Raw genomic sequence first — 58270 nt, forward strand, 5'->3', positions numbered from 1 at the left:
AGCAAGGGGAACCACTACTTCAAGGTTTCAGAGCAAGTGACGTCACCGACTGAAAGGCTGCTAGCGCGCACCACCGCTACCTAGCTAGCCATTTCACATCGGTTACACATAGTCATAGATAGTGTGCATGTTCAAGAGCATCCAAAGGTCACAGGAGATTGCTTCACAATTGCTATAATAATCTGTGCAGAATCTTTCAGTGAGGGCAATAAGGAGGAGTAGTGGCTTCAAAGGCCTTTATCTTCTTTATTTATGTACTGCAGCAAAAGCCTCAAGGTCTCAGTAATGTGAAAACACTCACACTTAGAAGCACATGTATTGATGCAAGGGATGATATTACGTCGAAGGCCTCATTGAGTGAAAACATGAATGATGTTGTGAGTATCATCATTGAAAATCTTGATCCTGAAGTGTTGCAGCAAATTGCTTCTCTAGACTGATCTAACACGGATGGAAGAACTTATCTCAAGGGAGAAGATTCATTCATTGTGCCATAACCTTGTGGATCAACTTGAGAGCCTCATTCGGGAGCAGAGTAGCATCCCACTAATCACATTGGTAGTAGACGGTAAGTGCGTCTCTGACACAATTCTGCTTAAAGGGGAAGTTCACCCAAAAACACTTCTGGGCCCTTTATAACACTTGCCTGGCCGTTTGTCAGTACCCCAGACAGTTTTTAGGTTCATTACTTGAGTATTTAGATGTAGGTAATAAAATTATCATACCCCCGCCTTCCCCATAGAAACCCCATGCAACGTCAAAGTCCATCATAAATACCTCCCAAACACACCGATCTGGCCTCCCATGACCGCAATAGTGCTTGTAATGACTTTCTCGGCACAATTTTCAGATCTCATTTCAGTAGGCAAATTTTAACCAATGTATTTTGTTATTTTTGTATTGAAATCCAGGAAGTAGATTAATGCGCGCCACGAGTTGAGACCTAGGTCGGAACTTCCGAGGTGGGCGTGGTTGAAGGTGAAGATGTAAACAATAATTTTCTGTTCCCACTCTGCCCTCACAGTAAAATACAGAAATCTAAATACTCAAACAATTTCTGGTCTACTGATAAACGGCCAGGCAATTTTTATAAAGGGCCCAGAAATGTTTTTGGGTGAACTTCCCTTTTAACTGTGCAAGGAGAGATAACCAAGCTAGGAAGCCCTTCTTCTCCGAACTCATCTACTTGTTCACTGAGGAGTCAGTGAAGCGATTGCTGCTTCCCCATTGGGCACAGACATCAACAGACGTGATACCATGAACCTGTTCACAAGGGCAACATGTCACCAAGTGATAGACTATGTGTCTGTGGCTTCTAGTCCAACAGTGAATGACAACATCCATGATAGAGGCATCTGTCATAGCCACTGGATCTGAGGAGCAAATCCGGAGTCTCTTCAGTGCTCTTCAGGTTGTCAAACAAGCCAAAGGGAGGTTCAGATTCTTGCCAAAGATCGCCAAGTTCAAAATCAACCTCAAGGTACACCAGAAATGGTCCTAGTTTAAATGTTATTGTTGACTATTGTTTTTTGTATTTGGTGTTTATATGGGTATCTTACAACAAAACATGAAAACCTGTTATTGGTATTACTTGTCTTGTCTTTAATTAGTAACCCTGTTAATTGCTGTTGTGTAAATTATGGCGATTTAAGAATTACAATCATTAAGACAGACTTTATTTGGAAACAGTGCTTCAACAAAAAGGAGGTCCGGTCCACAAATGAAGCACAGGACCAGAGGTAGGTTTCCAGATCAGGATGAGCATTGCATTAAGTCCAACTGCTATTCATTATTTTATCACAAACTGTATTTCCCAGTCCCACAACATTAGCAACATGAGTACAAATTTATGTAGGCTTATACACTGAAATTCATGCCAACTTTCTCGGTTGTCTCTAGCACCCCACATAGTGCCGAAGCTGTTACGGCTACCCCTGAGGAAAGTCTTCCCTCCACCTCTCACCCCGAGAAGAAGGAACAAAAACCCTCCATCTTTGTCAGGATGTTCTCGGCCATCAACAAAGGCCTTTGCAACACCTTCGTACGTTCATCTAAAAGGAAGCTATTGTTACAATAAGTGACTTAAATCATTAAATAAATACTATTGCATTAAATTTCCATTGTCATCTTAGATGTCTTATTTCACAAAAAGACTCTGTCAAATTCAGTGTAACTCACTTGGTTAAATGTATTTCAATAGAGAGTACTGAAATACATTTGAGGCTCCCGAGTGGCTCAGCAGTCTAAGGCACTGCATCTCAGTGATAGAGGTGTCACTACAGACCCTGGTTCGATCCCAGGCTGTATCACAACTGCCCATGATTGGGAGTCTCATAGCGCAGCACACAATTTTCCCAGCATCGTCCGTGTTAGGGGAGGGTTTGGCCGGGGTAGGCTGTCATTGTAAATAAGAATTTGTTCTTAACTGACTTGCCTAGTTAAATAAAGGTTCAATAAAAAATGTATACTGCTTGAGTGTGGGGGTGGGATATTTCACCAACCACAAGAGCATCAGACTGTTCTGAATGTTAAAGCAGTAGTTCACTAATCAGAAGTTTAAGCTGTTTCTTTATCAGTTTGCATTTGGTTTAGCATTGTCAATATTGAATGAACACTGTAAATGGGGGCCCTGAAAACTTATTATTTCAGTTTATTGGAAAAACAATTGTATGGAACCTGTAACATCATGTATTTGAGAGATCTAGGATAAATACAAATGGAATATAGAGGAAACCTTTACTTTTCATGGCAACATATTATGTACTGTAGCATACATAAAAAATTGCCAACAACTCTGAAATAGAATGCGCAATAACACACAAAAAGGACAAGTTGAGATAACATTCTGAAAACATTGTATGGCCTACAGTACTACACACTGTCTTCAGAGATGAAGTCTCACTGGAGACACTTATTAGATTAGATAAGACACCTTATTTTCAACATCATATGATTTGGGGAAATAACTTAGAATTCTAGAGAGAGCTCAATCTGTGTTTAGCAGTAGTCTTAAAGCAATTGTGCCAAAACCCAAGATAGAGGGGCTGAGTGAATGAGATATGGACTCTGACGAGGAGGGTAATTTTGTACCAGACGCTATAGTAGAAGGACATAGCATAGTGCCTGCCTGGTGATCCAAATACAATCCTACTCTGATGGACTTGTTCTAGTTTGTGCTTGTATTAGAGAGGCAGGAGTTTTGAAACTACAGAAAATGGTGTGTGTGTGTGTGTGTGTGTTTGTCTGTTTATGGCAGCTCCAACATGTCGCATTGTTCCAGTATGGCCTGTGTGCGTGTGTGTACCTCTCTCATAGAGTGTATTACAATGTTTAGCACCGTCCTGCCTCCTCTTCCTCCTTGCTCACACAAACACACTAAATCCAGGAACACTCTTCTGTCAGGCTGTACTGCATACACCAGCTCAGCCACTTTGCGGATCAACCAGGGGTGATGGGGGGCCAGGGCCATGGTGTACACATCCCTAGGCAACAGGGGCAGGGTTTGTGTGTGTGTGACTGTGCTTGTCTGCATACATGTGTGTTGTTGCAATTAAATAATTCCTACTGACCAAGTGCCCACCAGCTTACTATGTTCTGTTCTGGTAGAACAGCTACAACAGTATTTAGCTCGTTGAGGATTTATATTTACAAAGCCGTGTTGCTTATCATGGGGCTCAGCATCACTTTCACTAGAGGGCCTCCGAGCTGATGCTTGAGCACCCGCGAGATCCTCACAGCGTTTACATATGATTGACGGTAGCTCCACCCAATCAGAGTTCCTTGTATCGTATTTTAGATCAATAGATTTACATTACATTGTGTAGGGGGCGGTAGTTATGCATTCCCGGTTAATGAACCGCTACATTCAACAGTGGCGGCGGCTTCCAAACTGTCAGGTATCAAAGAGGGGTGTACTCTTTAATGCCAAAGACATTATCTGACTTCATTAGGTATTTGTATTTTATTTTGAGAAAAACAATGCTATCCAAGGTGTAGCAATTTGGAATCTGTGTTCGAGCACATCACTACGGGTATGTAGCTAACCAAGCATATATTAGCTAGCTAGCAAGCTGGCTAACTTTAGGTAGCTAGCTAACTTAGCTGTTATTTACCAACACAAACCGAGCAAGCACACTTGCCCACTAGTTTAGTTACTTGCTAGATAGCAGTGTAATTAAGTTATCATGCAGTATTATAGTTAGCAGAAAACAGCAGTTCATTTGCAAGCCTGATCGCTAGCTGGTGTAGTTATCGTTCTTTAGCTAGCAAACCAGATGTTGTTGGCTAGTTAAGTTCTCTCCAGCTTAACTAACGTTATTTATTTTATTTAACCTTTATTTAACTTGGCATATATTAGCTATATTACGTTCCAGCAAAGATTCTTAATCACATTTTCATTGGCTAGTTACTCAATACTAGGCCTACATTTAGTTTGTCAACATTGATGCCCAGTAGTGGGCATGTGTGAGATGCTGTGAATCGATTGATGGTCTGTCTCGGTCTTGTAGGTCTGTAGACGTTGCGACCAAAGCAGAGAGATGGAGGTGGGCTCAGTGGTACAGGAGGACATTACTTTCCGAGGAGTAGGGTTTGCTGTGAAGATAGAACTAGAAGAAGGATTGCTAATAGTCGAGATATCTGATGCAATGACAGCTGACCAGTGGAGGGGAGAGTTTGATCCAGCCTGTAAGTGAAGCGTTGTTAAATTACAATTAATTTATATGGACATTGTAGACATGACTATTTATGGTCTTATCATGTTTTCATTGTGTTCCAGACATCGAAGACCTCACTCGCAAAACAGGCAACTTCAAGCAATTTCCCATCTTCTGCAGCATGTTGGAATCTGCTGTTAGTAATGTGAGTCTGTGAAGCATTAAAGGAAGCTAAAACATGTATGATTTAAAAGTGTTGTGATTATAATGCATTATTTTTCTTCAGTCTAGTGAGTCTGTTACCCTTGACCTCTTGACCTATGCTGACCTGGAGCTCCTGCGGAACCGGAAAGCTGGGGTTGTTGGTCGTCCTCGTGCCCAACAGCAATCTCCTAACCTCAGTGCCAAAAGATACCTCATCCTTATCTACACTGTTGAATTTGACAGGTTTGTTTATCTTTTAGCGATCACTATCTTAAACTTCACTATCAAACTCTACTTGAATCTTACAACTGCAAACTTGCCAAGTTAACCTTTCCTTATCAATGATTTATATAGTGCCTTCAGAATGTATTCATACCTCTTGACTTATTCCACATTTTGTTGTGTTACAACAGGTGTAGAACTTACAGGGAAATGCTTAATTACAAGGCCTTACCAACAATGCAGTTTTAAGAAAAATAAGTATTAAGTAAAAAAGTAAAAAAATAAATATATTTATTTATATATTTTTGGTTGAAAAATAAAAAATAATTAAAGAGCAGCAGTAAAATAACAGTAGTGAGGCTATGTACAGGGGGTACTGGTACAGAGTCAGTGTGGGGGCACAGGTTAGTCGGGGTAATATGTACATGTAGGTAGAGGTAATGTGACTATGCATAGATAATAAACAGAGTGTAGCAGCAGTGTAAAAGAGGGGGGCAATGCAAATAGTCCGCATAGACATTTGATTAGCTGTTCAGGAGTCTTATAGCTTGGGGTTAGAAGCTGTTAAGAAGCCTTTTGGACCTAGACTTGGCGCTCCGGGTACCGCTTTCTGTGCGGTAACAGAGAGAACAGTCTATGACCATTTTTAGGGTCTCCCTCTGACACTGCCTGGTATAGAGGTCCTGGATGGCATGAAGCTTGGCCCCAGTGAGGTACTGGGCCGTACGCACTACCCTCTGTAGTGCCTTGCGGTCGGAGGCCGAGCTTTTGCCATACCGGGCAGTGATGCAACCAGTCAGGATGGTGCAGCTGTAAAACTTTGAGGATCTGAGGACCCATGCCAAATCTTTTCAGTCTCCTGAGGAGGAATAGGCTTTGTTGTGCCCTCTTCTCGATTGTCTTGGTGTGTTTGGACCATGATAGTTTGTTGGTGGTGGATACCAAGGAACTTGACGCTCTCAACCTGCTCCACTACAGCCCCGTCGATGAGAATGGGGGTGTGCTCGGTCCTCATTTTCCTGTATTCCACAATTATCTCCTTTGTCTTGATCACGTTGAGGGAGAGGTTGTTATTCTGGCACCACACGGCCAGGTCTCTGACCTCCTCCCTATAGGCTGTTTCATCGTTGTCTGTGATCGGTCCTACCACTGTGTGTCGTTGGAAAACTTAATGATGTGTTGGAGTCATTCCTGGCCATGCAGTCATGGGTGAACAGGGAGTACAGGAGGGAACTGAGCACGCACCCCTGAAGGGCCCCTGTGTTGAGGATCAGCGTGGCACCTGGGGACAGCCCGTCAGGAAGTCTAGGATCCAGTTGCAGAGGGAGGTGTTTAGTCCCAGGGTCCTTAGCTTAGTGATGAGCTTTGAGGGCACTGTGGTGTTGAATGCTGAGCTGTGATCAATGAATAGCATTCTCACGTAGGTGTTTCTTTTGTCCAGGTGTGAAAGGGCAGTGTCATCTGTGGATCTGTTGGGGTGGTATGCAGATTGGAGTGGGTCTAGGGGTAATGGTTTTGATGTGAGCCATGACCAGCCTTTCAAAGCACTTCATGGCTACAGATGTGAGTGCTACATTAGACCGCTGCGCCACTCGGGAGCCCATTATGTGATACTCTACCTCAGACGAGCAAAACCTCGAGACTTCGTTGATATTAGATTTCGTGCACCAGCTGTTGTTTACAAATATACACCGACCTTGTTTTACCGGAGGCAGCTGTTCTATCTTGTCAATGGACCGAAAACCCAGCCAGCTGTATGTTATCCATGTGGTCGTTCAGCCACGACTCTGTGAAACAAAAGATATTACAGTTTTTAATGTCCCGTTGGTAGGATATTTGTGATCGTAGCTCGTCCATTTTGTTATCCAATGATTGTACGTTGGCTAATAGGACTGGTAGTAGAGGCAGATTACCCACTCGCTGTCGGATTCGTACAAGGCATCCCGACCCAGCACTCTATTGTCCCTCTAATCACTCTGACATCAATGGAATTGTAATCGAAAATCTAGTCAAACACTTCATGAGAGCTCATGTTGCGCAATATTTCTATAGGTTATGCAATTGTGCAATAATCCCATCAGGATTCCATCAGTTTTCTGTAGGCTAGGCCTACTATATTTATTTCTCAACTTTCCTTCCTAATATTAAGCACATTGCTTATATTTACAACAGGAGTATAGCCTACCTGGCTGGCATGAAAATGAACCACGTGAAAAGCGGCCTCCATTTGCTATTTAAGTGCTGCATGATAATGGTCCATTCTAAATAAAAACAAATGTCACACATATTATTTAGTAAAGGTAATATTAAGTCAATAATAGTCTGATGGGGGACAGTATTATCCTATCACTTGTGAATTCTATATTATCATGATGAATGATGCCCAACATCAGAAACTGAAATTTGCAACTTTTTCGAATCATAGTCGCACACTTAATGTAGCCTAGCCCGTAGGCCTATATGTTTTGATAAGGTTTGTATCACATCGAAAGTTACCAAATAACTTCTTAAAATTAAGCACATTAATCTGCTTTACAAGCGGTGTAGAGCCTAACTGGCATACATAAGCAGCATGTGAGTTTCAAGTTTGGGGATGATAATTTTCACATAAAAATCTGGTGTTTTCCGCTAATGGAACATTCTCGCTTCTAGCCTACTACCATGTGCGCATTGTTGAGCCTAGAATGTAAAGACATAGCCTAATACTTTATCAACATTTTAAGCTAAACATTCTGATCTGTTGCGATAGCCATATTACGTAAATGTTTTTTATTTTTATGCTAGTGGTTGTACTAATTTGGGATCTATCGCATCCCACAATTGTCCCAGATTATGTTTGGAATATTTATATCTTGCACAGAATAGAATATGCCAACTTTTGTACTCTGGGGAATAGTAGATTTGACATCAAATCAAATGTTATTTGTTACATGCGCCGAATACGACCTTACCGTGAAATGCTTAGTTACAAGCCCTTAACCAACAATGCAGTTCAAGAAATAGAGTTAAGAAAATATTGACTAAATAAAGTAAAGTAAAATTAAATTAAAATAACAATAACAAGGCTATATACAGGTAGTACCGGTACCGAGTCAATGTGCGGGGGTTAGTCGAGGTAATTTGGACATGTAGGTAGGGGTAAAGGGACTATGCATAGGCTAGTGATTTTGCTGTTCGTTAGGCCTACTCATCTTGTTGGCTGACGACAGTAAATGTGGACAGTTCTTCCAATATCTTCAATATGCACCTTGGAATTGGATAAAGACGCTTGCAGTTGCGTCCCCGACGTGTCTGTCTTCACTTGTATTCTGTGAGAAAGACCCGATCACGTGATGGAGAGCCATGTGAGTGATAGGTGATTTGGAGTGCGCAGCACTCAGGGAGAAGGGCACAACGGCCACTGGCTGCAAAAGGCATGGATTTGTTTAGGGTGCATTACGGCCACACGAAGGGGATGCCGCCGTGAAATTCTAGGCATTATCAAGTGCTTGTCAAATTGTGAATGAGTGGCTGATTTAGTGTTTACAGCCTGCGCAAAAAAACAAAGCAGAGCTCATGCCTTTTCAAGCGACTTTTTTCAAATCATTATTAGAGTCACATCATGCAGCCTTACAATGTATTAAAAATTAAAACGTATAGCCCAATGTTTGTAGAACAACTAAAGTTACATTAATAACTCTAAATTAAGCATATAGGAGTACCTATTTCTTTGTTAACTGCTCAACACAGAATAGGCGCATGTGCGCACTCCCTCAAATTGTTTGGAGAAAATGTCCTTTTTATTTTATTCAGCTTTGTTCAATTGTATTCTTCATGCTATAAAATATGCAAAGCAAATTCGAAGAAAATCTTGTCTGCTAAATTAGCTAGTGTAGCCCACAGCTATTTGGCATAGCCAAATCAGGACCTAACATAAGGACAACTCAGAGTATGTTCTTCTGAAATAGACTACATTTTCTTCATATCATGCTTCTTTAGACTTGTCTAAAATAAATAATGGATTTATTGTGAAGGTGTAGGCTATATTATATGGATTTATTAGGCTTTTTAAAATGTAGAAATTCCAAAGGTCTGCATCAGTGGTTTGTGTGGAAGCCAAGAGATGCTAAATGTGTTTATGTTAATTAACGGTCAATTATCGTGAGACCGACAGTTATTTGCTTGACAATCACCGGCTGATGAAATTTAGTGACCGCCACAGCCATATACCCATCTACACACACTACTCCATAATGAGAAAGTGAAAACATGTTTTTAGAAAAATGTTAGCAAATTTATTGAAAATGAAATACAGAAATATGTAATTTACATAAGTATTCACACCCCTGAGTCAATACATGTCAGAATCACCATTGGCAGCGATTACAGCTGTGAGTTTTTCTGAGTAAGTCTCTAAGAGCTTTGCACACCTGGATTGTGCGATATTTGCAAGCTCTGTCAAGTTGGTTGATTTTGAAGCCGATTTTGAAGTCAAAACAATACTAGGCCAGTCGGGAACATTCAATGTCGTCTTGGTAAGTAACTCCAGTGTATATTTGGCCTTGTGTTTCAGTTTATTGTCCTGCTGAAAGGTGAATTTGTCTCCCAGTATCTATTGGAAAGCAGACTGAATCATGTTTTCCTCTAGGATTTTACCAGGGCCTAGCTTCCATTTATTTTTATCCAAAAAGATTCCCTAGTCCTTACTGATGACAAGCATACCCATAACATGATGCAGCCACCACCACGCTTAAAAATAGTTTTGGGGAGTGGTACTCAGTGATGTGTTGGATTTGTTCCAAACATAACACTTTGTATTCAGGACATTCTTTGCAGTTTTACTTTAGTGCCTTATTGCAAACAGGATGCATGTTTTGGAATATTTTTATTCTGTACAGGCTTCCTTCTTTTCACTCTGTCAATTAGGTTAGTATTGTGGAGTAACTACAATGTTTTTGATCCACCATCAGTTTTCTCCTGTCACAGCCATTCAACTCTGTAACTGTTTTAAAGTCACCAGCGGCCTCATGGGGAAATTCCTGAGCGGTTTCCTTCCTCTCCGGCAAATGAGTTAGGAAGGATTTCTGTATCTTTGTAGTGACTGGGTATATTGATACACCATCCACAAGAACTGTACATGACACACTGTTCACAGCCCTCTTGTTGGCGGAGAGAACATTTTGCAGGTTTAAAGCTTATTGCCTGCAATTCTACATATTTTGTCATGGAGTGCAGAGGCCATTATGCTGTTTTAAAACATTTTTTTTTGCAATGCTATACATTTTGCCATGTCTAATGTGTATTAATTTGATATTTGACTGCAAAATCTATGGGCTTAAAAAACTTAGCTAAAAAACAGCTGACGGGCTAGTGATCTGGACATTTCTGACAAGTTATAAATGGCTCTCTAAGGTATGCAATGACTGACATGACAAGAGGAAAACAAATTTGAAATTTCACCTTCTGCATTCCAATTTTCAGTGGTTCCCCCTGGTTTGGAACCACTTCACTAGATGACCGGCGGGGAGCCCCCCGCCATTGTAAAAAAAAAAAGTGCAATTATTGTCTACAGTTGATTTTGCCATGTTCATTCTATTACAGACACTTTAATGCATGCTTTTAAATTATATTATGTGAGCTAAACAATTTTTAAAAAATTTATAATTAAATACATGTACTTTAAATACTGTAGAATTCCATTCATTTTTATGGAGGACTGCTCCTTCTGGGGAGTGCCAATATGACCAACCTGTGGCTTCAAAGCCTCTGATTGGACAATACATAGCATCAGCAATCCAGGGTTTACATACATCATTATTTCCTATAGGATCCACTACCCCCTGCCTCTGCCCTACCATGGCAAGCCTGACCCTGCTGCCCTGCAGAAGGAGATCAGAGCCCTGAAGACTGAGCTAAACGCCATTGCCAACCATGCAGGTCACAAACCAGCAGAGCCAGAGATACGCCGGCTACGGGCAGAGTAAGTTATAATCTTTTGTTGTTCTCTAGGCTCTTGGCCAAACTCAAGCTAGAGGTTAAGGGCCCTGACTTCTCTCTGTCTGTTGTCAGACTCGCCTTGGTGAGAGAAGAGAAGGAGGCCCTGACCAAGGCTCTGGAGCGTCTGCAGATAGTGGGGGTTGGCTCCACTTCTGGAGGAGGGGCTCGGGGGCTCAGAGAGGTGGTCAGGAGTTTAGAGGACCAGCTCCTCAGAGAGAGGGCCAAGAGTCAGCGCTCTGCCACCAAGAGGGGCCAGGAGCAGCGCCTCCTACTGGAGCAGGTTGGTCCTTGCTTGCATCCTATTTCAAGTAAGCATGTTGTCTGTAACTTTTATAACTTTAAATAATTCAGCATGACTGGCTTTGTGTTGATGGAAATAATGTAGCTAGTAAGATAGATTCCTGCATACCATAACAAGGCCTTGTGTGCATGTCAAGACTTAGAAGTACTAATTTGTGTGCCATTATAAGTAGCATTGTTGGTGCTGATTCCTCTGTTAAGCTGGTAATTCAGACGTTTCCTGTCTCCTAGTTGGAGGAGCTAAGAGCATCGGAGCGAGCTCTCCGGATTCGCGTTAAGAGTTTGACCAATGAGCTGGCGTTGCTTAGGCGAGGGTTAGTCAATCTAAGCATGTATGTCTTTCCTTTTTCTTTTGTCTCTTTCACTCACTTTCCTACTTACTTACTGACTCACTCACTCCTTATGATACTCTCTGCCTGTGGCTAATGTTGTATACTATGTGTGTCTTTAGTAGGTTGACCCCTGCCCTCTCTGGGCGCAGTGCCTCACGGGGTGATGGGGAGATCAGGCGCTCACTGTCACGGGAGCGCAGTTTGGGACGTGTTGTGGTCAGGGCTCACTCAGGGTCCAGGGAGAGGACAGAAGAGAGGGGTCGAAGGTCAGAAGGTCGTAGGGCAGACTCCTCAGGGCCCCGCTCGCATGTTTCCAGACCCTCACCTTCTCCCACAGGTATTACATTTTTTCTCTCTTTATTAGACTTTGGAGATGAAAGGTAATTTAGCTTCATTGCATTGTTTTTGACTTAGTATAAGCTTGGTAATGAAATGGATTCAATCAAAGTTGATGTACCACCAAGTCTGAGTAAAGCTGTCAGAGCTTGACTCTCTGCTTGGTTTTTTACTAGGAGCTCCCAGTCAATGCTGTCGTTCCTATTTCCAGGTTCGCGAGCACCACGCTTTGACCCCACTGCATATATCCAGGACAGACAGCGCCGACTGAGAGAGGGGGAGCTCAAAAAGTCAGATATCTCCCTCTAATCATTTAACTGTCATAACTATCTGCAGTGCAAGCTTGTGCCAATTATACCAGTGTTTCATGCATGTGAACACTGTTATAGTGATTTTCATCTGCTGAAATACATTCAAGGATTTCAAATGGCAACCCATTTTAGCTTAATGCTAATACAAAAACCAATACCGAGTGATACTTTGACTAATCACGACTTAACTTGGCCTCCTGTGTTCTCTCTCTCCCTCAGCCAGAGGAAGGTCCGGAGGGACATGCTAGCATCGCCTGTTCTGGAGAGGGGCCGATCTCGGTCCAGGGAGGCATATCCCCAGCTAACCAGGGCAGGCAGTGGGAGCAGAGGGAGAAGTTTATCAATAGAGAGTAGGAGGAGCAGACAGTCCTCTGTGAATTCATTGGTGGAGTTGGATGAGTTGACAATCGGGTAAATTATTCTGTAACTTGCATCTATATCATATGGTATTAAATTTCTAACTGGGTTTGTTTGAGAAAATGGGAGATGTTCTGTTGCTTTACTGCGTGTCTCACAGTTTCTAATTTTGTTATGCGTTTCAGAGGAAGGAAGCAGACCTACAATGGTCCAACCATGGTGAGTGCTGTGTTTTTTTTTATTTATTTACAGCTGGTGATAGACCTTGACTTTTTGAGTGAACGAGTGACAGTGATTTCTTTTTGTAGCCCAGAGGAAATTTGACCAGGAAGCCCCATTGCAGCACTCCCACACGCAGGATACGATCAGACAAAGGTAACCAATCCATGCCCTACTCTCCAATCTAAAGTGTAATCAGAGTCACTTAGCTAAATAAATTAATGTCTTTTTAATATGAGCCCTGGTAACATTCTGTGTGAGACCATTCCTGAAACAAATAATTTAACATTGGCTGTGTACTGCTTGTCTTTTACCCAGAGGGCTCCATAGATGGGGCTGACCTGTCTGAGATCGATGCCCGGTTGCAGGCATTACAGGACTACATGAGGGACCTGGACACGGGACACTAAAACCATCAATTCTGCACACTCCCAATCCAGACAATAAGTTCTGACATGTGTTTCCTGTGCTGCAAACTGAGACCAAGGACTACAACCGGAGTCGACACTGTGACTAAACAAGACCACTGCACTACACCTATGATATTTTTGCACACAAGCAGACATTATCAACCGATAGGCTTATTTTTATGCAAGTGCAAACACGGATACACACACAGCTTATTCTGTCGTCCTCTGGCAGACGGTGCCTGATCTGTGGATAAAGATACCACTGTGAAGGCTGTTAAGCCACAGTTTGTTGAACTTGAACTGAGTAACTGATTTTATACTATGGTTTTATAACTCATGCATTGTGTATGTTGTGACAGTAATACCCCATTTCCCTTTTTATAAAACAAGTGATTGATGAATACAAAGCTTATTGTGATTTTATGTATTTGAGTCTGTAAATATTGATACTTTTACTCAATGTATCTACGCTATTAATCATCACTGCAGCAGCTTTTCCTCTTAGTTGTGTGAGTGAACTAAGTGCAGTGTCCTCTCTCTGTAGTACAGTTAGTGTTGCTTGGATGGGCTGAAGGTTCCTCCTTAGGGCTTTACTCAAGGGGCAGCTGCCACTACAGCTGGCTGGGTCTCATTAATTAATAGTGAACCTTCCAGGCCTGGACCCTTCCACTCCTGGGTGAGCAGCTGGAAGAGCTGCTTCCATCTACTACTGTAGGAGGATGAGAATATTGGATGAAGTTGACAGGCCTTTTGTGCTGTTTTTTGGAGGGGAGTTTTGGTTTTTAGATTTGACCTCCACTGCTAATAAAATGTCAGATGCTTTCCATTTAACTAAATCACTATCTATCAGAAGTTGTTTCTTAGAGGATCATTCATAACTTTACACATTTAAAATTGAATGGCCTCTCTTTCAATGGGTTTTAGTTATGAATGCAAAATGCTGTGCTTGTGTAGCACGTGCTCAATACTTTATAACCATTTTTAACTAAAATGGCAATTCTCCAGAAAATAAAGGCAAGACTAGTTCTTTATAATAAGCTGAGCTACAGCCCCATGGCAAGACAGCCACTTATCGATGATTAACATGTGGCCAACACAGTGTAGCTTATGGGCGGGGTTAACTGTGTCAACAGGGAGTGGCTAAAGAATAACTAATGCAATTCTAGCACCCCTACGTGGTGACGAAGAATTGTTGCCAGCATCTGGTTGAAAACATTTGGTCGCTGTTATAAAAATGTGAATGTGTTTGCTAATTAAAACATCGCAATACCTGCCTTATTACCCGTGCAAAAGGTAATGTAACAATAGGCTTGCTTAGGTGGTTAAACTGTTTTGGATGGTTCAAAGGGGCATCGAGTTGCTGAGATCAGCCAGGTTATTGTTTCCCTTCGGAGATGAAATGCACCGTGGCTCTCTTTTCGTTTGGATTAGCTAGCAAACCTCGGCAGCAGCGAAATCAGGTGAGGCTGCACTCATTCACCGCAAAATTTCCGATGAGTATGACTAAAACGCAGTGACCACAGCTCATAGCCCGATATGAACCATAGTTACCCAAACGTGTCGGGGGTTCCTGTATGGTCGGCAAACGGGAAGGGAGACTCTACAAAACATGCCGCTGATTTCCCCTCACATTGCGAAAACGCACACGAAAATGTTCCACAACTGGTGGTCAAATGTAATACAAGCCCATGCCGAATTGAATTGGAGTCCATCAGGGTTAGCGGGATCTCCGTTGGCTCTCATCCCGACGAGGATTCGTTTTGCTCGGACAGTGGGTTCGGAGGCTCCCCCGCATCACTTCTACTCAGAAAGTTGTCAAACTCCTCATCGTCTGAGTTGTCACCCGCCTCGTCTTTTGAAGAATACGAGGACGACCGCGGCTTTCCTGATGAGGTTCCCCGGGTGAGTGTGTGCGGGGTAACATTTTGGGAGTGCGCCCCTGTGATGGAGGGCCCAACCAATATTATGTTAATGATATCATTCTCTATCAACTGCCATATGATCGGACCGATCAGCATGAGTCTGAAATAATGTAACATTCTGCTCAGGAAGATGCAGGTTTCATTAGATTATATGATTAGAACTGGCTTTGGCTCAACAATTCTGCTAAATTTAGTCTAAACTGCTGGAAATGAGGGCAACGTGTGTGATTTCTCCAGTCCCGGTAAATCTCAATCTGTCATGCCTGTACATCTTATGCCATTTCTATTACTGTGAAGGCAAAGGGAAAAGAAGTCCACAATGGCACAGAAACTCGAAACAATTGTGATCTGTCTCCTAGGTGCCCTCTCTCGCTCCCTCTCCTCATCCCTCTGTATCTACAGACAGAGGCTCAAAGCCTGTCACTGTATAGACTGAGCTGGGGATAGGATATTTGTATCATGCTAGCAGCTATGTAACCTTTTCGGGCATTAAAGAGTATTAGACTGATACAGAGATGATTACAGAATTTCACCCCCGGCAGCACCAGGGTGTTGCATCATGTCTACTAGTCAACACTCCACAGTGTTATATAGTGAGTATTGTCTACATGAACTAAGGTTTTCCACCCTCTCATTCCCTGATAATACGCAGGCCTCTCCCTTGGCATCCATCATTTATGGAGTTTATCTGCTCTGGCTGCCCACTATCCTACAGTTGACAACATGCAGGAGAGAGGGAATGGGTGATAGAAAAAGGATGGGCATAGATGTGTGGGGATATATTAGAGATTGGACAAAGATGGGACAATTATTCTTTGAAATCTCATTGTATTTGTATAGAAAGAAAGTAGTCTAGTTCTAGTCAACTAAGTTTTGAAGAACAAAAAGGTTTGGTCAACTCCTTCAGGTGTACACTCTCCTTACCTGGGGGTTTGTAGTTTCAGGTGTAGCTGCAGGCCACTACACTAATGGAGAACAGATTGGGCAAGTATTTCCACACAAATACATATCCTCATCTGTACATACTGGGGGAAATGTTTTAGAATATTGTCAAACTACAGAGACCTAGAGCAGAACAACAAACTCAACACCTACTGTGCATACTCACTGTGGTACTTTAACGTGTGGGTGTGGTCTCACATTCACTACATCTTTGATCAAAACAAGTCCAGCAGCCTGTAAATGTTTGATGAATGTGCAGCTGTTGCACCAGCTATTAAAAATATTGTCTAGTCAGGCCATTACTGTTCCTGCTGGCCGATATGCGTTATTAGGTAGGTGATGTGGTCCCGTGTGGCTTAGTTGGTAGAGCATGGCGCTTGCAACGCCAGGGTTGTGGGTTCAATTCCCACGGGGGGACCAGGGTTCAATTCCCACGGGGGGACCAGGATGAATATGTATGAACTTTCCAATTTGTAAGTCGCTCTGGATAAGAGCGTCTGCTAAATGACTTAAATGTAAATGTTAAGCGTAGCACACAGACCCTTTACTTGGCGATTCTTCCCTAATTCCCGACTTGGAAGACAACACTTCTTCTAAACTTCCATGTCTAGTTTGTTTGAATTTAGAAAATGCTCCGTTATTAAAATAATTTGTGTGATTACTTTGTGGCACAAAACATTTCTTTAATGTAATAATGGCACATTTTCTAAATTCAAAGAACCTCCTGAAACTAGACATAGAAGTTTAGAACATGTGTTGTCTTCCAAGTTGGGAATTTTGGTAAGTAAAGGTTTGGTTGAAAATTCTCTGTGCTACACTTAACATTACCTACCTAATAACGCATATCGGCCAGCAGGAACAGTAATAATGGTCTGACTAGGCAATATTTTTAATAGCTACTGTTGCGTAAGATCCCAGCCCAACCTCTCCTACATGTCTTGGCTCAGTCTGGTGGTCGGTCAATAGCTGTTTCCATAGAGACAATCAGCCATAGGTCAAAAAGTTGTGTGACGGAGTCTGAAGTCTGAGGTTGTCTTTCTCATGACGGTGTCCCTCAGTGGAGTTACAAGGGAGGAAATGTAGCTAGAGGTGTTGCACTGTACGCTAAGGAATGGAGTTGTGAGGTGTAATGTGCATGATTGCTTGCTCTTCCCATGCAGGGCGTCACATGGAAGAAACCCGGAAGTACAGGGACCTTGCCTCCCCTCCCCGTGCCCCCCAAGAAGCCACAGCCCTGGGTACAAGTGGTCGGACATGCAGGTTGGTTCTTTGTCGGGCTTTCTTTAATTGGTCTTTTGCTGCCTTGATGGTTTTGTGAAGTTAGTATTTATTACTGCTAATAAAAATGGCTGTGTAGTACCAAATGTGTTTTGAAAGTATAACATGCATAGTCTCCCCCCTCCCTCATTCCCCCTTTCGTGGCTGGTGTGCCAGGGAGCTTCCATGCAGGGGACTATGGGATGCTGCTGAAGCGCTACTCTGAGGGGGAGCAACAGTGCCTGCAGAGGCTGATGGAGGACTCTTTGAGGCCCTTCGTACCAGGCTACCACGGAGTGGTGCAGCGGGCTGAGCAGGACTACAACATGATGGATGACCTGCTCACTCACTTCAACTCCCCCGCCATCATGGACTGCAAGATTGGCACCCGGTGTGTGACTGTGTGATTTAGAGACACTGGGAGCTGGTTTACCCTGACCCAGATTAAACCAACCTCTGGGCTAAAGTGTTCTTTTGAGTCCAGGAATAGGCAAACCGACTCTGGGTGTGTTGTCTTGTGATGAGTATGTATATAATATTGAGCTGTCTGCTCTGTTAGGACATACCTGGAGGAGGAGCTGACGAAGGCTCGGGAGCGTCCCCAGCCTCGTCAAGACATGTATGAGAAGATGGTGGACGTGGACCCAGAGGCCCCCACTGCAGAGGAGCAAGCCCTACAGGCAGTACTCAAGACCAGATACATGCAGTGGAGAGAGACCCTGAGTTCCACCACCACTCTGGGTTTCCGCATCGAGGGAATCAAGGCATGGACACACACACACACACAGACAGACAAATGCAGGGAGACGAGATAAGTTGGTCAGATGTATTGATCCATTGTGTTTCTATGGCTTAAGTGCTGTATGACCGGAGCCAAGGCTGTTGAACTTTGGAAGAGAAATTACATCTTAGTCATTTAGCAGACAAAGTGGATTTATTTAAGATACTCTTTAAAGAAGTAGGGTTTCAGACATTAGACATATCTGAAATGAACTTACATCATACTTTTACATTTAAAAAAAAGTGTTTATTATTTAACCTTTCATTTAACTAGGCAAGTCAGTTTAGAACATTCTTATTTACAATGACGGCATAGCAAAAGACCTCCTGTGGGGCCGGGGGCTGGGATTAAAAATAAATATAGGACAAAACATGCATCATGACAAGAGATACAACGCTACATAAAGAGAGACCTAAGACAACAACATAGCAAGGCAACAACACATGGTAGCAGCACAAAATATGGTAAAATAATTTGTGGGCAATGCTTCCTCATACTATAGCCTGAACCATTAGTTGTCTACAATCTTTTTTCAATGCTTGAACATTTGCGTCATAGTGAGAGAGAGAACTTCCCTCTGTTTTTTCCCCTGCATAGTCCTAGAGATAAGGAAGCAGGGATTGACTTTGTAGGTTGCTTGGTGCAAGTTAACTGAGCACGTAGCCAGCAGCATACCACCCTGCATCCCACTGCTGGCTTGCCTCTGAAGTTAAGCAGGATTGGTCTTGGATGGGAGACCAGATGCTGCTGGAAGTGGTGTTGGTGTGCCGGTAGGAGGCACTCTTTCCTTTGGTCTAAAATGTACCAATGCCCCAGGGCAGTGATTGGTGCTGTCTTTCAGATGGGACATTAAACAGGTGTCCTGACTCTGTGGTTACTAAAGATCCCATGGCGTTAACCCTGGTGTCCTGGCTAAATTCCCAATCTGGTCCTCATACCATCATGGCCACCTAATCACCCCCAGCTTACAATTGGCTCACTATTCCCCAGGTCTTTACTCTAAATGATAGTGTTCTCAGTCAACTTACCTGGTAAAAAAAATAAAATAATTAACTGCTCTGAGGTTGCCCCAGTTGATAAAAAAATACAACTCGAAACAACAAAACTGCAAAGAATTCTACTAGGCCTAGCCTAAAACATATTTTTGGTTCATACCCATTGTTTTGTTTAAGTGAAAGACTGACAATTTCAGACTGCTCTGGGGTTTTCCCATTAGGCAGGTGACTTTTAAAACCGAAAACAACCATACTGCAAATAATTTCAATAATCTAGCATAGGACCTATACTGGGGCCCAAGTTTCATTGAAATGAATAGGAGCGTCTCACGCTTGGCAAAAGTTGCATGTCCAATGTCGCTAGCAGGTCAGTCAATTTTATTTATTTTTCTGTTTCCTCCCTGTTGTTTTAGGGCCTGAAAAGTTATGGCATTTCTGTGTGTAAACAACTATTTCCAAATGTATGGGCAAGTGGCAATAATCTTTGGGAAACCAAAAAATACTCCTTTGCCTTTCAGACCTAAATGTAGTTCCCTGAGGATGTTGCCAAAATATATTTTAAATTAAGGTGCCCACACACGTCCTCCACCAGGTAAGTTTACCACTGTTCCAGGGGTTTTCAACTTCTTAATTGTTGCCCTAATAGTGGTAAGTGGTATTTATTTTTCTATACACATTTTTTTGTTGTTGCACCCATTGTTGGGATTTATTAAGAGAGACAACCATTTGTCTCTTCATTTGTGAGTTCTTTGCATTCCTCCATGGTGATGGATGACAAAGGGATTTTACCCAATGTTTATACCCCAGTGAAACGGGAAGCAGTGGAAGGCCAAAATACAGTTCTTTAATTAAAGGGAGTTGTTATTTCTAAGAATATTTAGGGTTGCCAATAATTTAACAAATGTCTTTCTCTGAGCAATATTAGTATAATATCATTTCCAAATGTTTTGTAGCATGCAATATAGCATGGTATTTGTACTGTATGTATTTTGTAGTCTTTTATCAAGGGTGCCAATAATTTGATGTGACTGTCTACAACATTTTTAAATCCCTGTTTAGAAGGCTGATGGTGTGTGCAACACAAACTTCAAAAGGACCAAGAGCAGAGAAGAGGTGATGCAGGCACTGCAGGACTATGTGGATTGCAACGCTCTAATTGTGGTGAGTGTGTGTCGCTCTTAATCTTACCCCCTTCCTCTTCCCCCTTCCTCTTTCAGGATTACATTTCTCTTCTCCGTTTTCAGAAGGGATATCTAAGACGACTGAAGGAGCTTCAACTGGTGTTGGAGACATCCGACTTCTTCAGGACACACGAGGTAAGCTGTTTTGCACTGCTTTCACAGTATAATGCATGCTTTGCATGTCTTGATGCTGGTCTATGTATGGAGAGGTGCACAATAACATCTGTCTCTCTCTGCAGGTAGTGGGCAGCTCCCTGCTTTTTGTGCATGACAGTACAGGGAAGACTGGAGTATGGATGATTGATTTTGGGAAGACCGTTCCCCTGCCGCCTCCTCTCACCCTGGACCACCGCACCCCCTGGGAAGAGGGCAACCGAGAGGACGGGTACCTGTGGGGGCTGGACAACCTCATCGACGTCCTGACTGACATACTGCCTCACCTGAACCTCAATCTGACTGACAGAACCTCATCAAAACCAAAACACCCTCTCCAACCTGAACCATACCGTATCTGAATGGCCACGTCACGTTTCACCTTAGAGGGTTGGACAACCGAGAGACTGTTCACACATTGGACTTGGATTCTGTGTTGGTGTTTTTAACCACATCATTAATGATGTTAGGTACTAGTGTTCGTTTTTGTAAGAGCGCTTTTATAGATTAAAGAAAGCAATGAATTGACCTATGTGACTTCAATGAGGGCCAGCCTACTTTCTGGTAAAGAATGCAGTGATGTGTTCTGAACCTGTCGCCCGTAATAAAGCGTAGTGTGCTATGATAAACTGCTTCTAATGGCTTTAATGTAATGTCAGCTGCATTCATATACAGTGCATTTAGAAAGTCTGCAGACCCCCCCTGAATTTAACATTTTGTTACGTTACAGCCTTATTCTAAAATTTATTTTAAAACATTAAAAAACGTGTGTATGTATATATATACACATACAGAGTTGAAGTCGGAAGTTTACATACACCTTAGCCAAATACATTTAAACTCAGTTTTTCACAATTCCTGACATTTAATCCTAATACAAATTGCCTGTCTGACATCAGTTAGGATCACCACTTTCTTTTAAGAATGTGAAATGTCAGAATAATAGTAGAGTTGTATTTCTTTCATCACAGTCCCAGTGGGTTATAAGTTTACATGCACTCAATTAGTATTTGGTAGCATTGCCTTTAAATTGTTTAACTTGGGTCAAATGTTAAGGGTAGCCTACCACAAGCTTCCCACAATTAGTTGGGTGAATTTTGGCCCATTCCTCCTGACAGAGCTGGTGTAACTGAGTCAGGTTTGTAGGCCTCCTTGCTCGCACACGCTTTTTCAGTTCTGCCCACAAATTTTCTATAGGATTGAGGTCAGGGCTTTGTGATGGCCACTCCAATAACTTGACTTTGTTGTCCTTAAGCCATTTTGCCACAACTTTGGAAGTATGCTTCGGGTCATTGTCCATTTGGAAGACCCATTTGCGACCAAGCTTTAACTTCCTGACTGATGACTTGAGATGTTGCTTCAATATATTCACAATTTTCCTCTCTCATGATGCCATCTATTTTGTGAAGTGCACCAGTCCCTCCTGCAGCAAAGCACCCCCACAACATGATGCTGCCACCCCTGTGCTTCATGGTTGGTATGGTGTTCTTCGGCTTGCAAGCCTCCCCCTTTTTCCTCCAAACATAATGATGGTCATTATGGCCAAACAGTTCTATTTTTGTTTCATCAGACCAGAGGACATTTCTCCAAAAGTACGATCTTTGTCCCCATGTGCAGTTGCAAACCGTAGTCTGGCTTTTTTTATGCCAGTTTTGGAGCAGTGGCTTCTTCCTTGCTGAGCGTCCTTTCAGGCTATGTCGATATAGGACTCGTTTTACTGTGTGTAACAGTTTAACTTTATGTCCGTCCCCTCGCCCCAACCCGGGCGCGAACCAGGGACCCTCTGCACACATCAACAACTGACACCCACGAAGCATCGTTACCCATCGCTCCACAAAGGCCGCGGCCACTGCAGAGCAAGGGGAACCACTACTTCAAGGTCTCAGAGCAAGTGACGTCACCGATTGAAAGGCTATTAGCGCGCACCAGCTAGCCATTTCACATTGTTAAAGGAATTTTATTCCTATGTTTATCAACCAATTCAATAAAAACACTCTGCCCATAAATAAGAATTTGTAAGATAATTATCAGCATTAAATGGACAGAAACCAGTCTTAAAATCAATCAATCAATAGCGTTTATTCTCGAGAGTACTGAATCATAGTACAATTTACATCAGGTTATATAATAAAGATGATGTCATAGGTTTTAATGGCCATCCTCCTCTAGAATACAATGGCAATACAGTTAGAGTTCTCATTACTGTCTGCCACCTGTTAAACTATCTGCAACCAACCCAAGGTCTTTCCCCTCCCTGGGTAGAGACATCATTCTAGCCTGTCTGAAGATAAACCCATTCTTTCTAACAAGGAACACATAACATTCAACATTATGATTATAATAAGATTCATTCTTACAGTAATATAGTAGTATTCTGTTTGGTTATAATTCTAAGTCAAATGTATACATATTTTAGTCATTAAACACAAAAATCCCGTAACACACATCCGTTACATGTGGATATAGATACTTTTGTACCTGTTTCCTCCAGCATCTTCACAAGGTCCTTTTCTGTTGTTCTGGGATTGATTTGTACTTTTTGCACCGAAGTACGTCCAACTCTAAGAGACAGAACGCGTCTCCTTCCTGAGCGGCATGACGGCTGCGTGGTCCCATGGTGTTTATACTTGCGTACTATTTTTTGTACAGATCAACGTGGTACCTTCAGGTGTTTGGAAATTGCTCCCAAAGATGAACTGAAGTCTTGGCTGATTTAAATTTGATTTTCCCATGATGTCAAGCAAAGAGACACTGTTTGAAGGTAGGCCCTGAAATGCATCCACAGGTACACCTCCAATTGACTCAAATGATTTCAATTAGTGTATCAGAAGCTTCTAAAGCCATGACATTTTCTGGAATTTTCCAAGCTGTTTAAAGGCACAGTTGACTTACTGTATGTAAACTTCTGACCCACTGGAATTGTGATACAGTGAAATAATCTGTAAACAAACAATTGTTGGAAAAATGACTTGTGTCATGCACAAAGTAGATGTCCTAACTGACTTGCCAAAACTATAGTTTGTTAAACCAATCAGTTATGTTGTGACAAGGTGCGGGTGGTATACAGAAGATAGCCCTATTTGGTAAAAGACCAAATCCATATTATGGCAAGAACAGCTCAAATAAGCAAAGTGAACCAACTGTCCATCATTACTTCAAGACATGAAGGTCAGTCAATACAGAAAATTTCAACAACTTTTAAAGTTTCTTCAAGTGCAGTTGCAAAAACCCTCAAGCGCTATGATGAAACTGGCTCTGATGAGGGCCGCCACAAGAAAGGAAGACCCAGAGTTACCTCTGCTGCAGAGGATACGTCACTTAGAGTTAACTGCACCTTAGATTGCAGCCCAAATAAATGCTTCACAGAGTTCAACTAACAGACACATCTCAACATCAACTGTTCAGAGGAGACTGTGAATCAGGTCTTCATGGTCGATGTCCTGGAAAGAAACCACTAGTAAAGGACACCAATAATAAGAAGAGACTTGCTTGGGCCAAGACACATGAGCAATGGACATTAGACCAGTGGAAATATGTCCTTTGGTTTGATGAGTCCAAATTTGAGATTTTTGATTCCAACCGCTGTGTCTTTGTTAGACGCAGAGTAGGTGAATGATGATCTCCGCATGTGTGGTTCCCACTGTGAAGCATGGAGGAGGAGGTGTGATGGTGTGGGGGTGCTTTGCTGGTGACGCTGTCAGTGATTTATTTATAATTCAAGGCACACTTAACCAGCATGGCTACCACAGCATTCTGCAGCGATATGCCATCCCATCTGGTTTGCGCTTAATGGGACTATCATTTGTTTTTCAACAGGACAATGACCCAAAAACACACCTCCAGGCTGTGTAAGGGCTATTTGACCAAGAAGGAGAGTGATGGAGGGGTGCATCAGAAGACCTGGCCTCCACAATAATCCGACCTCAACCCAATTGTGATGGTTTGGGACGAGTACGACTGCAGAATTAAGGAAAAGCAGCCAACAAGTGCTCAACATATGTGGGAACTCATGAAGCTGGTTGAGAGAATGCCAAGAGTGTGCAATGCTATCATCAAGCGAAAGGGGGGCTATTTTGAAGAATATAAAATATATTTTTATTTGTATAACACTTTTTTGGTTACTACATGATTCCATATGTGTTATTTCATAGTTTTGATGTCTTCACTATAATTCTACCGTGAAGAAAATAGGAAAAATAAAGAAAACCCCTTGAATGAATAGGTGTGTCCAGACTTTTGACTCGTACTGTTTATACATTTTTATTTAAGGAGTGCCACTGCAGATATATTTTTCTATTGATGAGACAGTTATGGTCTCCCCCCACCTTTTCTCTACAACTAAGACATTAAGGCAAAGAGCATATGTACAGCTATTAGTGTGTTTATTGATTTAGTATTATTATATGAGTAGCAGCTCATCAAATTGGCAGCCTTGAACTTACAACTGAACAATTGTGATATTTGGTGAAAAGTCTGCAACTGGTTTCTTAGACAGGCTACTCAAATGGAAGCCATTAAAATGTGGACCAACTCACAAATGTCTTGCAGTAATTGTTGTCCTGTGTTATTTGTCAGGCTCACAGCAGTTTGTCAGCTGAACAGAGGTTGCTGAACAAAAATGTTTAGTTGCAAAAAGGTTATAGTATATGAAAAATAATGCTAGTTAACTTTGGTAAATAATATGTATTCATGTATATGTTGCCAGACTATAAGCTCTGTTAATATATCCCTGATATGGTTCAAATATAACTCTATGGGTCCCACATGAGTCCTCTTCCCTTTCACTAAGAAAGGGCAAATCCTTGGCAGGCGGGGCTGAGAGGGGGGCGTGCCAGTGTGTGAGCATCAGAGAGGGCTCCCTCAGGGCTCCTGGCCCAGTCCAGCTCCAGCCTCCCATACCTGCTCTGCCCCCGCGAACACAGAGTGTAGCTGCTCAGCTGCCAGGGCAGAGGAAGCTCATGCTGGAACTGAGCGGAGGGTCTTTCCCAGGTCTTCCTCCTTACCTGGGTCATGTGCACCACCCTCTCCCCCAAGGCACACTGGCCCACAGGCCTGGAAGGCAGCTGGGGAAGGCTGTGGGCCATAGACTTGGCCTGGGGCTCTGTAACAGAGAGAGGAACAGGAGGCCCTGGGCAGAATGCAGTGTAAGGCGGGGCAGCTTTGGATGCTTTCTGGGAGCGGAAGCCATAGAGGGAGACCAGCTTGTGGAGGCTCTCCCTCCAGTTGGCGACCGCCTCGTCCCTGCTGGGCTGAAGGCGGCAGTACTCTGGGACAGCGTGAGGGGCAGGGACGAAGGGGGCCTGCAGTGAGGACGACACCTGGCTAAGGAGGGAGCCCAAGCCTGAGTCACTGGCCTGGACCTGCAGGGGGTCTGTCTTAGCCTCAGGGCCAGCTGCAGGGTTGGATAGGGCAGCAGTGAGCCTACGGGACTTCCTGTAGATGTACAGCAAAGGGTCGTTGAACACCAGAACCTCCTGTTTCTCAACAACCTCCACCACCTTCTGTCTGGCCAGCGGCTTGAAGGGCCTGTTCTTGACACGCTGCTTGGGAGCACTGGCATGAGGAGGGGGGAATACTGGGGGGAACAGAGAGGCTTTTCTCTTCTCTTTCACCTCCACAGGCAGCAGGGAGGCTCTCCTCACAGATTCTCTGCTGGTACTACTGACTGTCAGCTTAGGGATTATCACCTGATTTGCTTGTCATGAGAGATGGAGAGAGAATTACCAATTTAGTCAAATGCTGAAAAACCATCTAGTTTAGATTCTCTGCATACTGCACCTAACATGCTTTAACTTTGCCTTCATGTCTCTCTGAAGTACCCTATGCCTTTCCCCTATGGCTGCTCTAAGTGTAAAATATAATGCAGATGTTATTTACCTTGCTTTTTAACGGATATGACCGGCGGAAGCTTCTCTGTAATGGTCATGCCTGAAACAGGGAGAGAGTGATAACTAAGAGGACATATTGTAGTGCTGGGTTGTGTGTAATAATCAGAGGTGTTTGCTGTATAAACATACGTCTGGTCTGAGTAAGCTGGGGACGTTCTGCTTTCTTAGTCTTCTTTGGCTCTGGCTTCCTTTGCACCACGAGCTCTAAGTCTTCAGTCAGTATTTTCAGCAGTTGCATGAGATATTTCTTACTGATGGTAGGGTTGATTGTAATCTCGCCCACCAGCCGGCTCTCTCTCTGTGGAGATGTCTGGTTTCCAAGCACCTCAGAATGGGACTTGACTGGAAGTCTATGGCAGGAGTGGACAAAACAACCGTTGTTTTTAATTGGCTGATCTCTCAGTCCATCAACATCTAGCATAACCCCTAGAACCTCCCCTTTGAATTTCAAAGTGTGATCAGCGCAAGTGATTTAGGCTAAACAAGTGAGTTCGGGAAATCGGAAAGTATGCATCTTTGAAATGGTTTCAAATATATATTTTATATGTCCGAAGCCAGAATCAATTGGGCTTGCCAAAAAATAATATGGTCGCTGTGATAGAAAATGTATTTTGATCACCGATTTTCAGCATTTTTCACACTGTATTTCACAATCAACCTAACCTTGTCCCCAGGCTCACCCCAGACAGATCTGCTTCAGCTTGCCCTTCAGGGTGGTCTTGTTGGTGATCTTGAAGGCTTTTTCCAGAATGGTGCGGGCTATATGGCGCAACTCAGGGTCGGCGTCAGTCAGGGGCACCCCCAGCATCACCAGGTCCACGTCTTGGAGCAGCTCCAGGGCTTCCAGGTTCTTCCAGCTCCCCAGCTGCCTCCATGAAGGCTCCTGCTCCCCCACTTGGCTTAGAAGCAACACCTTAATGAGTTGAATAATCTCAGAGTTCAGGGTATGTGAGTGTGAGCGGACCACCTCCAGCAGGGCAGCACTGTACTCCTCATAGCCTTGTTTATCTGCCTGCTCCAGCTGGTTCAAGATGGGGATGATGATTCTCTTCAGACAATCAATGTCTGAAATGGACTGGACCTCCTCCTCTGGCTCTAAGACTGGGAGAGGGTTTTTTGGAGGCATGGTGCATCTCACAGCTTTGGCTGTGGATAGAATGTGAGAGATGTCTGTTGTTTGCTGAAGCACATCCCCCTCTGGGAACTTCCTCTGCAGACCCTTGGGCTCAGTCTTAGTGGGAATAGACTCCTCCACCTTTTGGCCTTTGCCTCGGATCACTGAATTAGGAAGAAATCCGTCTGGAGCAACGGGCCACTCTAAACCATCTAGGCCTTTTTCTGAAGCCTGAGACTGATGTTTAGCCTCATCCCAGACATCAACTTCTGGCACAGGCTCACATTCCACTATGTCCTCCCACACCACCCCTCTGACAGGGGCACGCCACTTCACCACTTGGAAACAAAGAGGTGAGCTTATCAATACGCTGTAATAAACCTCTAACAGATTTTCGTAATAAACCTTTAAATCTTAACTAAACTTACAAAGACAATGTCCTGTACACTCACCCTGCAGAGCTCCTCTGCCTGGTGTCAGGCTGTAGTGTTGCACTCCAGACCTAGTCCTTCTCTCTGTCTGCTGAGGCTGCTGCTCAGGCATCTCACTCACAGTGATCACCACAGGGGGGATTGGTTCAGGCATGTTTCCCTTATACCCGGGGCTGATCATGGGCACCAAGGCTATGTTGTAGCTGTCTGGGGAGCTGGGGAGGAAGGGGACAGGGTTCTCTAAGGCATCGTCTGCTGTGGCCTGCTCCAGCACTGTTCTCAGTAACCTGACAGCAGGAAGTACAGGCTGGAGATGAGGGAGATGCTGCCACTGAAGCAGGCCAGGATGTCTCACCGCACGTTAGCGAAACACACTTGGCTCACCGCCGAGCCCAGCCTAATTTCACTTATCATGTTGCCACGGCAGTCCCAGATCTCCACGTTCCCCCCAGGTCCAGACAGAGCCAGCAGACCCAGTTGGGGGCAGTAGTCCAGACAGGAGACAGGCTCTGCAAGGCTCCTCTCCCTCTCCACACACTCTACCTTTGTCAGCGAGAAGATGAGCAGGCTATGGCTGGGAGAGATGGCACACACCAGGCCAGGCAGCAGACAGGACAGCACTGGGGTGGCAGGGCAGTTCACTTTAGTGTTCAGGGTCAGTTCCACCCGCCCCACCCCCACTCTGACTGACCACACACTGAACTGGTGGTCTGTGGCGTAGCAACATATGAGGGGTGTTGGGCCTGGGAGGCTGCTGGTCTGGATAATGGTCCCCATGTGTGCCTGCTGGACCTGGCAGTGCAGTCCACAGGGAGACAACAACTGTAGCTTCCCACTACGATGGCCACTGAACACTAGGCAAAGTGGGGCCTGAGTCCCAGCCCACCCAATCCCCTCCACCTGCAATGCCTCCACACACATCACACCATCACTGTGATCCTTGGAGGTGCAGATGAGGTGCTTGACTGGACAGGGGCTGAGAGACATATCCAGCACTAGGACCTCTGGGGCTCCATAGGCCACAAACAGCTCCTCCTGGCTGGGGTTGTAGGCGAAGCCCAGAGCCTTGTCCAGGTGGAGGAAGGGCCACGAGAGCACCAGCAGCTCCCCATTAGCTGGAGAGAGGAGCCTTGCCACACCATCGTGCGTCACCACCAGCAGCCGCGCCCTGCTCTGCCCAGACTCCACCCGCTTCATCACCTTCAGGCCACAGCCTGTGTTGTTGAAGAGGCGGTACTGACCGTGCAGCCGCCACACTGCCAGCGTAGAAGGAGACTGGCACAGGATGCAGTTCTGCCCCATCAGTGACATGCCCCTCACCCCACCAGGCGAGTCCAAATAGAACTTGAACAGCAGGTCTCCCCCGCGGCTCCACTCCTTAACCCAGCCCCCCACGGAGGCAGTCAACAGGCTGCAGGTGTCCGGGCGCAGCAGCACGGAGCTAACTGGCTGGGCGTGGGCGCGGAACTCATGCAGCAGGCCGCCTATGTCCCGGCTCCACGTCTGCACGTAGCCGGCGGCATCACCCGTGTAGAGGTAGCGCTGCAGCCAGTCTGTGGTGATGCAGCGCAGCGTAGCCCGGCTGCAGCCGCGGAATGGTAGCAGCTCCTGCTGGCCCATGTGCTCAAAGCTCTTGATGTGACAGTTGCACAGGGCGTAGATGGAGGAGGTCTGGCGCTCGGTCACTAGGGCCCCCACCAGAGTATCCTTGTGCAGGGAGCAGCAGTTCCAGTCCAGCACCCTCACCAGCCCCAGAGGGGTCTGAGGGGACGTCCAGAAGCCCCAAAAGGCAATGAGGCCCATGCTGCCGGTCAGCAGTTCGTTGGTCTCAGGGCAGAAGTGCATGCAGACCACAGAGGCACAAGTAGTGCCTCAGCTGGCCCTGTCCATCATCTGCCCACATATCCATCTGAGGGAGAGAGAGAGAATTTAAGAGGAGGGGTGGAAGGAGAGTAGAAGGATTGGAGGCATGCAGAGGAATAATGATCACATAAACGATCAGCAGAAAGTGAAGAGAGGTGAGTGCATCACAGTGCAGCTCACTGACCCATATTCCCTCATTGTAAGACCCCCTTCCCAAAGTCAGTCCCAACAGGTGACTCACCTTATGCCTGAGCAGCATATGTCCCAACTGGAAGCCCACCACCACTGTGCCACTGCACCCAGAGAAGGTTGTGAGGCAATGTAGGTAGTTAGGGGCACAGGTGTAGTGGAACTGTGTACTTGGGGATGCATCCAAGTACAGTGGAGCTTCTTGCTCCACATCGTTAGAAGTTCCTAAAGAATGAGACTGAGATTCCTGGTTCTCCTGCTCTTTCTTCTTCAGAATGACAATGGATTAAAAATATCAGAAATATGAATTATGTCCGCAAATGTTATATTACAAACAATACAAATATTTTTACCTGTATGGTTTGTTTCAGTTGTGATAGAAAGGTTTTCCAGTCTGGTATAATTCTTCCAATTGATCCCATAATTTACAATATTCGAGCTCTCCCACGCACCTCCTAAGCGACTAGTCACATGCTTTCCCCCTACAGAATTATGCTTTTCCCGTATTCCTTTTCATGAAGTGATCCATTTTTCCGCATTATGATGGTCATAAAGAGAATCATAGAATAATTGCGAAAAAGAACGTGAAATTGGAACGCTATTTGGGTTCTATGGAGAATGGATTGGTTTTGTGGATTAGTAACTAAATGTGGAAACAGTGAAGGTGTCTGAATACTTTCCGAATGCACTCGGAATGTATTCAGGCCCCTTGACTGTTTCCACATTTTGTTACGTTACAGCCTTATTCTAAAATGTATTAAATATTTTTTTTCTCATCAATCTACACATAATACCACATAATGACAAAGTGAAAACAGGCTATAATAAATGTTGCAGATTTATATATATACAGTTGAAGTCGGAAGTTTACATACACCTTAGCCAAATACATTTAAACTCAGTTTTTCACAATTCCTGACATTTAATCCTAGTAAAAAGTGCCTGTCTTAAGTCAGTTAGGATCACCACTTTATTTTAAGAATGTGAAATGTCAGAATAATATTAGAGATAATTATTTCTTTTAGCTTTTATTTCTTTCATCACATTCCCAGTGGGTCAGACGTTTACATAAGTTTCGGGTAGCCTTCCACAAGCTTCCCACAATAAGTTGGGTGAATTTTGGCCCATTCCTCCTGACAGAGCTGGTGTAACTGAGTCAGGTTTGTAGGCCTCCTTGCTCGCACATGCTTTTTCAGTTCTGCCCACAAATAGGATTGAGGTCAGGGCTTTGTGATGGCCACTCGAATACCTTGACTTTGCTGTCCTTCAGCCATTTTGCCACAACTTTGGAAGTATGGTTGGGGTCATTGTCCATTTGGAAGACCCATTTGCGACCAAGCTTTAACTTCCTGACTGACGTCTTGAGATGTTGCTTCAATATATCCACATACTTTTCCTCCCTCATGGTGCCATCTATTTTGTGAAGTGCACCAGTCCCTCCAGCAGCCAAGCACCCCCACAACATAATGCTGCCACCCCCGTGCTTCACGGTTGAGATGGTGTCCTTCGGCTTATTCAGTATTCAGACCCTTTGCTATGAGATTCGAAATTGAGCTTAGGTGCATCCTGTTTCCATTGATCATCCTTGAGATGTTTCTACAACTTGACTGGAGTCCACCTGTGGTAAAATCAATTGATTGTACGTGATTTGGAAAGGCACACACCTGTCTATATAAGAACCCACAGTTGACAGTGCATGTCAGAGCAAAAACCAAGCTATGAGATCGAAGGAATTGTCCGTAGAGCTCCGAGACAGGATTGTGTCGAGTGTACCAAAACATGTCTGCAGCACTGAAGGTTCCCAAGAACACAGTGGCCTCCATCATTCTTAAACGGAAAAAGTTTGGAACACCAAGACTCTTCCTAGAGCTGGCCACCCGGCCAAACTGAGCAATCAGGGGAGAACGGCCTTGGTCAGGGAGGTGACCAAGAACCCAATGGTCACTCTGGCAGAGCTCCAGAGTTCCTCAGTGGAGATGGGAGAACCTTCCAGGAGGACAACCATCTCTGCAGCACTCCAGCAATCAGGCCTTTATGGTAGCCACTCCTCAGTAAAAGGCACATGACAGCCCACTTGGAGTTTGCCAAAAGGCACCTAAAGGACTCTCAGACCATGAGAAACAAGGTTCTCTGGTCTGATGAAACCAAAATTGAACTCTTTGACCTGAATGCCAAGTGTCACGTCTGGAGGAAACCTGGCACCATTCCTACGGTGAAGCATGGTGGTGGCAGCATCATGCTCTGGGGATGTTTTTCAGCGGCAGAGACTGGGAGACTAGTCAGGATCGAGGGAAAGATGAACAGAGCAAAGTACAGACAGATCCTTGATGAAAACCTGCTCCAGAGCGCTCAGGACCTCAGACTGGGGTGAAGATTCACCTTCCAACAGGACAACAACCATAGGCACACAGCCAAGACAACGCAGGAGTGGCTTCGGGACAAGTCTCTGAATGTCCTTAAGTGGCCCAGCCAGAGCACGGACTCAATCGAACATATCAAATAAAATTTTATTTGTCACATGCGCCGAATACAACAGGTGTGTAGACCTTACAGTGAAATGCTTACTTACAAGCCCTTAACCAACAATGCTTTAAGATGTTAATATAAAAAATAAAAAATATCTATAAAAAATATATTTGTTACTTATATAGAAAATATAAGTAACAAATAATTCAGCAGCTGCAGTAAAATAACAATAGTGAGGCTATATACAGGGGGTACCGTAACAGAGTCAATGTGGGGGGGCACCAGTTAGTTGAGGTAATTGAGGTAATATGTACATGTAGGTAGAGCTAAAGTGAAAGAGGGGTCTGGGTAGCCCTTTGATTAGCTGTTCAGGACTCTTGTGGCTTGGAGGAAGAAGCTGTTAAGAAGCCTTTTGGACCTCGACTTGGCGCTCCGGTACCGCTTGCAGTGCGGTAGCAGAGAGAACAGTCTGTAACTAGGGTGGCTGGAGTCTTTGACAATTTTTAGGGCCTTCCTCTGACACCGCCTGATATAGAGGTCCTGGATGGCAGGAAGCTTTGCCCCAGTGATGTACTGGGCCGTACGCACAACCCTCTGTAGTGCCTTGCGGTCGGTGTGCCAAGCGTCATACCCAAGAAGACTCAAGGCTGTAATCGCTGCCAAAGGTGCTTCAACAAAGTACTGAGTAAAGATTCTGAATACTTATGTAAATGTAATATTTCAGTTTTTTTTCAATAAATTTTAAAAAAACTTTAAAAAAAAAACTGTTTTTGCTTTGTCATTATGGGGTCTTGTGTAGATTGATAAGGGGAAAAAAATAATTTATTCAATTTTATAATAAGGCTGTAACGTAACAGAATGCGAAAAAATTCAGGGGGTCTTAATACTTTTCGAATGCACTGTGTATGTATATATATATATATATAGGCACACAGCCATATATGTATGTATACAGTGGGGCAAAAAAGTATTTAGTCAGCCACCAATTGTGCAAGTTCTCCCACTTAAAAAGATGAGAGAGGCCTGTAATTTTCATCATAGGTACACTTCAACTATGACAGACAAAATGAGAAAAAAAAATCCAGAAAATCACATTGTAGGATTTTTTATGAATTTATTTGCAAATTATGGTGGAAAATAAGTATTTGGTCAATAACAAAAGTTTCTCAATACTTACTCAATATGTTATATACCCTTTGTTGGCAATGACAGAGGTCAAACGTTTTCTGTAAGTCTTCACAAGGTTTTCACACCCTGTTGCTGGTATTTTGGCCCATTCCTCCATGCAGATCTCCTCTAGAGCAGTGATGTTTTGGGGCTGTTGCTGGGCAACATGGATTTTCAACTCCCTCCAAAGATTTTCTATGGGGTTGAGATCTGGAGACTGCCTAGGCCACTCCAGGACCTTGAAATGCTTCTTACGAAGCCACTCCTTCGTTGCCCGGGCGGTTTGTTTGGGATCATTGTCATGCTGAAAGACCCAGCCACGTTTCATCTTCAATGCCCTTGCTGATGGAAGGAGGTTTTCACTCAATCGCACTATACATGGCCCCATTCATTCTTTCCTTTATACGGATTAGTCGTCCTGGTCCCTTTGCAGAAAAACAGCCCCAAAGCATGATGTTTCCACCCCCATGCTTCACAGTAGGTATGGTGTTCTTTGGATGCAACTCAGCATTCTTTGTCCTCCAAACACGACGAGTTGAGTTTTTACCAAAAAGTTCTATTTTGGTTTCATCTGACCATATGACATTCTACCAATATTCTTCTGGATCATCCAAATGCTCTCTAGCAAACTTCAGACGGGCCTGGACATGTACTGGCTTAAGCAGGGGGACACGTCTGGCACTGCAGGATTTGAGTCCCTGGCGGCGTAGTGTGTTACATTTACATTTACATTTAAGTCATTAAGCAGACGCTCTTATCCAGAGCGACTTACAAATTGGTGCATTCACCTTATGATATCCAGTGGAACAACCACTTTACAATAGTGCATCTAAATCTTTTAAGGGGGGGGGGGGGGGGGGGGGGTTAGAAGGATTACTTTGTCCTATCCTAGGTATTCCTTAAAGAGGTGGGGTTTCAGGTGTCTCCGGAAGGTGGTGATTGACTCCGCTGACCTGGCGTCGTGAGGGAGTTTGTTCCACCATTGGGGTGCCAGAGCAGCGAACAGTTTTGACTGGGCTGAGCGGGAACTGTACTTCCTCAGAGGTAGGGAGGCGAGCAGGCCAGAGGTGGATGAACGCAGTGCCCTTGTTTGGGTGTAGGGCCTGATCAGAGCCTGAAGGTACGGAGGTGCCGTTCCCCTCACAGCTCCGTAGGCAAGCACCATGGTCTTGTAGCGGATGCGAGCTTCAACTGGAAGCCAGTGGAGAGAGCGGAGGAGCGGGGTGACGTGAGAGAACTTGGGAAGGTTGAACACCAGACGGGCTGCGGCGTTCTGGATGAGTTGTAGGGGTTTAATGGCACAGGCAGGGAGCCCAGCCAACAGCGAGTTGCAGTAATCCAGACGGGAGATGACAAGTGCCTGGATTAGGACCTGCGCCGCTTCCTGTGTGAGGCAGGGTCGTACTCTGCGAATGTTGTAGAGCATGAACCTACAGGAACGGGCCACCGCCTTGATGTTAGTTGAGAACGACAGGGTGTTGTCCAGGATCACGCCAAGGTTCTTAGCGCTCTGGGAGGAGGACACAATGGAGTTGTCAACCGTGATGGCGAGATCATGGAACGGGCAGTCCTTCCCCGGGAGGAAGAGCAGCTCCGTCTTGCCGAGGTTCAGCTTGAGGTGGTGATCCGTCATCCACACTGATATGTCTGCCAGACATGCAGAGATGCGATTCGCCACCTGGTTATCAGAAGGGGGAAAGGAGAAGATTAATTGTGTGTCGTCTGCATAGTAATGATAGGAGAGACCATGTGAGGATATGACAGAGCCAAGTGACTTGGTGTATAGCGAGAATAGGAGAGGGCCTAGAACAGAGCCCTGGGGGACACCAGTGGTGAGAGCACGTGGTGCGGAGACAGATTCTCGCCACGCCACCTGGTAGGAGCGACCTGTCAGGTAGGACGCAATCCAAGCGTGGGCCGCACCGGAGATGCCCAACTCAGAGAGGGTGGAGAGGAGGATCTGATGGTTCACAGTATCAAAGGCAGCCGATAGGTCTAGAAGGATGAGAGCAGAGGAGAGAGAGTTAGCTTTAGCAGTGCGGAGCGCCTCCGTGACACAGAGAAGAGCAGTCTCAGTTGAATGACTAGTCTTGAAACCTGACTGATTTGGATCAAGAAGGTCATTCTGAGAGAGATAGCAGGAGAGCTGGCCAAGGACGGCACGTTCAAGAGTTTTGGAGAGAAAAGAAAGAAGGGATACTGGTCTGTAGTTGTTGACATCGGAGGGATCGAGTGTAGGTTTTTTCAGAAGGGGTGCAACTCTCGCTCTCTTGAAGACGGAAGGGACGTAGCCAGCGGTCAAGGATGAGTTGATGAGCGAGGTGAGGTAAGGGAGAAGGTCTCCGGAAATGGTCTGGAGAAGAGAGGAGGGTATAGGGTCAAGCGGGCAGGTTGTTGGACGGCCGGCCGTCACAAGACGCGAGATTTCATCTGGAGAGAGAGGGGAGAAAGAGGTCAAAGCACAGGGTAGGGCAGTGTGAGCAGAACCAGCGGTGTCGTTTGACTTAGCAAACGAGGATCGGATGTCGTCGACCTTCTTTTCAAAATGGTTGACGAAGTCATCCGCAGAGAGGGAGGAGGGGGGGGGGGGGGAGGAGGATTCAGGAGGGAGGAGAAGAAGGTGGCAAAGAGCTTCCTAGGGTTAGAGGCAGATGCTTGGAATTTAGAGTGGTAGAAAGTGGCTTTAGCAGCAGAGACAGAAGAGGAAAATGTAGAGAGGAGGGAGTGAAAGGATGCCAGGTCCGCAGGGAGGCGAGTTCTCCTCCATTTCCGCTCGGCTGCCCGGAGCCCTGTTCTGTGAGCTCGCAATGAGTCGTCGAGCCACGGAGCAGGAGGGGAGGACCGAGCCGGCCTGGAGGATAGGGGACATAGAGAGTCAAAGGATGCAGAAAGGGAGGAGAGGAGGGTTGAGGAGGCAGAATCAGGAGATAGGTTGGAGAAGGTTTGAGCAGAGGGAAGAGATGATAGGATGGAAGAGGAGAGAGTAGCGGGGGAGAGAGAGCGAAGGTTGGGACGGCGCGATACCATCCGAGTAGGGGCAGAGTGGGAAGTGTTGGATGAGAGCGAGAGGGAAAAGGATACAAGGTAGTGGTCGGAGACTTGGAGGGGAGTTGCAATGAGATTAGTGGAAGAACAGCATCTAGTAAAGACGAGGTCAAGCGTATTGCCTGCCTTGTGAGTAGGGGGGGAAGGTGAGAGGGTGAGGTCAAAAGAGGAGAGGAGTGGAAAGAAGGAGGCAGAGAGGAATGAGTCAAAGGTAGACGTGGGGAGGTTAAAGTCACCCAGAACTGTGAGAGGTGAGCCATCCTCAGGAAAGGAACTTATCAAGGTGTCAAGCTCATTGATGAACTTTCCAAGGGAACCTGGAGGGCGATAAATGATAAGGATGTTAAGCTTGAAAGGGCTGGTAACTGTGACAGCATGGAATTCAAAGGAGGCGATAGACAGATGGGTCAGGGGAGAAAGAGAGAATGTCCACTTGGGAGAGATGAGGATCCCAGTGCCACCACCCCGCTGACCAGAAGCTCTCGTGTTACTGATGGTAGGCTTTGTTACTTTGGTCCCAGCTCTCTGCAGGTCATTCACTAGCCCCCCCTGTGTGGTTCTGGGATTTTTGCTCACCGTTCTTGTGATCATTTTGACCCCACGGGGTGAGATCTTGCGTGGAGCCCCAGATTGAGGGAGATTATCAGTGGTCTTGTATGTCTTCCATTTCCTAATAATTGCTCCCACAGTTGATTTCTTCAAACCAAGCTGCTTACCTATTGCAGATTCAGTCTTCCCAGCCTGGTGCAGGTCTACAATTTTGTTTCTGGTGTCCTTTGACAGCTCTTTGGTCTTGGCCATAGTGGAGTTTGGAGTGTGACTGTTTGAGGTTGTGGACAGGTGTCTTTTATACTGATAACAAGTTCAAACAGGTGCCATTAATACAGGTAACGAGTGGAGGACAGAGGAGCCTCTTAAAGAAGAAGTTACAGGTCTGTGAGAGCCAGAAATCTTGCTTGTTTGTAGGTGACCAAATACTTATTTTCCACCATAATTTGCAAATAAATTCATTAAAAATCCTACAATGTGATTTTCTGGATTTTCTTTTCTCATTTTGTCTGTCATAGTTGAAGTGTACCTATGATGAAAATTACAGGCCTCTCTCATCTTTTTAAGTGGGAGAACTTGCACAATTGGTGGCTGACTAAATACTTTTTTTGTCACGTTCCTGACCTTATTTCCTTTGTTTTGTCTTTGTTTAGTTGGTCAGGACGTGAGCTGGGTGGGCATTCTATGTTATGTGTTTCTATGTTGGGTTCATTTTCAATTAGCCTGATATGGTTCTCAATCAGGGGCAGGTGTTTTACGTTTCCTCTGATTGAGAACCATATTAAGGTAGGCTGTTCTCACTGTTTGTTTGTGGGTGATTGTTGCTGTGTCTGTGTTTGTTGCACCACACGGTACTGTTTCGTTTCGTTCGTTCTTTCCTGTTCGTGCGTTCATTGTTTTATGTTCTCAAGTTCGGGTCTGTTAACGTCGTTTTGTTGTTTTGTAATTTATCAAGTGTGCTTCGTGTTCGTCTTTCTTTAAATAAATCATTATGTCTTCATACCTCGCTGCATATTGGTCCGATCCTTGCTCCTCTTCAGATGAGGAGAAAGACGAGCGTTACATTTTTGCCCCACTGTATATATATATGTATATATATATGTACAGTACCAGTCAAAAGTTTGGACACAGCAACTCATTACAGGGTTTTTCTTTATTTGTACTATTTTCTACATTTTATAATAATAGTGAAGACATCAAAACTATGAAATAACACATATGGAATCATGTAGTAACCAAAAAAGTGTTAAACAAATCAAAATATATTAAATATATTAAATATATAAAGTTGCCACCCTTTGCCTTAATGACAGCTTTGCACACTCTTGACATTCTCTCAACCAGCTTCACCTGGAATGCTTTTCCAACAGTCTTGAAGGAGTTCTCACATATCCTGAGCACTTGTTGGCTGCTTTTCCTTCACTCTGCGACCCAACTCATAGCCATCTTTATACTTCTATTGGTCCATTTTTAAGCTAGGACTCCGGTAAACAGATGGGTGGTACGGAGACTACAGTACAGTATGTGGCGGTAATGCACCATAACATTGAATGCCAACTGTCAATAAACCCCACAGAAGAGGCAGAGGCGACAACGGTAGCCAGCTAGCTAGGACCACGGGTAGACCGTGTCCTTCTAACGACGGTAAGGGCAGGCATTCGGCAGGAATTAGAGGACACAGGGTGCTAGTTAGTTAGTTAGCTAGCTAGGACTCTGGTTCACAGGAGGCAGGATAGGTATTTAGCTAACGATAGCTAGGACACCGGTAGACGGTGTCCTTTGCCCCTGCTTGTTGGGCACTGTTTTCCTGCAGTTCTGTTAACAACAGCGAGGGCAGGTGTTCAGCAAGCAGGAGCGAAGGACACTGTGTGCTAGTTAGCTAGCAGGCAGGACTGGTAGCTAGCTAGCACACCGATAGACAGTGTACTTCACCCCTGAAAAACTCAGATAATACTTTTGTTACACTTTTGACCAACATTTTAATCTCATAGACAATCAGTGGAAATCCAGAATATCAAAAGTGTCGCACAAGCATAAAGATGGCATGCTCGAGGGGGGGTGTTCATGCAGGAACCAGTGGGATGCTCGAGGGGGAGGACGTTCATGCAGGAACCAATGGGATGCTCAAGAGGGGGAATTGTAGGAAGATGCAGGAACGGCCACATGCAATCACAAATTGATTAAAGTTGGACAATTCCATAAAATTCTTGAAAAACGAATAGGTTGCTAGACAGAGTAGGATATTAAAAACAGCTGCTAGTTTGTCAGGAAAAATATGAAATTCTATGGGAGCTTGTGTGACACACACACACACACAGTGGACAGAGGCTGAGAGCACTGTGAGTTTAGGATATGTGAACTGGCTCATTGACACTGAAGAGAGGTAAGTATTCTGTTTTTCCTATACAAGTTATTCCCTGATTTCTCTGGAATGTGATTTAGCATATGCAGATGATGGCTAAGAAATTGTATTATTGTCTGCTGTCAACAACAGAACGTCAGTGGTGACTGATAACATAGTCTAAGTACTTATTAACAGGAGTTATCCAGCTGTTTTGTGAGTGGTCATGATTGACGGATGCTTTTGGAAATTTTGCTGATGGTCTTGACCACAGATAGATAGCCTGCTGTAGTTGTTATGTGCTGGCATTAGGCCTGTAGGCACTAACCTGTAGGGGTTAGCCGAGACACTTTTGCAACAATAACGTTTTACAACCTGTTCTCTAAAGATGACCGGAAGAATGGTCACTGATTTGGTTGATACATGCATTATGATTGGGATGTTAAAATTGATTGATATTAATGGAATAAGGTCTTGCAGAAAAAAGCAATTGATGACATTTCATGAATAAATTCCTTCAACATTAATTTCTTCAATCTGTGCTATTCAGAGCAACCCAGAGCTCCGAATCCCAGTGCAGCACAATGCAGCTATGTGTTAACAAGGAGAGCATTGACCACACTCACATTAACAATCAGCCCTCTATTCCTCAGGGCCAGAGCATATAGCCCGTGCCTCTTCTAGGCTGGCTCTGGACAGTCCCTCCTCTTATATAGTGAAGCCTTAGCTCAGCTAAACCAGGCAACGAGTTTTGCTCGTGTTAGGGCTGAACAAGGGTGCCTAGTACTACCACACATGCTTACGCATTTCTCTCTCCCTAATTCTCAGTTTTACATTTTCAAGACAGTCTGGTCATCCATTCTCCCATAGCTGCCATTGAACATACCAACCATCACCTCTGTCCAACACACTCTATTTCTCAGGTGGAGTTGCTGTGCTTCCCCCCCCCCCCCCCCCCCCCCCCCCCCAGCAGTGACACTCTCTCTGCCATGGCCTCCTGTATCACTGCCCACAAGGGCTGGTTTGGTGAGAGGGGGGTTCACCAGGGGGTTGGGCTGGACATCCTCTTCAGTGGCAGGGACTTTGACACACCAGATCTGTACTCCCCAAATGACACTAAACAACCTCAGGAGGCCAAGTCACACTATGCCTGTCCCAGGGCCCCCCAGAGGTCCCTGCATGGCTGGGCCACATACAGCCCCCCTCCACAGAGATTCAGCCCCAGCACTGAGAGCAGAGGGGGGGCATCCTCTTCTGCCAGGCCTGTCTCCCTCAACCAGTGCCAGGGCTACCACGCCCACACCCTGCCCCTGCCCCGCAGAGCCCTGGCTGTCTTCAGACCCAGGTGAGTAACAGACAGGGGGAGTAAGGGAGTGAGGGAGGGACACCCTGGTGGGTAAGACACCTGGCGGGAGTGAGAGACAGGAAGTTGGGCAAAAAGGGAGGGAGGAAAGGGACACACAGGTGAGAGACAGGCATAGTGAGACAGAGACCATAGTGGGAGGGACCCTGGTATAGATTGATGTGTGTAATGATTCCCACATGGGGGGACCACCACCATCGTGTGACACATAACTGTTACATACAACCACACTGGGTGGGGCATCGGGTTAGCAATAAATGATTGGATTAATGCTTGGATAAGTCTCAATAATGTCGACATTTCTCTATTCGTCCCATGTGCGAGTTTGCACATCTGCACTGTGTGTGCATTTCTTTTGTGTGTTTGTTTGTACTGCTGTGTGTGTCTATGTTTGTGCTGTACCGGTGGTTCTGATATGTGTGTGTTTGTTTTGCCTGCAGTGTCTACAGCAGCCCTCAGGGATATAAGACTACCACAGTGGACAAACCTCGCATGCTTAGAGCCACTATCAGATCCCGCCCCTCGGACCCTAACCAGTCTGGCCGACAGCAGAGCCAGCACCAGAGCCAGGACCCGCACCAGAGTCAGCCTTTCCAGCACCAGCAGCAGCCCAGACCAAACCAGCAGCAGCACCAGCCAAGCCTAAGCCCCAAGCTTCTCTACCAACCAAGCCTTCGTCCCAAGCCGGTCTACCAGCCAAGCCTCAGTCCCACTCTTCCTGTCTATAGGAGACTAACAACCTGGCAGCACAAGGACAACACCAACACAGACGGCAACACCATCAAGACCAACAACAGCTCTCACAGTAACAGTATCAAGAGGTGAGTTTGAGCTTAAGAGAGAGAGAGAGAGAACGTTATTCTATATTATTTCAGTTATTATTATTTCAGTTATTGCAGTTCTATAGTGCATGTATCAAGTACTTACTTCATTCATGTGTAATTCATTGATTTGTAATTTGATTCTAGTTCTATAATGTTTAGAGAAAAGGCTATGTGATCTGAGTTGACAAAGGAAGGTTCCAAGAAAATGTATATTGAGTTGATCCAAACAGGATTTGCAGCGTGTTGAGATAGATTATTAATTACTGAGTAATTGTGCGGTACCACTCTGTAATCAGAGAGGTGGACATGACGTCCCAGAACGTGTTTGGTCAGCCACGTGTCCTGGCCTCGCTGCGGGGACCTCCCTCTCCGCGACAGACCCGCAAGACAACAAATCTAGAGGAGGAACTGAGGAGGCTCATCATAATGGACAACACATCAGAGGACTCAGGGAGGGATGCAGTGAGTTAAGACCACAACACACATCATAGAGGCACAGGTGTTGAATATTGTTCTAACATACTCAAATTCAATATGAGTACGAACCTTACAAATGTGATTTTCCTGTGTTTTATATATATTTCCACACTATGAAGTTGGAATAATACTGTGAAATTGTGAAAATGATGATAATGCCCTTTTAGTGTAAGAGCTGTTTGAAAAAAACGCTTGAAAAGACCGCTTGAAATTGACATTTCAGCCTGTCTTGTGGGACGGAGTTTTGGCCTGCCTGGTGACATCATAAGTGACCAATAAGAAAGAGAGTTCCAAACCTCTCTGTCAATAACAGGTAGTTTTCAGTTTTTCCATTCCCACTCAGACCACTCCCAGACAGTCCTACCAAAATTCTTGCTTGAGAAATTGCTCTTTGCTAAGAAGCTATTTTCATTTTATTTTGAGAATTTTAATTGAAAACAATCACAGTAAGGTACTTAATTGTTACCCAGAAATTATTTGATATTAAGATAAAACAGCTGCATTGAACCTTTAAAGTTCAAAATTATGTCCATGTACACATTTAACTGACCACAGCCCATTTTGCTTCTGTCCCCTAGTACTGCCGTCATAGCCTCTCTACAGAGATCAGTCTAGGCAGTGGTCCCATGGACTACAGTCTGGCCTGTTCCCCAGTGTCTGACTGCTCAGAGTTGGCAGGGCTGGAGGACCTGTCTGCCTCTGAGCTGTCCCTGACAGAGGGCTGGGACTCTGGGCACATCCCCCTACCGGACCCTGCAGGGAGCCTGAAGTGGAGCAACCTGGTCAACACTGCCAAGGCCTATGAGGGTAGGAGAGTATGTGTGCAAGAAGCATGTCCATGTGCCTGAACTTGCCTATGAATGCTTGTGAGATGCATGGCATTTAAGTATAAATGAGAATATGCAGGGATTTTTGTGATATCAGTGTATGGTGCATTTATTTTTCATGTTTGTAGCACAGAGGACAGTGGAGCCCATTCCCCCCAGTAAGCCCATGAAGCATGGATCAAAGGGTGGACCCACGGCTTGCCCACCCAATTACTACCCTCCTCAGGACTACAATTTCCAGCCTGCAATAAGAAGGTACTGTACACACATTCTCTCCCCCTATGGTTCCATTCCCTTTACTGTGTGGACATACACACATAATGGCTCTACTCTGACTTAATGAAACTGTGGGTCCAGTAAGATCTGGCTATTCATTCTCAAAGGCACATGGGAATAGTATGGAGTGTGCCATTATGGAGTTGTACATTTTAATTCACCTTCAGCACATAATTTTTTTCCCTCATGAAGCTTGTGTTGAAGTTATTCTGTATTAACAAGATGTTCTCTAAAGTGAAGTGCCCAGTGATCTGTCTGATAGACTTCACGACCTGGAGGTGCTGCTGAGACACTTGGAGAGCAACCTGGAGAAGGTGAGACATTTCTACCTCAGATACACAACCCCCATCTGTCATCATTAAATCCATGTGTTGACCACCTCAGCATCTCTTTTTAAATAACCCCAATGACCTCTCTCTCTCTTTGTCTCTCTCTGTGATGGTCAGGAGAAGCAGGACAGGATAGCCCTGATGGGGGAAGTGACGATTCTGAGGGAGACCAACCAGCGCCTGTGGGAGGAGTCTCTTTCATCCAATGAAAAGCTCTGTAAACTCAGCCTGTTGTTCAACGTGGCCCCGGGGATGGTGCCTAGAGAAAGAGAATGACCAACAAAACTAAGAGGAGAGAGGGATAACTTGAACAGAGGGGTGGAGGACTGTCTGCAAAATGTGATCAGAGAACGAGGATATATAAACTCAGCAAAAAAAGAAACGTCCTCTTACTGTCAACTGTGTTTATTTTCAGCAAAATTAACATGTGTAAATATTTGTATGAACATAACATGATTCAACAACTGAGACATAAACTGAACAAGTTGCACAGACATGTGACTAACAGAAATTGAATAATGTGTCCTTGAACAAAGGGGGGGTCAAAATCAAAAGTAAGTCAGTATCTGGTGTGGCCACCAGCTGCATTAAGTACTGCAGTGAATCTCCTCCTCATGGACTGCACCAGATTTGCCAGTTCTTGTTGTGAGATGTTACCAGACTCTTCCACCAAGGCACCTGCAAGTTCCCGGACATTTCTGAGGGTAATGACCCTAGCCCTCACCCTCCAATCCAACAGGTCCCAGACGTGCTCAATGGGATTGAGATCCGTGCTCGTCGCTGGCCATGGCAGAACACTGACATTCCTGTCTTGCAGGAAATCACGCATTGTCATGCTGGAGGGTCATGTCAGGGTGAGCCTGCAGGAAGGGTACCACATGAGGGAGGAGGATGTTTTCCCTGTAACGCACAGCGTTGAGATTGCCTGCAATGACAAAATCTCTGTCCGATGACGCTGTGACACACCGCCCCCAGACCATGACGGACCCTCCACCTCCAAATCGATCCCTCTCCAGAGTACCGGCTTCGGTGTAAAGCTCATTCCTTCGACGATAAATGCGAATCCGACCATCAACCCTGGTGAGACAAACCGCGACTCGTCAGTGAAGAGCACTTTTTGCCAGTCCTGTCTGGTCCAGCGATAGGGGGTTTGTGCCAATAGGCGATATTGTTGCTGGTGATGTCTGGTGAGGACCTGCCTTACAACAGGCCTACAAGCCCTCAGTCCAGCCTCTCTCAGCCTATTGCGGACAGTCTCAGCACTGATGGAGGGATTGTGGGTTCATGGTGTAACTCAGGCAGTTGTTGTTGCCATCCTGTACCTGTCCCACAGGTGTGAGGTTCGGATATACCGATCCTGTGCAGGTGTTTTTACACGTGGTCTGCCACTGCGAGGATGATCAGCTGTCCGTCCTGTCTCCCTGTAGCGCTGTCTTAGGCGTCTCACAGTACGGACATTGCAATTTATTGCCCTGGCCACATCTGCAGTCATGCCTCCTTGCAGCATGCCTAAGGCACGTTCACGCAGATGAGCAGGGATCCTGGGCATCTTTCTTTTGGTGTTTTTCAGAGAAAGGCCTCTTTAGTGTCCTACGTTTTCATAACTGTGACCTTAATTGCCTACCGTCTGTAAGCTGTTAGTGTCTTAACGACCGTTCCACAGGTGCATGTTCATTAATTGTTTATGGTTCATTGAACAAGCTTGGGAAACAGTGTTTAAACCCTCTACAATGAAGATCTGTGAAGTTATTTGAATTTTTTGAATTATCTTTGAAAGACAGGGTCCTGAAAAAGGGCTGTTTCTTTTTTTGCTGAGTTTATATACAAATATATATATACAGTACCAGTCAAAAGTTTGGACACACCTACTCTTTTCAGGGTTTTTCTTTATTTTTTACTATTTTCTACATCGTAGAATAATAGTGAAGACATCAGAACTATGAATAACACATATGGAATAATGTAGTAACCAAAAAAGTGTTAAACTAATCAAAATATATTTTATACTTGAGAATCTTCAAAGTAGCCACCCTTTGCCTTGATGACAGCTTTGCACACTCTTGGTATTCTCTCAACCAGCTTCACCTGGTGACTACCAAATTGAATTACCAGCACTGTGAATATACTTTTATCTGAGATGCCCAAAGTCAAGTAATAATAACTTCTCAAGGACTACTAAGTATACTTAGTTTGAGGGCACAGTGGCCTTGACTTTAGATTATGAAAAACTGAGTTATAACAATGTGATTTTTACAAAGAATGAATTTTTAATAATCTAAAATACTATATTGTGGGGTATTTAAAATAAATGTTAACTCGTCTCAAATAACTCAACAAAGTAGTAATAACAATTTAAGAACTTTTATTTACAGACATACACTATATGACCAAAAGTATGTGGACACCCCTTCAAATGAGTGGATTCGGCTATTTCGGCCACACCCATTGCTGACAGGTGTATAAAATCGAGCACACCGCCATGCAATCTCCATAGACAAACATTGGCAGAATGGCCCCTACTGAAGATCTCAGTGACTTTCAACGTGGCACCGTCATAGGATGTCACCTTTCCACAAAGTCAGTTTGTAAAATTTCTGCCCTGCTAGAGTTGCCCATGTCAACTGTAAGTGCTGTTTTTGTGAAGTTTAAATGTCTTGGCACAACAACGACTCAGCTGCGAAGTAGTAGGCCACGCAAGCTCACAGAATGGGACCGCTGAGTGCTGAAGCGCGTAAAAATCGTCTCTCCTCGGGTGGTTTGTTGAGATCAGTGTGGAAGAACTTGACTGGCCTGCGCAGAGCCCTGACCTCAACCCCATCGAACACCTTTGGGATGAATTGGAACACTGACTGCGAGCCAGGCCTAATCGCCCAACATCAGTGCCTGACCTCACTAATGCTCTAGTGGCTGAATGGAAGCAAGTCCCTGCAGCAATATTCCAACATCTAGAGGAAAGCCTTCCCAGAAGACTGGAGGTTGTTATAGCAGCAAAGGGGGACCAACTCCATATTCATTCCCATGATTTTGGAATTAGATATTTGACGAACAGGTGTCCACAGACTTTTGGTCATATAGTGTATTCACATCAGTAAAGAAAAACATTCAAATGCTTAATGAATTGTCCTTTCTCCGCTCATAATTACTTTAACTATATTGTCGGCTGTTTGCAGGTGGGGGACTGCAAAGTGATACTAGAATAGCTAACATGTTATTTTCATTAATTCTAGTAGAAATGTATGTCCTGGTAATATTACATTTAAGGTGAAATCCTGCATCTTGATTGTAAATTCCTATATAAAGAAAATGCTCTTGGCCCAAATCAAAGCCAGTTACTAGAATAGGTAACATTACCACATACTTTGTCCATGTAGAGTATAAACATATTTTGACACCATGCATAGAAACACTTCAGCAAACTTCAATTCTCAATTTGAATAACTAAATACAACAGTAAGACTTCAGTTCTTACCTGCCTGGTAAAAAATTACTTTACACAATGTGTAATATAGAAACACAGACATTACACATATATTCATAAATTCAATGTGTATAAATAGGTAATAAATACATCTCAGTCCATTGTGCAAGTGATTGTTTTGTGCTACATACTGTGTAGTCTGGAATTTATTTGGTCCTTTGCATTATGATCATAAATACAGAATGATGAAATAAATGTCAGAATGACATGACTAGTAAAACACTGCCTTGGCATTATAACCCATGGGAAGACCTCACTTTATGTAAATAGAAAACTCCCAAGTAAAAATGTAATCAATGATATCTGTAAAATCAAGTTTGAACATTTTGTATAAATACATTTCAACTTGAAGTAGAAAACAATAAGTAACAGTTAAAATGTGGTGTGCAAGACAGAGATGAAGTGTCTGCATTTGATAATATAATTGAATCTCCAACGAACTTCATAATTAACTCATACAGTAAGTCCTAAATAAACAGTGTTTATTTGAATATGGACACAGATATAAATATGGACATCCAATGCTAGATGCATATGGTCAGTGTCAGGAGGTAGCTTCTCTAGGAGCCTCCTCTGGCTGCAGCACGTGGAGGGGGCTGGGTACAGTCCTCTTCCTCTCCCTCCACCAGCTCACTCCTCACGTTACGGTTCTGCTGGCGGCTGAAGCGACGAGCCTTCAGACTGAGAGAGATAAAGCGAACACACATTCCTCTAAAGAAACTGATGAAGCACATCCTCTCATTACCAAACTACAATATCAGAGTACAGAGACTAACACAGTGAGAGGGATACTGACCAGTAGACACGTCTCTCCTGCTTGAGCATGACGTGCCACAGGCTGGCCAGCTCCTTGGTGACCACAGTAGACGGAGTGCGAGGGTGAGTGCTGTTCAGAGACATGGCAGCCATCTTAGTTATAGACACACAGAGGTAGAGAACATCCAGCTGAAACACAGGGTTATGGGGGTTAAAGGAGTTACTCATCAGAGGTAGGTCTTCCTGTTGATGCGGCAGAACATGATAAAGCCATTGACACACTTCTTCTTTAGAGGTGGAGGGACTTGAGGGTGAAACCTGGTGGAGGCGTTGCAACTGCGCCGGCGTCCTGTGCTGCTGGTCTTCCACTTCAGAGGGACTAGTTGTTGCTTGGGGGTCCAGGTGATGTCCCCCTCCTCCCCCGGGGAGGACTGCCACCCTCCTTCATGCCTCACCACAGCTTCACCCTCCGACAGCTAGGGGGAACAGTGGCTTTATATTTGACTTGAACATACTCATGTACCTAACATCATTTCAAATCAAATTTTATTAGTCACATGCTCTAAACACAACAGGTGTAGTAGACCTTACAGTTAAATTCTTACTTACGAGCCCCTAACCAACAATGCAGTTTTAAAAAATACGGATAAGAATAAGAAATAAAAGTAAGAAGTAATTAAAGAGCAGCAGAAAGATAACAGTAGCGAGACTATATACAGGGAGGTACCGGTACAAAGTCCATGTGGGGGGGCACTGGTTAGTTGAGGTAATATGGACATGTAGGTAGAGTTATTAAAGTGACTATGCATAGATGATAACAACAGAGTAACAGCGGTGTACACTTAGGTTGGAGTCATTAAAAAGCGTTTTTCAACAATTCCACAAATTTCTTGTTAACAAACTATAGTTTTGGCAAATCGGTTAGGACATCTACTTTGTGCATGACACAAGTAATTTTTCCAACAATTGTTTGCAGATTATTTCACTTATAATTCACTGTATCACAATTCCAGTGGGTCAGAAGTTTACATACACTAAGTTGACTGTGCCTTTAAACAGCTTGGGAAATTCCAGAAAATTATGTCATGGCTTTAGAAGCTTCTGATAAACTAATTGACATAATTTGAGTCAATTGGAGGTGTACCTGTGGATGTATTTCAAGGCCTACCTTCAAACTCAGTGCCTCTTTGCTTGACATAATGGGAAAATCAAAAGAAATTAGCCAAGACCCCAGAAAAAAAATGGTAGACCTCCACAAGTCTGGTTCATCCTTGGGAGCAATTTCCAAATGCCTGAAGGTACCACGTTCATCTGCACAAACAATAGTACACAAGTATAAACACCATGGGACCACGCAGCTGTCATACCGCTCAGGAAGGAGACGCGTTCTGTCTCCTAGAGATGAATGTACTTTGGTGCGAAAAATGCAAATCAATCCCAAAACAACAGCAAAGGACCTTGTGAAAATGCTGGAGGAAACAGGTACAAAAGTATCTATGTTCACAGTAAAACGAGTCCTATATCGACATAACCTGAAAGGCCGCTCAGCAAGATAGAAGCCACTGCTCCAAAACCGCCATAAAAAAGACAGACTACGGTTTGCAACTACACATGGGAGCAAAGATCGTATTTTTTGTAGAAATGTCCTCTGGTCTGATGAAACAAAAATATAACTGTTTGGCCATAATGACCATCGTTATGTTTGGAGGAAAAAGGGTGAGGCTTGCAAGCCGAAGAACACCATACCAACCGTGAAGCACGGGGGTGGCAGCATCATGTTGTGGGGGTGCTTTGCTGCAGGATGGACTGGTGCACTTCACAAAATAGATGGCATCATGAGGTAGGAAAATGATGTGGATATATTGAAGCAACATCTCAAGACATCAGTCAGGAAGTTAAAGCTTGGTGGCAAATGGCTCTTCCAAATGGACAATGACCCCAAGCATACTTCCAAAGTTGTGGCAAAATGGCTTAAGGACAACAAAGTCAAGGTATTGGAGTGGCCATCACAAAGCCCTGACCTCAATCCCATAGAGAATTTGTGGGCAGAACTGAAAAGGCGTGTGTGCCCAAGGAGGCCTACAAACCTGACTCCGTTACACCAGCTCTGTCAGGAGGAATGGGCCAAAATTCACCCAACTTATTGTGGGACGCTTGTAGAAGGCTACCTGAAACGTTTGACCCAAGTTAAGCGATTTAAAGGCAATGCTACCAAATACTAATTGAGTTTATGTAAACTTCTGACCCACTGGTAATGTGATGAAAGAAATAAAAGCTGAAATAAATCATTCTCTCTACTATTATTCTGACATTTCAAATTCTTAAAATTAAGTGGTGATCCTAACTGACCCAAGACAGGGAATTTTTACTAGGATTTAAATGTCAGGAATTGTGAAAAACTGAGTTTAAAGGTGTTTGTAAACTTCCGACTTCAACTGTACATATTACCTCAACTAACCGGTGCCCCACGCACATTGACTCTGTACCTGTACCCCCTGTATATAGTCTCGCTATTGTTATTTTACCGCTGCTCTTAAATTACTTGTTACTTTTATTTCTTATTCATACCTGTATTATTATTTATTTTTTAACTGCATTGTTGGTTAGGGGTTCGTAAGTAAGCATTTCACTGTAAGGTCTACCTACACCTGTTGTATTCGGCGCATGTGACTAATAAAATTTGATTTGTTGAACGCTGAGCTGTAGTCAATGAATAGCATTCTCACATAGGTGTTCCTTTTGTCCTGGTGGGAAAAGGCAGTGTGGAGTGCAATAGAGATTGCATCATCTGTGGATCTGTTGGGGCGGTATGCAAATTGGAGTGAGTCTAGGGTTTCTGGGATAATGGTGTTGATGTGAGCCATGACCAGCCTTTCAAAACACTTTCTGGCTACAGACCTGAGTGCTACGGGTCGGTAGTAATTTAGGCAGGTGTAACGTTCGTCGTCTGAAGATGAGGAATCATCGGACCAAAGCGCAGCGTGGTAAGTATTCATGTTAATTTATTAAAACAGAACACTAAACAAAATAACAAAGAGAATGAAACGAAACGAAACAGTCCTGTCTGGTACAGATGTAACCGATGTGAAATGGCTATCTAGTTAGCGGTGGTGCGCGCTAATAGCCTTTCAATCGGTGACGTCACTTGCTCTGAGACCTTGAAGTAGTGGTTCTTCTTGCTTTGCAAGGGCCGCGGCTTTTGTGGAGCGATGGGTAACGATGCTTCGTGGGTGACTGTTGTTGATGTGTGCAGAGGGTTCCTGGTTCGCGCCCGGCTCGGGGCGAGGGGACGGACGAAAGTTGAACTGTTACATTGGTGCCGTGACCCGGATCACTGGTTGCTGCGGAAAAGGAGGAGGTCGAAAGGGAGGTGAATGTAACCAATGTGAAATGCCTATCTAGTTAGCGGTGGTGCGCGCTAATAGCCATTCAATCGGTGACGTCACTTGCTCTGAGACCTTGAAGTAGTGGTTCTCCTTGCTCTGCAAGGGCCGCGGCTTTTGTGGAGCGATGGGTAACGATGCTTCGTGGGTGACTGTTGTTGATGTGTGCAGAGGGTCCCTGGTTCTCGCCCGGGGCGAGGGGACGGACGAAAGTTGAACTGTTACACAGACACAAAGACAGAAAACAACTACCCACAAAACACAGGTGGGAAAAGGCTACCCAAGTATGGTTCTCAATCAGAGACAACGATAGACAGCTGCCTCTGATTGAGAACCACACCCGGCCAAACACACAGAAATAAAAAACATAGAACACAAAACATAGAATGCCCACCCCAACTCACGCCCTGACCAAACCAAAATAGAGACATAAAAAGGATCTCTAAGGTCAGGGCGTGACAGCAGGTTACCTTAGTGTTCTTGGGCACAGGGACTGTGGTGGTGTGCTTGAAACATGTTGGTATTACAGACTCAGACAGGGAGAGGTTGAAAATCTCAGTGAAGACACTTGCCAGTTGGTCAAAGCATGCTCAGAGTACACGTCCTGGTAATCCATCTGGCCCCGCGGCCTTGTGAATGTTAACCTGTTTAATTACTCACATTGGCTGCGGAGAGCATGATCAGTCTTCCAGAACAGCTGGTGCTCTCATGCATGTTTCAGTGTTATTTGCTTTGAAGCGAGCATAGAAGTAGTTTAGCTTGTCTGGTAGGCTCGTGTCACTGGGCAGGTCTTGGCTGTGCTTCCCTTTGTAGTCTATAATGGTTTGCAAGCCCTGCCACATCCGACGAGCATCAGAGCTGGTGTAGTACGATTCGATCTTAGTCCTGTATTGATGCTTTGCCTGTTTGATGGTTCGTCTGAGGGCATAGCGGGATTTCTTATCAGCTTCCCGGTTAGAGTCCCACTCTTTGAAAGCGGCAGCTCTAGCGGCAGCTCTAGCTCAGTGCGGATGTTGCCTGTAATCCATGGCTTCTGGTTGGGGTATTGTTATGAATTTTATGAATAATGACTAAATGATGTATACATTTAACGTAGAACTATAACTAACAGAATTCTACCCTGTCTCTGTATAATGATAAATAATGTTTGTCCATAAGAAACAGGAACTGTTAGCAGGCAAGGAACTGTGGCAGACAACTTGTGACCACTGTGGAACTGATAACAGGGAAGGAAGTCTCCCCACCCAGGGAGGGGAGAAACCTTGGGCTTGTAGTAGATTGTATAACAGGTGGTAGGTAATGTATGAGAAGGAGAAGACTTGTGAACTATATTGTCATTGTCTTAGAGGAGGAGGGACAGTTATGACGAAATGAGAGGTATATAAACCAATGTACATGTAAGGATGGGCAGAGCTCTCGTAAATAAACATGCTGACTATGGTAGACTGGCCTCTGTCTGTTTCATTTTAATAAGAACCTTACAAATTCTTAGTAACAGACAGAGTATTTTAATTGAAGTTCAGTTTATGAACATTGAGAACAGAATTCTCATAACAGGTATGTACGTACGGTCACTGTGGGGACGACGTCATCGATGCACTTATTGATGAAGCCAATGACTGATGTGGTGTACTCCTCAATGCCATCGGAGGAATCCCGGAACATATTCCAGTCTGTGCAAGCAAAACAGTCCTATAGCTTAGCATCTGCTTCATCTGAACACTTCTTTATTGATCTAGTCACTCACTGGTGCTTCCTGCTTAAATTTTTGCTTGTAAGCCGGAATCAGGAGGATAGAATTATGGTCAGATTTGCCAAATGGAGTGCGAGGGAGAGCTTTGTACGAATCTCTGTGTGTGGAGTAAAGGTGGTCCAGAGTTTTTTCCCCCTCTGGTTGCACATTTAACATGCTGATAGAAATTTAGTAAAATGGATTTAAGTTTCCCTGCATTAAAGTCCCCGGCTACTAGGAGCGTCGCCTCTGGGTGAGCGTTTTCTTGTTTGCTTATGGCGGAATACAGCTCATTCAATGCTGTCTTAGTTCCAGCCTCAGTCTGTGGTGTTATGTAAACAGCTACGAAAAATACAGATGAAAACTCTCTAGGTAGATAGTGTGGTCTTCAACTTATCATGAGATACTCTACCTTAGGTGAGCAATAGCTCGAGACTTCCTTAGATATCGTGCACCAGCTGTTATTTACAAAAATACATAATCCGCCGCCCCTTGTCTTACCAGACGCCGCTGTTCTATCCTGCCGGTACAGCGTATAACCAGCCAGCTGTATGTTCATAGTGTCGTCATTCAGCCACGACTCCGTGAAGCATAAGATAATACAGTTTTGAATGTCCCGTTGGTAGTTCAATCTTCCGCCTAGGTCATCTATTTTATTCTCCAAAGATTGCATGTTTACTAGCAGAATGGAAGGAAGTGGAGGTTTATTTGATCGCCTACGAATTCTCAGAAGGCAGCTCGCCCTCTGGCCCCTTTTTCTCTGCCTCCTCTTCACGCAAATCACGGGGATCTGGACCTGTTCCCGAGAAAGCAGTATATCGTTCGCGTCGGGCTTCTCAGACTCGTTAAAGGAGAAAAAGGATTCTGCAAGTCCGTGGCGAGTAATCGCAGTCCTGATATCCAGAAGTTATTTTCGGTCATACGAGACGGTAGCGGCAACATTATGTACAAAATAAGTTAAAAAATAAGTTAAAACAGCACAAATAAACAAACAAAAAAACAATCGGTTGGGGACATGTAAAACGTCAGCCTTCTTCTCCGGCGTCATACTATACACTCAACATTTGTGTTGTGAAAACATGATTCTGTGAGGCTTACCAAGTCAGTGGGGTCATGGCGGGGCAAGCGGGACACTTTCGTGTGGGTTGTTTTAGGGGTGACCCAAACATCCTTCGAATAGCACTGTAAAAAGATGAAGGGCTGTGAGTGTGTGTTGGCTCTTGGCTATGTTTCACTCTCTCTCTGTCTCTCTCCCTTGCACCAGGAACTGTAGATGATTAAAATCTGATGGAATCCTTCCAAATGAGTTAAAGCCAGCTTTTACAGACTGCACTGCTTGGTAGACTGCACACTACAGCGAGCTTCCCTTAATCTATTTGAAGTCAGACACTTCAAATGCACTTCAATGGTTAGGAACCAATATAAACAGGCAGTTAGGAAAGCAAAGGCTAGCTTTTTCAAACATAAATTTGCATCCTGTAGCACAAACTCCAAAAAGTTCTGGGACACTGTAAAGTCCATGGAGAATAAGAGCACCTCCTCCCAGCTGCCCACTGCACTGAGGCTAGGAAACACTGTCACCACCGATAAATCCACGATAATTGAGAATTTCAATAAGCATTTTTCTACGGCTGGCCATGCTTTCCACCTGGCTACCCTTACCCCGGTCAACAGCCCTGCACCCCCCACAGCAACTTGCCCAAGCCTCCCCCATTTCTCCTTCACCAAAATCCAGATAGCTGATGTTCTGAAAGAGATGCAAAATCTGGATCCCTACAAATCAGTTGGCTAGACAATCGGGACCCTCTCTTTCTAAAATGATCCGCTGAAATTGTTGCAACCCCTATTACTATCCTGTTCAACCTCTCTTTCGTATCGTCTGAGATCCCCAAAGATTGGAAAGCTGCCGCAGTCATCCCCCTCTTCAAAGGGGGAGACACTCTAGACCCAAACTGCTACAGACCTATATCTATCCTACCCTGCCTTTCTAAGGTCTTCGAAAGCCAAGTTAACAAACAGATCACCGACCATTTCGCTCAAGGTCCTAAACGATATCATAACGGCCATTGATAAGAGACGATACTGTGTAGCTGTATTCATTGACCTGGCCAAGGCTTTCGACAATCACCACATTCTTATCGACAAGACTCAACAGCCTTGGTTTCTCAAATGACTGCCTCGCCTGGTTCACCAACTACTTCTCAGACAGAGTTCAGTGTGTCAAATCGGAGGGCCTTTTGTCCGGACATCTGGCAGTCTCTATGGGGGTGCCACAGGGTTCAATTGTGTCAGAGCAGCTCACAAATCATTGCACCTGTACATAGCCCATATGTAAATAGCCCATCCAACTACCTCATTCCCATACTGTTATTTTATTATTATTATTTTTTTCTCCTTTGCATCCCAGTATCTCTACTTGCACATTCGTCTTCTGCACATCTATCACTCCAGTGTTTAATAGCTAAATTGTAATTATTTCACCACTATGGCCTATTTATTGCCTTACCTCCCTTATCTTACCTCATTTGCACACACTGTACATAGACTTTCTCTATTGTGTTGTTGATTGTATGTTTGTTTATTCCATGTGTAACTCTGTGTTGTTGTTTGTGTCACACTGCTTTGCTTTATCTTGGCCAGGTCGCAGTTGTAAATGAGAACTTGTTTTCAACTAGCCTACCTGGTTAAAAAAAGACAAAAAAATGGCAAGCAGGGTCTCATATGTACTAGAGGTCGACCGATTATGATTTTTCAACGCCGATACCGATTATTGGAGGACCAAAAAAGCCGATACCGATTAATCGGACGGTTTTTATATATATATTTGTAATAATGACAATTACAACAATACTGAATGAACAATGAACACTTTTATTTTAACTTAATATAATACATAAATAAAAACAATTTAGTCTCAAATAAATAATGAAACATGTTCAATTTGGTTTAAATAACGCAAAAACCCAGTGTTGGAGAAGAAAGTAAAAGTGCAATATGTGCCATGTAAAAAAGCTAACGTTTAAATTCCTTGCTCAGAACATGAGAACATATGAAAGCTGGTGATTCTTTTTAACACGAGTCTTCAATATTCCCAGTTAAGAAGTTTTAGGTTGTAGTTATTATAGGAATTATGATGCGTCGACTATTTCTCTCTGTACCATATGTATTTCATATGCCTTTGACTATTGGATGTTCGTATAGGCACTTTAGTATTGCCAGCCTAATCTCGGGAGTTGATAGGCTTGAAGTCATAAACAGCGCAATGCTTGAAGCACAGCGAAGAGCTGCTGGCAAATGCAGGAAAGTGCTGTTTGAATGAATGCTTACGAGACTGCTGCTGCCTACCACCGCTCAGTCAGACTGCTCTATCAAATCATAGACTTAATTCTAATATAATAAACACAGAGAAATACGAGCCTTTTGTCATTAATATGGTCAAATCCGGAAACTATAATTTTTGGATTTTTTTTGGTATTCTTTCAGTGAAATACGTAACCGTTCCGTATTTTATCGAACGAGTGGCAACCCTAAGTCTAAATATTGCTGTTACATTGCACAACCTTCAATGTTATGTCATAATATTATAACATTCTGGCCAAATAATTACGGTTTTATTAGGAAGAAATGGTCTTCACACAGTTCGCAACGAGCCAGGCGACCCAAACTGCTGCATATACCCTGAGTCTGCTTGCACTGAACGCAAGAGAAGTGACACAATTTCCCTAGTTAATATTGCCTGCTAACATGAATTTATTTTAACTAAATATGCAGGTTTAAAAATATATACTTCTGTGTATTGATTTTAAGAAAGGCATTGATGTTTATGGTTAGGTACATTTGTGCAACGATTGTGCTTTTTCGCGAATACACTTTTGTTAAATCATCACCCGTTTGGCGAAGTTGAAGTAGGCTGTGATTCGATGACAAATTAACACGCACCGCATTGATTATATGCAACGTAGGACAAGCTAGTTGACCTAGTAATATCATCAAGTATGTGTAGTTAACTAGTGATTATGTGAAGATTGATTGTTTTTATAAGATAAGTTTAATGCTTGCTAGAAACTTATCTTGGCTCCTTGCAGCCACAAGGTCCTTTTGATGCTGCACTCACGTAACAGGTGGTCAGCTTGCCACGCAGTCTCCTCGTGGATTGCAATGTAATCGGCCATAATTGACGTCCAAAAAGGCCGATTACAGATTGTTATGAAAACTTGAAATCGGCCCCAATTAATCGGTCAACCTCTAATACGTACCCAATAACATAAAGCAGCAACACCCTGGTCACTAAGGATAAGTTTCAAACAGCTTAATATTGAGCGTGTGATGTTAATAAAAGTGTTACCCTGGAGCTCCTCCTTGCCCTCAGGCAGCAGGCAGTGGCTGAGACCCCGGGCAGGGGACGTGAGTAGGGAGGGGCTGAGGTTCAGACTGTCTCCCGTCCTAAACAGAGGCAGCAGGGTGGGGCATTGGGGTGTAGCAGCAGGGCTTAGGAAGGGCTCCCTTTTCCTTCCCATGGGTGGGATGACACCAAGCATGCGGTCCTCCAGGAAAAGTGATCCTGACCTGAACACACACATATGGGTTGAAAACACATGCAATAATACTATACTTAGTTATAATGTCAAAAACAGGCATGAATGCCAGCGACTACAGGGATGTAAACCCACCCAGTAGGAGAGTGCGGTAGTAGGAGACTGCTCTCACTGCCGGTGCGGTCCTCACAGACAGAGCAGTGGCCTACCTGTGTTGGAGATGGAGTCCACAGTCCCACTGCTCCCTAGGGAAGACATATAGAGAGGCATTGACTCATGTACATTTGTCCTAAACATACCTGTCCTGTATATCCCTGAAACCTCTGAGGACCCTCCAGTCTAACTCACCCTCCAGAAGCGTGCTCAAGGGAAGCAGCTGATTGAGACTGAAGCCTGAATCCAGGGAACTCGGCTGGGAGTCGCTGTCATACACACTAGACTGGACACTAGACTATCACTAGACTGGAGCTCTGACCAATCAGAATGCACTCCCCACATGGGGACAGACACACCCTTCTCCTCTGGGTCAACTGTTTTTCCATTGGCTACAGCTTTGTACAATCTCCTTCTTTTCATCTGAAGCTCTGCCTTAACATCTGAGTAAAGCAAACAGAAAAGCAACATCCTGGTTAGTGTGATGTTATTACGCACAAAACTACAGTTTGTAATCATATTTGATGTAAT

At 44.3% G+C, this 58270-nt stretch overlaps 2 protein-coding genes across 3 annotated transcripts; both read left to right on the forward strand.

The window, feature by feature from the left end:
* The first annotated feature begins 3899 nt into the window (after positions 1–3899).
* On the forward strand, positions 3900–13697 carry LOC120044282 (centrosomal protein CCDC61-like). The gene is made up of 13 exons (XM_038988888.1): positions 3900–4031; positions 4509–4686; positions 4778–4860; positions 4942–5102; positions 10888–11040; positions 11130–11337; positions 11589–11671; positions 11809–12026; positions 12237–12315; positions 12556–12747; positions 12879–12912; positions 13002–13068; positions 13231–13697. The coding sequence occupies exons 2-13, from the start codon at positions 4539–4541 to the stop codon at positions 13320–13322; spliced, it is 1518 nt and encodes a 505-aa protein (XP_038844816.1). The 5' UTR covers positions 3900–4031; positions 4509–4538; the 3' UTR covers positions 13323–13697.
* Positions 13698–14510: 813 nt separating this feature from the next.
* On the forward strand, positions 14511–21281 carry LOC120045104 (inositol-trisphosphate 3-kinase C-like). Of its 2 annotated transcripts, none has more exons than XM_038989978.1 (7): positions 14511–15224; positions 17347–17446; positions 17621–17834; positions 18003–18207; positions 20279–20380; positions 20464–20535; positions 20640–21281. In XM_038989978.1, exons 1-7 carry the CDS (start codon positions 14859–14861, stop codon positions 20913–20915), a joined length of 1335 nt encoding a protein of 444 aa, XP_038845906.1. In that variant the 5' UTR covers positions 14511–14858; the 3' UTR covers positions 20916–21281. The 2 variants fall into 2 exon arrangements, with proteins under 2 accessions (XP_038845906.1, XP_038845907.1); XM_038989979.1 differs by having other exon boundaries at positions 14511–14782.
* Positions 21282–58270: the final 36989 nt, after the last annotated feature.

This window comes from Salvelinus namaycush, chromosome 3 (assembly GCF_016432855.1).
Source record: "Salvelinus namaycush isolate Seneca chromosome 3, SaNama_1.0, whole genome shotgun sequence".
In the NCBI taxonomy this organism is placed as follows: domain Eukaryota; kingdom Metazoa; phylum Chordata; class Actinopteri; order Salmoniformes; family Salmonidae; genus Salvelinus; species Salvelinus namaycush.

Coding starts and splice junctions, on each gene's coding strand:
- LOC120044282 (XM_038988888.1), top strand. CDS start 4,539: ATGGAGGTGGGCTCAGTGGTACAGGAGGACATTACTTTCCGAGGAGTA. Junction 11,338..11,588: donor AGCGCCTCCTACTGGAGCAG/GTTGGTCCTTGC, acceptor CCTGTCTCCTAG/TTGGAGGAGCTAAGAGCATC. Junction 13,069..13,230: donor CAGGATACGATCAGACAAAG/GTAACCAATCCA, acceptor TCTTTTACCCAG/AGGGCTCCATAGATGGGGCT.
- LOC120045104 (XM_038989978.1), top strand. CDS start 14,859: ATGAACCATAGTTACCCAAACGTGTCGGGGGTTCCTGTATGGTCGGCA. Junction 17,835..18,002: donor GACTGCAAGATTGGCACCCG/GTGTGTGACTGT, acceptor CTGCTCTGTTAG/GACATACCTGGAGGAGGAGC. Junction 18,208..20,278: donor TCCGCATCGAGGGAATCAAG/GCATGGACACAC, acceptor ATCCCTGTTTAG/AAGGCTGATGGTGTGTGCAA.